The 72,089-nt window shown below is 33.2% G+C and overlaps 1 protein-coding gene and 1 pseudogene across 1 annotated transcript; one reads left to right on the top strand and one right to left on the bottom strand.

Annotated features, from left to right (window-relative positions):
- The first annotated feature begins 12,648 nt into the window (after positions 1-12,648).
- On the top strand, positions 12,649-36,835 carry LOC134253032 (succinyl-CoA:3-ketoacid coenzyme A transferase 1, mitochondrial-like; annotated as a pseudogene).
- Positions 36,836-47,423: 10,588 nt separating this feature from the next.
- Positions 47,424-48,105, bottom strand: LOC134253034 (uncharacterized; the record flags this gene model as incomplete). The annotated part of the gene is made up of 1 exon (XM_062735557.1): positions 47,424-48,105. A coding segment is annotated over one exon (682 nt), but the record flags the coding sequence as incomplete, so codon positions are not given.
- Between the last annotated feature and the right edge of the window lie 23,984 nt (positions 48,106-72,089).

Below are 72,089 nucleotides of genomic sequence, written 5' to 3' on the forward strand. Positions count from 1 at the left end.
TCCAAGGGAGCATTTTCTTCATCAGTGAAGATCCTTGCGCTATGATTCGAGGGTTCGGTTATTTTGTTATCATAAGATTAAGATCTACACATTCAGCATTTCAATTTCATAAACAATATTGTTGTACTAAGTACTGTAGCTGCAATAATGTAGCCCTCTCCGATTTTTTTTATCTCATATTTTCTGGAGAGGGCTACAATTCCATCGCATCTCCGTAATGGTGCAAACATATCTTTTTGATACGGGTGATTGGAGGCAAAATAAATTATTTTTACATTAAACTTACTTCTTATAAGACGGAATTTTTATTCACTGTCAACAACATAACCTGTTAAACTCGAAAATCATGTAAAATAAATCTGTGTCTTTCCCAGCTGCAATATTCAGCAGCCATGACAGTTCACGCGTGACGTAGTGAGACTTTCGCTTGAAATTTGGAACAACCAAATCAAGCAAATGTCTATGTTTATAAACGATTGTGCTATAATATATTACAAAAACATCGATAAATAAAACCATTTGCGCAAACAGCGATACGTATGCTTAAAATAAGGGAATTCCTAGTAGATCCGCTCCTATAGAACCTAAATTTTCATTGGCTTTCCCAAAATACAATCCATCAAGGTCAATAAACATGGCGGATAAATTCAAGTTAAGCTGTTGACACACACGAAAAATAACCGATATATGGATCGTTGTGAATACATTTGGATCGATTTATGTTTTGCATAATTACATACTTGGATTCCAGGTAAGAGATGATAATAAAATAGCCGTTTACTGATAATTTGAGCCGAAATCCGTGCGGGAGTGATCCACTGCCGCATCTGCGCCATTATAGAGATCCTAAGGAGTTGTAGCCCTCTCCCCCCCCCCCCAAAAAAAATCGGAGAGGGCTACATTATTGCAGCTATAAGTACTGATATGTTGGAAAACACATTTTTTGAAATAAATGAATTTGAAAGAAGGATATGGAGATAACGAACAGTATTCAATCTCAACGTCCATGAAACAATATACAAAATAAGAGCAGAGCAAACACGGACCTCCGAAACATCAGAGGTGGGATCAGATGCCATGGAGGAGTGAGCATCCCCTGCCGACCGGTCACACCCGCCGTGTGCTCGTTGTCATGATCAAGAAATAACGGAAAAAAATCCGTCGTCAATTCAGTGTATAAATAATGGACTAACAATTGGTATGAAAAACGTCAGTCAGCATTTGACTCACTGATAAATTGTATTTGCTGACAAGGTCATTTTATCGACCATAGAATTAACGAAATGATGACTTTAAACGAGACTGTTGATATTCTTATTTCATCAACTTGCTTGTCAATAATTTACCTCGTTTAAAAAATTGTTCATACGTAGAGCACGCTCTTGCGTATCGAATCAACTGAGATTATACTCCGTATGCAGGTGATGAAGGTATATTGCTGCATAAGTAAGGGAAGTTGACGATAGAAAAGTTAAAGTCATCACGTTTATCATATAGCTTAGTTGTTAGATTACCATTAGTGTCTTTTTCAAGTAAAATATCCAAGTATGAAGCAGAAAACGATTCAAATTTCCATCGATATGTTGATTTTTCAATTGATTTTACTTATAAATTTGATTTTCAAATAACTTTTAAACCTTATTTAAAATGTTATACCAGGTATCTAGATATTTAAGTTCTTTGGAAATCTCTTTTTTGATTCCTTAATGCAATAAGATGAAAAATCGTTTGATACCTCTCAGAGAAATCTTTAGGTGTAAGTCCATCCGAGATCTATGAAGAGTTTGAACTTAAATAGAGAAAATACTGAATTCATCTCAGTTGTAAAACTTCATTTTAATCAAAATGTTGATTTTAACATTTATCTCATACATGTGGATGATACTATCTGTGAGATAAACGTATGCTTTATTCATGGATAGGTGCTTTATCAATAGCATGCACTTCCGGTTTTGACACTATCTCTCTACGTCGTTTCTCGCTTTAAGATTTAAAATTTATCATACTCTGATTTGTAAAAATTCTTGCCTCATAAAATAAATGATTATGAGCAAAACATTTGGTTATAAACAGGAAAAAGATTAAAATAAGAGTAAAATTTTGTCGAAGTGTCCGCACTGGGTACTGTTAAGTCAGATGTTAACCACCCGATCCCCTATATTTTTTACGAGAAACGTAAGGGCTAGCAGTAAAGTTGTAAGTGCAAAGTTCCATTGATACTTTCTACTGACGATTTCGTACATTTTACTATGTTTGCCTTATAAAATAATGTATGTGTATCTTACAGGAAAATCCTCAAGTACAAGTAGATTTACGGGGTCCTAGCCTAGTTACACCGTTTCAGCGGGACTTTAAACAAAAAAAAAATCAATCAATCAATTTAAGATGATTTTTTTTTTAAAACTTTTTTTAAAGTTTTTTTTAATTTTGATATAACCCCTTTGAAACTTTATGAATGATTTCTATTCAAACTAATGACTCATAAATATTGTAGCGTCGTTCTGTTGATGTTTACATGGCAAAAGAAAGAAAATCGTGTAAAATGATCTTTGATATGTGAATCTTTTTAAAAGTATATGTGACATTCTGTTGGAGGTTTATTTCAAACTTTCAAAATCTAAAAGTTGTAGGACCGGAAATCATGAATTATCAGAGTATAATTCATGATTTCCGGTCCTACAACTTTTAGATTTTGAAAGTTTGAAATAAACCTCCAACAGAATGTCACATATACTTTTAAAAAGATTCACATATCAAAGATCATTTTACACGATTTTCTTTCTTTTGCCATGTAAACATCAACAGAACGACGCTACAATATTTATGAGTCATTAGTTTGAATAGAAATCATTCATAAAGTTTCAAAGGGGTTATATCAAAATTAAAAAAAAAAAACTTTAAAAAAAGTTTTTAAAAAAATCATCTTAAATTGATTGATTGATTTTTTTTTTGTTTAACGTCCCGCTGAAGAATATTTCACTCATATGGAAACCTCACGGTTGCCGTTGACGGGCTTCAAATTTAGACCTATTCTCAGAACTTAGAGTCATTGAACAGTGAGGGTTTTCTTATCGTGCCAACGCCTGTCTTGACACGGGACCTATGTTCTACTTCTACTTCTACCGGAAAGCGGCCGCCATCAATAAGCTGATTATTCTGCCACTGTGTAGGGTGTGCGCGTTAAAAAAAGGTGCAACTATACAAGTAGTGAGTTTAAAAACTGAGCAGAATAAATTAGGCAGCCAGGTGAGTCTTGAAGGATTCAAGGCTCACTGCGGACACTGTACTGGAGGGCGTTCCAGTCTCTGATTGTCCTCGGGTAGAAGGAATCCCGTCTAATATTTGTTGAGCATTGTTGTTGCCTGAATGAGTTGCCATTATGGGCTCTGCTTGCTCTTCCTGTTGGTATTAGCTTATCACTAGGGTCTATTTTCACTTTGTTGTTAACGATTTTGTAGAATAGGCATAGTCGTGTGTTCTTTCTTCTGTCTTGTAGTACTGCCCAGTTTAGGTCTTTCACTATATTGGACACTGATGTTGCACTATTGTAGTTGTAGTTGTTTCTTACGTATCTAGCCGCTCTTTTCTGAACTCCCTTCAGTTTGTTGATGTTGTATTGTTGATATGGGTCCCAGGTTGAGCATGCATATTCTAATGTTGGTCGGACTAGCGTTTTGTATGCCTTTTCCTTTAAGCTAGGGTTACTGATGTTTAGATTTCTTTTCAAGAAGCCGAGAGTGTTGTTAGCTTTTTTACATATGTTGGCAATATGTGTGTTCCATTTCATGTCTGACGTTATGGCGATCCCTAGATACTTAGCCGATGTAACTTGCTCTAAGATATGTCCATGGAGGGTATATTGATGTTTAATGGGTTTCCTCTTCTTTGTGATGGTTAAGACATTACATTTATCCGGGTGGAAATTCATCATCCAATTCTTTTCCCATTTTCCTAGTGCGTCAAGGTCTAATTGTAGTTGTTGGCTATCTGACTGTGATTTTATAGTCAAGTACATGATGGTGTCGTCGGCAAAAAGACGGACAGTTGATGTTATGTTGTTCGGCATGTCATTGATGTAGAACAAGAATAAACTTGGTCCGATGACAGAGCCTTGGGGTACTCCTGATTCCACATCTATGTATTCTGATGTTTCTCCCTCTATAACTACTGCTTGTCTTCTGTTGTTTAAGAAGTTTTCAATCCATTTGTTTGTTTTACCCTGAATTCCATAGTGGCTCAATTTCATGACTAATAAGCTGTGGCTCACTTTATCGAATGCCTTACTAAAGTCCATGATTAAACAATCCGTTTGTTTCCCTTCATCGATGTTTCTTGTGATGTCATCAATAAATTCCACAAGCTGGGTTTCACATGAGAGGCCCTTTCTGAATCCATGTTGTAAAGGATTAAGGATATTGTGTCTGTCTGCATGTGACATGATGTTGCTTGTTACTAGATGTTCCATTATTTTGCATGTTATACAGGTTAGGGAGACAGGTCGGTAATTGATCGCTTCATAATTTTTCCCTTTTTTATATATTGGACATACTGATGTTTTTAAGGTCATATCCAAAAGACCCGTGACTTTCACTTCAAGTGCCGAGCGCCTAGCGAAGAAACACTCACTACCTATGTTTACGCCTTATGTTTGATGCGGCGCCGCAAACAAGAATCGAACCCATATCTCCCGATCATGAAGCGAACACTCTACCACTAGGCTAGAGATAAAAAGAGCATCCTTTATTGTTATACCATGAAAATTCGTTCCTATACAAATCTATACGAAAAAAGACTAACATTTCTAATGGTTTGCTGAACAGCCTTAAAAAATCGATGTTTGACCGCTCGATGAGATGTAGGATCGCTTATGTCACAGAATGGGCGGAGATAGATCTCATTTGCATTCCTTGGTGTACAAAAGTGACGGTCACGAAAGACAGTAAAAACACATGCTTGTAAAAAAAATAATTAAATGAAACAAAACATTTATTGACTGAGTTCTCGGATAAAATGCATTTTGTTGACCCTCGACAAAACGCATGTTGCCCTAGAACTCAGTCAATAAATGTATATTGTTATACCTTTAAAAGAACAACATTCACTTCATTATTATAATTGGCCCAGAGAATTTCCAATAATTTAACTTTAAACTGAATCAAAATTTGGAAGTGGAAATAAATAATTTTTAGAATGTATTCCCGTTTTACTATTTTATGGCGGTCAAAACATGCATGGAATGTGTATTTCCGGAAAAATCGTTAAAAATGAAATACTTAAAAGCATTTCACCACTTTGAAATTCTCTCAGTTGAAATATTGGTTTAAAAGCATTCTTCATGCAAAAAATTACGATGGTGTTATTTTGCGGTCTATGTTTATTTGAAAAAGTGAAGTCTTCACCCGAGTATACCCGATAGACCGGACGCATTTCATAGCGGTCCGGATTTCTTTCTTTATTAATGTTCTTAAAAATTTCCAACTCAACATGTAATTAAGTATGTAAATATCTAGTGTTTAGTAGTTTAGTAGTAGTGCTAGTTGTTTTTGTTTCTCTTTTTCCTTTGTTCTTATGACTTTTTAACTTTTTTCTTTGTCCTGAGGAAGGGACAGGGCGTCCCGAAAATTTGACAATTTTTATTGTTCGTGTCGTTGGTCATTTTTAGTGCTTTATATAAATTTCCATCCGTGACCTTGTATCTACTTGGTAGATCCGACATTTTGGATATACAGTGTTGTTGGTTTTTTAGTGCTTTATATATATATATATATATATATATACAGTCAAACCTGTATTAAGCAGTCACCTACGGGATCCATCAAAAGTGACCTTTATAGAGAGGTGACCTTTGAATAGAGGTTCATCTTTTTTAAAGGAATTTATATGTCAGTTTTGTGTACATATATTATGTATTTCACTACAAAATATACAAGAAAGATACGTATTTGGACATTAGTGATCTCACTTATTAAATTGTTATTTTTCATTCAGTAGATGCATTTCTTTTAAGGATCAATTCAAACTAAAATCAATGAATCCGAAAAAAAAAAATAATAAAATACCTGTATATTCAATCTTACACTTACAGGGTGTAGCATTATCCACCTTCATCAAAACAACATTTTTTTCTTGCGTATGGAATGAATAGAACATGCAATTTTTTTTTTATCTACACTTGATTAAAATAATTAACCTCTGTTCATGTTTTTTTAAAATACATGTACATGATTTGTTGTATAATAAACTCTCAGACTACTCTCAGTTGATCAACAGGTGTACAGGTGTCCTGAGCAATGAAGCGTTACTAATCCCTAACGGTCGTTTCCTTTGTGAAATTCACAACAAACCCAAGCCACAATGTGTAGATAAACCGTAATTATGGCTTCAACAAATGATGCAAGTTCCCTAGGTGTGAAAATTAAAATGCCTATCAAGCGTACGTAATACATTTACAACTCTCACAGCATGCAGAGTTGGGCACGATATTGACAGTGCATGACTGTGCGTAAATGGTAAACAAAAATATCATATTCAATAAGAGATGTTTATAATGTTGTTCTTTATTAAAACTTGATTAAAAATCCAGAAGATATAAGACACTGATAATCAGGTGTCGCTAATAATAATATTCATTTTTTTCATGTTAACTTTTTTCGTCATAAGCGTAGCTTGATAGAGTTTTGTAAAATATAGGCTAGAAGCAGCTAGTTTGTAAAATGATTCATATGCTTATCCAGTAAAATAATTGGCATTAAATAAAGACCAATTCTTAGTTTTTGTTCACGATGCCGCACTTGACTGATTATTTACATTAGTAACAAAAATTGGGAATCAGCTGACTCCAGATCAGGTCACGTGATTGGACAAAATGGCCGCTAAAGACAGGGAAAAGTGGCGATTTCGTTTGAAATTTGATGACCGCTGACCGCGTTACGCAGGTGACCGCTTAATAGAGTTACTTTATATAGGAAATTTCATTGGGAGGAAATAAAATGACCGCATAGGACAAGTGACCGCTGGATAGAGGTGACCGCTTTAACAAGTTTGACTGTATATATATATATATATATATATATATATATATATATATATATATATATATATATATATATATATATATATATATATATATATATATATATATATATATATATGAACATGCAATATAACTCGCCAGGTATCGTTGAAAATCGTGATTTTATAGGATGAAGTCTTCACATCAAAATTTTGAACATCAAGTCTCCATTTTTTTTTACATATGTTGGTCGAATTCCGATAAATTGAACTTATTTATCTACATGTAGATAGCATTTTATTTCTGTGTCCTTTCCGACACTGTCCGAGTTACAGAAATTTAAAGTGTAGGTTACATAGATTTAAAAAAGAAGTTCACATACAGGTAGTATTGACGCTTTCTCTAATTAAAATGGTATGAGTAGTATAAACCGTCTAGATGGCGAGATCAACTGAGTGCACTTTTTATGCAAATGAGGTCAAAAATACTGGATTCTGATTGGCTGAGCCTCTGGGTGGGTTAAGGGAGTGCACTTTTTGGGGCTGGGGGATAGGTGGGTCAACCTAGTGCAGCCCCTGTGGGGAAAGGGAGTACAGGCCCCCCCCCCTGGGGGATAGGGGGGTCAACTCAGTACAGTCCCCCTGGGGGATAGGTGGGTTAATTCATTACATATAGTCGGCCCTAAATACGGGGGTGTATTTACACTGTGTTTACATTGGTACGCTGCTACTACGACCTGTTGCATCATCTTTTTATATCTGTTGCATCATCTTATTATACATGTTGCATCATCTTTTTATATCTGTTGCATCATCTTTTTGATACCTGTTACATCATCTTATTACACCTGTTGCATCATCTTTCAAACTGGATTTCCTCAAAACATTAACAAACCTGGATTTTCTGAAAACAAAGAATACTAACACACAATAACAAGGGAATTTTTATTCAGAATGAAAAAAAAAATACATTTACATTTTCTTCTTCTTCTTCTGTGCCTTATCGGTCAGCAGGGATAGTTTTCTCTTGGGTTCCTGAGGCTTTTTCTCCAGTTTTTGTATTTCTTTGACCAATTGTTGATCCTCCTCGTCCTCTTTACACTGATTAGCCCAATGACCAGATTTCCCGCACTTGTAGCACGAATCCTGTTTTTTTTCGGGGACAATCTGGGGCCCAATGCCCTAACTCTTTACAGATGAAGCATGGATCCGTCTGTCTGGTTTTCTTAGTCTCTCCTGATCCCCCTTGTTTTTTCTGGTAAGTGCTTTCTCCTTTCATTTTGGTGATGTAAATTTTCAGATGATTCAGCTGGTTTTGAACATCACTCACCTTGTTGTTCATATCATCCATCTTGTTATCAACACCAGACAGCATGTTAACAATTCCATCCAGAGTTGTATTTAGGATCCCCATATCTTCTTTATTCGCATATTCTGGAAGATTATACATGCCCAAATCTAATCCCACTGCATCCTGTGACTCTGGCATGGGGGCTCCTACATACCCTTGAGGTGTCACATAGCTGGGGTTGTCTGGAGTATTCATCATTGCTTCAAGTTCGAAATGTCAAGCAAGACTGATCCTCAAATCCCACCTCCCCTTTGTATACCTTTACTGTTGCATCATCTTTTTTATACTTGTTGCATCATCTTTTTTATACTTATTGCATCATCTTTTTTATACCTGTTGCATCATCTTTTTATAGCTGTTGCATCATCTTATTATACTTGTTGCATCATCTTTTTTATACTTGTTGCATCATCTTTTTTTATACCTGTTGCATCATCTGTAAGGGGGCCGTGTGCAAAAATACCATAGACTTACCTATGCATTGTGACGTCATCCACTGTATATAAATACGGTTTTTCTTTCACTCTGGGTTCATTTTACCCTCAGAGCCATTACCTGATAGACATGGATTCTACTAGAGAAAAACAGGTACAGGCTCGACGAATATTGAAACGAAAAAGTACCGAGAGAGAAATAGATTTACCACCTAAACCCATTTCTGAGTATTATCACATGAGACTAGCTCAAAAAAGGACCTCTCCAAAATTTAAAGCGCATGAAAATAGATATGTCGTTCATTTCGATGAATTTCCAGAAGAAGAAGAAAACACAGCTTTCCTTCGGCGATTATTCAGAAACATGTTACAAGACTTCAAATCTAAAATGCAGTGTGATCCTAACGATTACCTCCGTCTGAACCTTCATCACGATTCTCTGGAATCAGACATTTCGTACGAGTTTATGCAATGTAAAGAATTAAACGAAGACGTCATTTTAAAAGAAATACAACATGTGCAACAATCCAAAAATCCAAAACTCGGCGACGGCTCCACGGAATTCGATCTGTTACACATCGAGAATCCCCAGGGGAGTGGTGGAGACAGAACCAAACATCTACAACTGAATAAAGAAACTTTCAAGAACAATAAACGAGCCATCGTTCGGATCGTCAATCCCCATGATGAATTTTGTTTGGCTAAAGCCATCGTCGTCACTCGATTACACAGTCAGAAACCCGATCATCCAGACCCGGAATGGGAAAAACGATGGAAACGCATGAGGTCAGGAGATTTTAAGTCCTTAGACCAGAATCGAGAAGCCATAGCCCTCATGGAACAGGCCGGATGTGATATCACTCAAGCCTGTGGAGCCCCAGAGTGGACAAAATTACAACAGGTATTAGCTCCTCAGTATCGTCTGAAAATATTTCAGTTCAAATCTACTTCCACTAAACTCTGTTTAGAGCGCATCTTCAAAGGGTGGGGAGATGGAACTTGTTTGAACATTTTGTTAGAAAACCGTCATTGTGATGCCATCATATCGATGGCCGGAGTAACGGGGAACCCCTACTACTGTGATCATTGCAACGTGTGGTACAGTCATGTCACAGAACATCGGTCCAAATGTCCTCATCGCTGTACCTATTGTTTAGGACAACACCCTCAATGTCCCGATGAAGGGATCGAGATTAAATGTCGGGAATGCCATAGAATGTTTAAGAACAGGACCTGCTACGAAAATCATTTAAGACCTCATAGTAAGAAAACCACCACTACTGTCTGCAATTTAATGGGGTTATGCGAGAAGTGTCAGTCCTGGATACCTAAGAAATTATTTCCTCATCACAAATGCGGAGATCAAAAACAGTGTAAGATCTGTAAGAAAATCGTCGATGCCGATCATCGGTGCTACGTTCGACAGAAACCCAAGAAGAAGAAGAAGGGAAAAGGCACCTTAGAGTTTACCATTTATTTCGATTTCGAATGCACTCAGGAATCGGGCATTCACGTCCCTAATCTATGCCTGGCACATCGCGTCTGTCAACATTGCGATGACTTACCCATAGACCAACCTTGTCCTCATTGTCAACACATGGGACCCCGTCAGCACCTATTTCAAGGCCCAGACACCTTAAAGAAGTTCATGGACTGGTTATTTCAACCTACTACAGGTACTAAGAATTCCACTTTAGTACACGACGGGGCCATCGTCATCGCCCATAACTTCAAAGGATACGACGGACAATTCATTTTGAATTACATAGTGCATTCTTCTCCCCTGAAACCTAACGTGATCATGAACGGGAGTAAGATCTTGTCCATGGAAATATGTGGACTCAAATTCATCGACTCGTATAGTTTCTTAACCTTTCCTTTGGCCAAGATGCCCTCAGCTTTCGGATTGAACGAATTGAAGAAAGGTTATTTCCCTCACTTTTTTAATACGGAACAGAACCAGAATTACGTGGGACCTTATCCACCGGCAGCTTTCTACAAACCGGACGAAATGACTACCAGTGGACGAAAAGCTTTTTACCAATGGTACGACCAACAGAGGGGAAAAGTGTTTGATTTCCAGAAAGAGTTTGTAGGGTATTGTATCTCGGACGTCGATATTTTACGCCAATGCTGTGCACAGTTTAGAAGCACCCTCAAGAAGTTGGTCAATGTGGACCCTTTCCAGGAATCCATCACGTTTGCCAGTGCTGCTAACTTAGCCTACCGTCGAAATTTCATGCCTAAAGACACCATTGCCATCATTCCGAACCTCGTGTATGAACCGGCACGACAATATTCGGCCAAAGCCTGTCGGTGGCTCACCTGGATGAGTCATCAGAATGGATGTCACATACGACATGCCAGAAACGGAGGCGAAGTCCCGATCGGAAATTATACCGTCGACGGATACCAGGAAGCGACTCGTACGGTCTACGAATTTTACGGGTGTTATTGGCACGGATGCCCCACTTGCTATCCCAGTTTACAGACTGAAACTCATCCTCACCGGACCCAATTTACTTACCAACAATTACACGAGAAAACTTTCAGAAGGACTGCGGATTTAGAGGACATGGGGTACAACGTGTGTAGTATCTGGGAGCACGATTTCGATCAACAAGTGCAACAAGATGAGAGTTTACAGCAATTTGTACGAGATGTGGACATTCCGGATCCTTTAAAACCGCGAGAAGCCCTGTACGGAGGCCGGACCAATGCCACTAAATTATATTGTGAAGAAGGGGACATGAGATACGTGGACGTGTGTTCCTTATACCCTTACGTGTTGAAACACAGACCTTTTCCCCTAGGGCATCCTGAGATCATCACAGACAACTTCCAGGACGTGAGAAATTATTTCGGTCTCATTCACTGTCGGGTCTTACCACCCCGAGGCCTCTTTCACCCCGTATTACCTTATCGGACGGGAGGTAAGTTATTATTTCCCTTATGTCGCACGTGTGCCCAACAACAAGACTCTACGTCTCAATACCCATGTCAACACACCGATCGGGAACGTAGTCTCACGGGTACTTGGGTGACGACCGAATTACATAAAGCCCTAGACATGGGGTATACCTTAGAGCAAATTTACGAAGTGTGGCATTTCAAAGAAAGCAGTCAAGACTTATTTAAAGACTACATCAATACCTTCCTCAAGATCAAACAGGAAACGTCCGGATTTCCCCCGACTGTAAGACCTCAGAACAAGAACAAGATTACATTCGACAGGTGTTATACAAAGAAGGATTCATGATGGATAGGATCAGTATCGAGAAGAATCCAGTGAGAAGAACCATTGCTAAACTCTTTATAAATTGTCTGTGGGGAAAATTTGCTCAACGATTGTTATTACCCAAAGTCAGATACTTGGACGAAGTAGAGGAATTACATCAACTCTTACAAAATTCGACTCTCAACATCAAGGGTGTGCGACTCTTAGTCAATAAAGAAGATTCCATTGAAGACAAGATTCTAGTGAATTTTCAAGACAAACAGGAATTCGTCGAAGAATGTCCCTTTGGAAACGTGGTCCTGGCTTGTTTTACCACCGCCTATGCCCGCTTACATCTCTACGAGACTTTACAACCTTTAGAAGAACGGGGCCTTTATTTCGATACGGACAGTATCATTTACCAACATCAGGAAGGAGCTTTTAATCCTACCTTGGGTCATAGTTTAGGAGAATGGACCGACGAATTAGACGGGGATCACATCACCAAATTCATGTCGGCAGGTCCTAAAAATTATGCTTAACGGACGGACAAAGGAACCGAGGTTCATAAATGCAAAGGAATCACTTTCAACCATCGAACCTCTCAGTTGGTGTGCCCAGAGACTTTAGAAAAAATGCTTAAGGGAGAAATAGAGGAAGTGACAGTCCCTTATCCCGACAAAACCCAGAGGACTCGTGATCATGAAGTCGTGAACAAACCATTAGAGAAAAAGTATAGAATTGTATATGATAAGAGACAATTGTTACCCTCTTATAACACTTTACCTTATGGTTATTGATATGTTGATATGTTGACATTGAATTAAAAAAAATGAATTGATGTTTTATGTGTTGTTGTTTTTCTTCTTCTCTATAAAAAGGGGGTCAATACAAATCAAAAGTTCAGTCATGACTGAGAAATTGCTAGATCAACCCATGCGTTATCCCCAGTATGCTCGGCTCTCAAAGAGAGAAGCTACTTTTGAGCACGGATGGCCAGAACCTCTCTCAGGAAAAATACCAGACCTAGCTCGAGCCGGGTTTTACTACAGGGGAGTGAAAGATAAGGCTACCTGTTTTCATTGTGGAATGATTTTTAGTAATTGGGATCCCGAGGACGATCCTTGTGTAGAACATGCTTATTGGAACCCCAACTGTCCTTACATCAATCTGTATAAGGGACGAGGATGGGTGATGAATGTGTTTATTGCGGGTTTAGATCAGCAGGGATATAAACCTTTACCTGAGATTAAACCTCTACAGAACCCACAACCAGACGTCCAGGCTCGAGGAAAATGTCACATTTGTTTAGACGAGGAATTACAAATCGTTTTTCTACCTTGCGGACACGTATGTTGCTGTGCCTTGTGTGCTCCTTCCTTTCAGTTTTGCCCCATCTGTCGAGGCGAAATTCAACAGTCCAAACGCCTATTTCTGTGTTAAGTATAAATAGGACCCTGAACTCAAATTTGGTGTTTTCTATTGTTAAGCAAGCTCCTCAGTCCTAGATTTTTTTTTGTCACACTCAGTGATAAAAGAATGAGATTTTTGAATTATTCCTAATTCAAAATTCTCTATTGGTTTTTTTCCTCTGCAAGTTAAAAAATAACTACACCTGAGAGTCTATATAAAAAGGAGACCTACAAAATCCTAGAGATCATTTCTGATCTGAGTGAGGGACAGAGCACACATCATGGAAGTTTTAAGCTCAGAGTATCTTTGGAAAATAGTAGAACCAGAAGGGACTACTTTAAAGGGAGAATAGATGAAAAACAAAGAGACATGTATTCAAGATTTCTTTGATAAGAATCCAGGACAAACAGGTCTAAATGAAATCTACCTGTATAAGAGAATAAAGTTACCTGATCCCATAGGGGACAGCATCCTGCTCTTAGCAGGACCCAGACATCCCAAGTATCGATGTAATAGATTTACATTCACTTTATATGCAAAAAATATATGAAATGTAAATATATGCTAATGACATCTAAACCTTCTGTTTTTTCTTTTCTTTTTTACTTGCCCACTTGAAGTTTTAATTTAGGACTGGGGAGAGGGCAACCAGAATAACCCTACAGGGTTGGAGAACCTTGCAGATATTTCCTCTAGGTAATTTCGATATTGCATGATATTTACTTTTTTTTATTTTGATTATTAAAAACTATTTTGTTAACTGAGAACTATTTGAAAACTTGATTTACGTACTTTCTATGTTTTATTCAATGGTTTTAACAATTTGAATTTAGTCTTTGGAGCATAACCAGCTGTTTCGTTTTATTTCCTTATAAGGGAAATAAAACACTTATTTATAGTTTATGAATACAGTTTTAACATGACATAATATGTATTCAAAATAATGCGTGATTTACCAGCTGTTTTCTGTGAATTCTTTATTGGGGATGTAACTTATTTTATACCTATGAACATGATAAATATACAACACAATCAATTTATTTATATCTAAATGGCATTTTGATTTTATTTAATATTTTCTACTGATGATGTAACTTTTCTGAAAAAATAGTTTTTATTCAAAATAAAAGTTATATTTCCGTAAAAAGTTCTTGTGGTTTTTATTTTAAAGGTTTAATTTTAAAATGAGTCTGTTCGAAAGTTAGTAATACTGGTTAGTCTTTCAACAAAGCTGTCCTGTCTTAGGAGAGTTCCTAATCTTAGTCCTAACTTTAGGACAACTACGAGCTTGTCCTAGGACATATCTTAGGTGATTCTAAGAGGCGCTGATGGCAGGAGATTTTAAGAGGTGCTGGTGGCAGGAAAACAACTAAGAATTATTTGTTTATGTAATTAAAAACAATACTTCTTGTAAATTATAAATTTCTTTTATTACTAGTAACCAAATCTGTTTATAAACATTGTACTGTGTAAATATAGGCATGCCGAGTATAAATGGAAATGGAGAAAGTAATTAATACAAATGCATTAATTAATTGTTTCATTAAAACATTTATGCATTAAAGTTAAAAGTTACAACGTTCGAAAAAAAATTAATTAAAACCCTTTGGAAATAGACAAAATAATTTTTTTATTAGGGAAAAAGTTGGGGTGGATAGAATGATGCAGCAACATGCTACCTTTAATATTACCCCACCCAAATTTGCTGACCAAGTAGAATGTTGGTATTATTTTGATTTTTTTATGCTACAATGGGAAAAGTAGTAAAAAAATATATATTTGGACGGGAGCTTTATTTTATGTCTAAAGATATACGTACAAGTTCATCATTTAATACCTGTATACTGCGTCAAACTGTTGCATGTATTGGTAGTGGCCCGTGTTCAAGGTAAAGAAGAAACATAATTTGAAATATTTAAAGAAAGTTTATAAGCGTGACTTCCTCTTCCCCTCCCATTCCCAGAGAGATATAAAGAGAAGGGATTTTTTGATCGACGATCAAATGGGGCCAAACAACGAGAGGATATGAGGTTTTGACTTTTTAGCTCACCTGAGCCGAAGACGCAAGTGAGCTTTCTGATCACATTTTGTCCGTTGTCCGTCTGTCTGTCGTTTTGTCTGTCCGTCTGTAAACTTTTCACATTTCTGACTTCTTCTCAAAAACCATTGGACAAATTTTAACCAAACTTGAAACAAGCATTCTTGAGTGAAGGGGAATTTAAATTATTAAAATTAAGGCCCGGGTCCTCTTCCAAGGGGAGATAATACAAAAATAGGGCGAGTTCATTAAAAAATCTTCTTTTCAAGAACCACTGGTCCAGAAAAGCTTAAACTTATGTGAAAGCAATGTGAGGTAGTATAGATTCTAAATTGTTCAAATCATGACCCCCATGGGTTGGGTGGGGCCACAATGAGGAATCAATGTTTTACATAGAAATATAAAGGAAAAATCTTCTTCTCCAAAACCACAGGGCTAGAAAAGCTGAAACTTAACTAAATGTGGAAGCATCCTGGGGTAGTGTCAATTTTGAATTATTCAAATCATGATCTCCGGGGGTAGAGCGGGGCCATAATAGTTAACTTTAGTTTTACATAGAAATCTATAAGAAAAATCTTTAAGAATCTACTTGTCAAGAGCCACTGGGCCAGAAAAGCTGTAACTTATGTGGAAGCGTCCTAGGGTGGTGTAGGTTCTAAATTGTTCAAATCATGACATCCCACCAGGGTAGGGCGGGGCCACAATAGGGAATCCAAGTTTTACATAGAAATATATAGAACAAATCTTTAAAAATCTTCTCTAGACCAACTGGGTCAGAAAAGCTGAAACTTATGTGGGAGCATCTTAGGGAAGTGTATATTTTAAATTGTTCAAATCATGACCCCCGGGGGTTTGGGCTGAGCCACTTTAGGGAATTTAAGTTTACATAGAAACATCTATGAAAAATCTTCTTCTCAAGAACCAATTAACAAGTAAAAGCTGAAACTAATGTGGAACCATTCTGGGGTAGTGTAGATTTTGAATTGTTTAAATCATGACCCCCAGGGGTTGGGCGGGGCCACAATAGAGATAAAATTTTACAAAAATATATATATATAGGAAAAATCTTTTAAAATATACTTCTCAAGAACCACTGGGCCAGAAAAGCTGTAACTTATGTGAAAGCATCCTAGGGTACTGCAGATTTTGAATTGTTCAAATCATGACATCTCCCCAGGGTAGGGCGGGGCCACAATAGGGAATTAAAGTTTTATATAGAAATATACATTAAAAAATCTTCTTCTCAAGAACCACTGGTCCAGAAAAGCTTAAACGTATGTGAAAGCAATGTGGGGTAGTGAAGATTCTATATTGTTCAAATCATGACCCCGGGGGTTGAGCGGGGCCACTTTAGAGAATTAAAGTTTTCATAGAAATATATAGGAAAAATCTTCAACTCTAGACCGACTGGGTCAGAAAAGCTAAAACTTATGTGGAACCATCCTGGGCTAGCGTAGAGTTTGAATTGTTCAAATCATGACCCCAAGGGGTTGGGCTGGGCCACAATAGGGAACTAAAATTTTACATAGAATAATATAGGAAAACTCTTTAAAAATCTACTACTCAAGAACCACTGGTCCAGAAAACTGAAACTTCTGTAATTAAAAGCATCCTGATGTAATGTAGATTGTAAATTTTAAAATCAAGGCACCTGGGAGTTGGGTGAGGCAACAATAGGGAATCAAATATTTCCATAGAAATATATAGGACAAATATTTTAAAATCTTTTCTTTCGACCCACTGAGCCAGAAAAGCCGGAACTTATGTGGAAGTAGCCTGGAGTAGTGTAGATTCTATATTGTTCAAATCATGGCCCCTTGAGGTTGGGCGGGGCCACAATAGGGAATCAAAGTTTTACATAGAAATCAATAGGAAAAGATCATTAAAACGCAGCACAGCTAAGGTTACAAAAAGGAGGCGGAGCCTAATTTGTACGGGAAAACTTGACTATGACATCATTCACAATATACGTCATACAGCATTTCTCTAAAATACCACAAAATGAGTTTATCTGCTAATTTAACCAGTAAGAAATCATCTTTCTACATAAAAACTTACTACAGCGTGTTGTTTTGTCGTTAGTTAGTTAAATCCCACATAACAAGTTATAAAAAAGTCACTAATCGCAATACACTTGTCAATATGACGTCATTTCTTACAACGTGACGTAGTTTGTATGCAGTGAGAGACAGAACAAGTAATATTTTTCTCAACAAAATATGTATTCTCTAATGAAATAAAATATTATTTACAGATATTCTATGGATCAATAACTTGAATTTCATGTCTTCTTCACTATTTTATTAATATATTTTCTGTACATTACGTATTTAATTGACACTGCCGAATATTTGTATGCAAGTACATCGGAGGGTAATATGGGGGGTCTTAATAAATCGTTCTAGTGTAAGGGCATACACTCTATGGATCAAAGAAAGCTTTTACATTTCAACTATAGAACTATTTAGGTATCTGAAAAGTGCTGCGATCCTGATGAAATCTTAAAAACAATTTAATTATATCAATATTTCATGCCGCTGACCTGCAAAAAATATTGCATTCGATCATACAATTATAATTTTAACAATGAAATTGCAGAATTTAGACAGGATCGCAGCACTTTTTAGAAACTACAATGTGTGTTGAAAATATTTCTATACTAAACTTGGAAATTTAACTTCGGTATGCCCTTGCACTAGTGATATTTATATGTAACATCAATACTTCAAGTCAATGTGCTAAAATCGCGTAACTGCCGCATCACGTGACTAGTCTAAATATAAAATATAATCTTCCTCGATATGTAGTTATTAATCATAAGTACAATTATCCGATATATATAATGTAATAAAAATAATCGCCATCCCGATTACAAATACATTTTAAATACAAAATTAAGTCGATATTTCCATTGCGCACCTTAACTGTACTGCGAATTTTCCTTCTCAAGAACTTCTGGGCAAGAATGGCTGAAATTTATGTGGAAGCATCCTGGGATAGTGTAGATTTTGAATTGTGTGGGGTACGATGAGTCACAATAGGCCACAAGGGAAAAATCTGGTTAAGAATAGCATGGTCTGCTTCTCAGATGAGCGATGTGGCCAAAGAGCCTCTTGTTTCTTTTCTAAATTACAGATCCGGCAGCACTTTAAATAACTATAGAAAGAGAATGTTTCGCTTTTCTTTTTATATTTCGATGAAATTGCACAATTATAGATAAAATTGAAGAAAAAAAATTAATATAACATATATACCAATGGTAAATCAATTCATTTTTCGAAAAGCAAAGAGGGAGCAAACCCACTCAAAAAATACTGACTCTGAAATGTTCTAACAAGTAAGGAAATAAAAATCTGTAAGTGTCTCCAAACCAGTAAATATATTTCGGGGGGGGGGGGTCGCCTTTATAATCAATCAAAACATTTACGTGCGTTAAGGTCATTGGCAACGCAGGGTTTCCGGGAAAAAAGGTTTATACATAGGTTTTTTTCACTTATGAAAACAGTCATTGAGAGTGATCTCCCGTAAGGAATTCTCTAGGCGGTGAAAAGAAATAAACATTCAACACGGTAAGCAAACCGACTTCATCCTGTTAGATTTCATCAAAGCTTTTGAAAAGGTCTCACACAACAAACTACTTTTTAAACTACATGAGTATGGCTTTCGAGGCCGAAATCTAGCATGGATCAAGGGGTTCCTCAGCAACCGTTCCCAGAGGGTAGTTGTAGACGGCGAGTTCTCCACATCCATCCCCGTCACATCTGGGGTCAGTCAGGGCTCTGTCCTTGGTCCCATCCTTTTCCTCCCTTATATGAACTCGCAGGTCAGACTCTTTGCAGATATGACACTATCATCTTTATTACTATGGATGGACAGGGATGTCAGTCAAAGCTCTAACCACTTTCTATGTATCGACGTAGGAATGGAAATTATCATTATTAATTGACAATACGTCGTCGATATATCTAGATGTCAAGTTGAATGCCACAGCAAGTGTTTTCTTCTTTTCACACATAAGATTTTGCATAAATTTTGCTTCATAAGAATGTAAAAATAAGTCTGCTAATAAAGGAGCGCAATTTGTACCCATTGGAATTCATATAGATTGTTGGAATACCTGGTCTCCAAAAACCACATAGATATTGTCTATCAGAAACTCAAGCATCTTCTTGATGTCAACTTCAGAGTACTTGTGTGTGCAATCAGAATCTGTTTTAACAAAATTATTTTGCAAATGACCAATGACGCGGTAAGAAAATTTACGAGTTCCATTTTTATTGAAGAAGCAGCTGTCAATGATATCAAAGAGCCTGGATTTTAATTCGTCGTGGGGAATTGTTGTGTATAAAGTTGAAAAGTGTTAAGTTTTTAAGCTGTTGATTTTTGTAAAGTCTTGTAATTTCAAATTGTCCAAAAGTTCTTTAGAATTTTTAAGTATCCATATCTGATTCGCACCACTTCTTGAATATATAGTTGCACAGTATTTTTGAAGTTTTTCCTTCACCACTGTCAGTATCTTAGTGAGGAGTAACGAAAGAGGCTTGGTTGAACATTTACTGGAACCTGCAATGTATCTTTGTTTGTATGGATTCTTATGAAGTTTCGGAATCCAATATATATGGGGTAGTCCAAATTCATTTTGGCTCTGTGGAATATTAAAAGTATTCAAAACTGATAATCTTCACTAATAATTAAATACTGTTCCCTTTTCACCTCTTTGAAATTTACTTTTCTCTACTTTTTTTTTTTTTTACATCTTTTAATTAGCTGCGCACCCTACTCAGAGTACTCAAAATTTGAGATCGAGTAGTATCGAGAGATAGATAGATAGATAGACTGAGAGGTAAACAAAAGCACGCGGGCTTTTTTATATCTGATTTATTCATTATTGAACTCTACAGTAATAAAAGAAAAGCAGTGATGAGGATGTTTACATTGTGCTGAGGGGGCAGACAGTGACATTTAGAATAGGTACATGTATGCTGGGAAGTGCAAAGATGCGACATAATTATGTTGAAAGTGGTGATAGCAAGGTAGACCGGGTGAGAACGATTCTATATGTTTTGTGAAGGGAGCACTATTAAAAGATATTAAACTTTTATGTAAATAAGTTGAATCTGATTGGTCAAGAAACATTTGTTAAAACACTATTACCCGCCGAATAATGTAGCCATGCCCTCCAGCGTAGCAACGGTCAACAGTGCTTGACGAAGGGTGATATTCCAAAAAATAGCAACTGCGCAGAATTTATGCGCGCACGGTTCACTGTTATATGTATTTGTATAATACATTCAGTATAATATAATAAACATTGCATGTAGTTGAGTGAAACATTGAAAATATTCACTCCTCGAAAACCATTATAAAAAAATGTTTTCAACGGTTTTCTCGGGGTGAAAATTTTCAATGTTACACTAAACAAAATGCAATTTTTATATATTAATAATAAATCGTTTCCAAAATGTTTTATGACAGTTCGTTTCCAATAAAGTAAATAATAGAATAGAAACAAACAACCATCTTTATCATTATGAATAATAATCAGATGTTAAGGGAAGTAACTCAAAAGAAGGTTGGTATTTGCTGGTATTTGTCAACATTTTACATAGGAAATGCATTCAGAATTGTAAAAACATTGATATGGCAAAATCTATAAAGGAAGGCTGGCTTGATGGGTTAAAAGGACCTGAATTAGATGTTTGATACCATTAAACCTATTCAAACGCTCTTAAAGCCAAAAACGTTGCCAATGTCCTTAATTAAGCTTTCTTTGCCACATTACTAGGGATCCGTGTTTTCTGTGTGTGAATTTGTGCGGTCAGTGGGATGGGGGTTAACTATTATGTATTATAAGTCAGTTAAAATTTCCGCAATTCATTAGAAAAATAAACACATACAATCCCTACTTATTTCTTAAAAAATTGAAAAAATTGTATTGTATTGAAGCAATAAAGATTACTTAATGACCTCAATATAAGATTTCAATTCTGTATGTAAAAATGTATAACCAGATGAACACTGTAGTCCACGAGACTTATTTCTGATTTCTTTTTGCTATATTTATTAACAGATTGGTTTTGCTATACTTTAGATTACACAGTTTTCACACCTTAATTTTGGCAATTATTAAGAGGAAAAAAAGAATTATTGATGCATATAATTTTTCAAAATATATAGAAAATTAGCTTTTGCGAGTAGTGTTACAACGCAAAATGTAATAAACTGGGATTATTACATTTTGTGTTATTACATTTTACTTCAAACTATAGATCAGTTTTTTGCTGAGTTGTATAAGCAAAATTTTTGAAAAAATCATTTTAAACATGTTTACAATTTCTTGTATTCACATAATATATTTTATAAATATCAGGCAGGTTTTTACCAGGTCATTCCACAGTAAATCAACTTTTAGAAACATACCATTCTATAGAAAAAAGTATTGATGGAGGTAAATTCTGTTGTATGGTGTTTTGTGATTTATTGAAAGCATTTGATAGAGTCTGGCATAAAGGATTTATTTACAAGCTAAAAATGCATGGAATCAATGGTGATTTGCTAGATTGGTTTGATAGTTACTTTAGCAAAAGAACACAACAAGTAATTTTTCCTCTGTAGGATATGTAAAAGCTGGAGTTCCCCAGGGCTCAGTACTTGGTCCCTTGTTATTTGTATTGTATGTAAATGATTTGTGGCCGAAAATATTATATCTGTTTGTAGATTATTTTCTGATGATAATTCTTTACAACAATGTTCAGATAATGTTAATCATATTGTAAAGAATCTTAATCATGATCTTGAAATACTAAATGAATGGTCTAAAAACTGGCTATTGAAATTTAACCCACAGAAAACAAAAACAGCATTTTTTTAATTTAAAAAATGTACAGCATTTTCCTAAATTATTTGACAATTGCCAATTAGAATATGTTACAGAACACAAACATCTTGGGATACGTTTGTCGTCCAACTTAGGATGGTCTTATCATATTGATAGCATAAAGAAAGCATACAAAAACTGGGGCTTCTTAAAATAACTACAACTGACTGTGTCAATAAGAGATATTCTATCCCAGATGTATATATCTTTTATTAGACCACATCTTGAATATGCTGTTGAAGTTTGGTCTGGATGCACAAAAACAGATATTGAGAATCTTTAAAAAGTTCAATTATTTGCTACAAGAATAGTTACTGGGCTTACAATTATTGCTTCAAGAAATTCATTATATTTGGAAACAGATTAGGAACCATTGGAATATAGAAGAGATAGGGCAAAGCTAATAACAATGTGTAAAATACACAATAATTTAGTACCTAATTATTTGCAAAACTTAGTACCTGAAACAAGAGGCAATATTTCAGGAAACACTACCCACAATTCTTTAAATTATTCTTTTCCAAAATACAGATTAGAACTATATTATCGATCATTTATTCCCATTTATTCCCGATAGAAAGTGGAATTCCCTCAGTCTTAAAACAAGGGAGGCAACTTCTATGAATTTCAAAATACGAGGGGCATTTCAAAGGTTCTGAGAACTGTTTAATAAAAAAATAACCTTTTTTACGGAAATTATTGAGTTTGATATCATTGGAAAGATCAGAAAAATAAACACATACTGTGACATCACTTTATAATTGTAATGACGTAATAACGCCGAAAATGACGTCAGAATATAGATTGTTTAGCATACTGGCTATAAAAATGACGTAATAAAAGACACACTTTGACCATATAAAATTTTAAAGACAACTTTTGCTCATTACCCGGGCGCAAGAAAACGGATGCAAATGCCAGTTGGTGGAATGATTACATAGACTAGAATCTATCATAAGGTGTTCTATTTTCAGAGATCACCTTGTTCTGAAATGATTCAAGCGAGTGTCAAACATCACATGATTATCGAATCTTGCTCAAATTATATGTTATTTAATTAAGCAATGAATCATCATTTTTTGAGTGATATAGGTTCATAACTGCAACGGTGTGTGCAAACAAATTGAAAAACGCGCGTTAACACGTTATGAAAATTTGTTTGCACACACCGTTGCAGTTATGAAACTACATCACTCAAAAAAATGATGATTCATTGCTTAAATTTACATTTTTAAACTTTCTACCTTAACTGCAAATGTGATTTCTATTTAAAAACCTATGTATTATCCTTCGTGTAAGCTATATTGAATAGATTTGCCAACGTAACAGCTTCTGGTCAATTTGAACGTGATTTTTTGATTTTGGCTTGTGACGTTGCACTTCCTCGGTGTTTAACGATTATGACGTCAAACTAAAACGCATGTTTTAACCTCTTGGTACCCTGTCTGTTTTATGGTGTTTTGAATGCAATAGATTTCAATTCATTTTATATGCAAAAAATATATGTAATGTAAATATTATACTGTAAACAAAAGACACAATCATAGATTAGGCTGAAAAACAGTATGATATATTGATATTCCACAGGCGCTCGCGATGTTCTGATTAAAGCTTAATTAACATTTTTATAGTGACATCTTTTGAGAACGAAAATGAATCCAATCTCCCCCCCCCCCCCCCCTCCCCCCCCCCCCCTTAAAAATCAAATCATTATTATTTTCTTTTAAGTTTGAAGCTAAAGATTTTTGGTAGTCTTTGAACAATAAAAAAATTGTCCAGACTCAAACTTTTTTTTTAAATTCCAGGACAAATTTTTTGGGGTCGTATCCCGATAACACATATGTTAAAGTTTTCAAGGGAAAAAAATCATTGAAAAACCCATTGAAAAGCTGTATATTTATTGCGCACAAAAAAGTGCGCTCGTTTCTTGATTAATTCTTCAAAATTCTTACCTCAATTGCTAAAAAAAGCTATATTAAAAAAAATCCTTACTCTTCTTTCAAGTACTCTAGTAGTTGACATCTGAACGAAGCATGTTGGACCAGAAACAGCGCACTTTTTGTGCGCAATGAATAAACAGTTTTTTCAATGGGTGCCACCCTACCAACCTCTACTGATAAAACGCAGCTTAATAATACAAATAGCATTAAGCGTTGCAATTGCAACACTTAATGCCATAATTTATTGCATTAATAGCTGACAATCTCAACCGCTAATGCTTAATCGCCGCTTAATGATAGAATTATATCATTAAGCGTCACAAATGCAGTGCAAGACTGACGCTTAATGAAACAAGCAAACATCGACATAGTTGACGACTAATGATACACACTAGTGTATCATTAAGCGTTGCAATTGCAACCTTAAACAGGATATAAAATTTAGAATCGGCTTATATTATCTAATAGAAACACACATCCACTTTTTCTGAATAATGCGATATCACTTGTCAAAACATTTACAACGAAGCGCATTGAAGTGGTAAAATTTTCTGTTTGGATGGAACGTTTTGAGCTATCTTTAGACACGCCCATTTCTTTAGAAAGTAAAACTCGGTCAAATGATTCAATAGAATGCCTGTAGAGCAGGTATTTTCATACATATAACATCCAATGAAATTGACGGTTTACATAAACACCGAGTAAGCACGTGTTCGACTGATACATGTGCTATGCTAACTCCAATTAACATGATAAAATCATAATTATGGACAAATTCGTTGCAATGCGTAATTTACTTAAGCGGGAACTCTATACGTAGCTTCTTCTCATTTAAAACTCTTAATTTCAGTGTAACTCATGTTGCTTGTCGCGGGAAGTGTAGTGTCCTAAAACATTACGGCGAATATTCCTTTCTCGTTTCTAAAGAAATGGGCGTGTTGTTATGTTATAATTGACGTTCAAAACATGACACAGAACGTTTCGTCCAAATGGAAAATTTTACCACTTCAATGCGCTTCATTCAATATATGCCCTTGTGCTATATAAATGGTAATTATTGAAATTTTACTGTGTTTTCTAGCTAATCAAGGGAACTACTTTAAGCCCCGATGTTTAAGAAACAGACAGTAAGATATCTGGGAGAAAGAGATGAATACAAAGAGATAAATAAAGTGATATTCGAATCCTTTTAAAAGAACCATATTTTTAAAATGAAAATACAGAAGCGAACAAGCCAATTCCTCAAAATTTAATATAATGATTTGAATATCAACCTAAAGTATACATATATAATATTTTTGAATATTTTCACCGAAACTTTGTATTTAAGATTTGATACAGCTTAACACATGTCACTGTTAACCTTTCAGATAATATATCGAGAAATAAATTCATAATTTCACTTTTGTACTTTTAATCTGGTTTGTTTCTCTAAATTTTGAAAAAGAGAGACATCAATATTGACAATTTATGTTTGAGGATATATAACACAAAGAATACAATGTATATGTAATACATTGAATAATTTATATAGTTTTTAGAAAAAGGTTCATTTATCCTTTATTTGTGATCAGTATTACTTGAATTCAGTACTGTTGCAAGATTATTTTAGAATCAATTTTTTCGGTACAAGCGACAACCTATAAATTAATATTCATTTCTTGTACATTATTATTTGAAAGGAAGTGTCCGGTTCTTAAAGAAAACTCGGAACCTTTTTTGAATCTTAACCTTGAAATATAATGAACTATAAAGAATCATAATCAAGACATAATTACATCAAAGTTTCAAAGTTTTTACTATAGTTAATCAAAAATCCAAAGTTTTCACTGCTGTAAATCAAAGTTCCAAATTTTCACTATTTATAGTAAATCAAAGTTCCAAAATTTCCACTAAAGTACAGAGTAATTTATCGTCTCAATCCACGGTCCGTAGTTAATTCTAATATAGCTCTCTCTCCTACCCCTGGCTGCTTGATCAGCAAAAAGTGTCGTAATCTCGAATTTTTACGCGTTTCTATTCTGACATCATATTCAGTCAATAACAAGTTTTGTTTCCATTGAAATCTTGAAAAATTGAATAACTGTTTGCTAATTGAAAGTTATATCAGCGATATTTAGTATACTGCAATTTGGCATTGAAAGGTCCCTTGAAAGGACATTTCCGACTATGCTTTACTTGCATTGGTCAATAGTTTAATGAGCTATGAAATATTATCGTCTCATGCAACCATGGCCAGAATGAGAGAAGATCATACATTTTGGCCGTGGTTTGCGACGATGATTGTAAATCAAAGTTCTAAAGTTTTTACTTTAGTAAATCACAGTTCCAAAGTTTTCACAATTGCAAATCAAGTTCGAAAGTTTTCACTACAGCAGATCAAAGTTCCAAGGTTTTTACTTTGCTACTATAGGTAACTAAAGTCAACTAAAGTTAACTTTAGTTTTCTATAGTATTCGTTGATCGGGATATGTCAGCTATTTGACATCAGCCGTGAAAAAGCTGTCCAAATTTCAGTTTAACGTCCAATGTAACATCACCAACTTTCTATCAACATTTTTTTTTAAAAATGTCGATCAAACTACACTGTAGTTTAATGGAAGTTTTCAATTTTAAGAAAAGTAAGGAGACGAAGTATGTTTGTATGTGTCGGGATGGGTTTTGGAGTATTTCACATTAAATATTTTATATAGTGATGGTAAAATTGAATATTTCTTTACATCTGCTACCCGGGGTCTTAAAGAAAGTATTTCCAATCGAGGTATTGCTTTTTATATCGATAAAAAATAAAAATCAAATAAATGTCATTGCAATAGGAACTCAAACGCGTGCTTATTTTTGCCAACTAGACAGTACAAAGAACATGTTCAAACACGTCTGTGTTTCTTTCGCTCCTAGCATTTGTGCTACTTTCTATCTATTGAATCAGATGAGCTAGCAACCAAGTGGTATCGATTAAACATCTAACTATGTAGCGTCATGAATATATATACCTTATATACCTTATATGCCTTATATACCCAACTTCTAAGCATATCAAAGAACTATTCTATTATGAATTCGAAATAATTAGAAATGATTTTTTTTTATATTATTCAAAAAAATGTTAATTCTATATCTAACTAGAAAGATTTCAGTCTGTCTCTACTGCAAATGTCAATAAATAATGATCCATTTAGGTATACTATTTATACTCGGCTGTTAGTCGGTTCTGCTTATAAGTCGTATTTTTTCATGTACATTAGTTAATTAGTCATTGACCCGCTTATATATTGGTCGGTGGTATTTAGCTAGTATCTGTAGAATAACAATCTGCTGTTTTAATGAGCGTTTCAAAGCATATTTTGGGGACATTTTAAAAAGTGCAAGATCATTTACTAAATGCTAGTAATTAATTGTAAATGTTGTCATCTTAGATATTAATTTCCTGCATTAGATTAAGTTCCAACCTTTATAATCGAGTTGTTAAAATATTAATAAATTTCTTTCTTTCAGAATTTTTTTTTTTTATTTTTAGGACTCGCCTATATGTCGGACCTTGACTTTTGTTCAAAATTCAACTCCCAAAAAGCCTACTTATAGTTACGACATCATCTTAGTGCATGTTTTTAACATTTAAAAAGTGTTCAAGAAACATAAAATAAATAGTTTACATTAAATTAATCATATTTTATAAAGATGTCATGTTCTGAATCTAGAATTTACTGCCTGGGAGTATATACAACATCACAACAAGGCAACAGATGTCGTTTTCTAAATTTTATATTTACATTTACTCCCAAACGGTAAAGGAGTTTTCCACTTAAGTATAGTAGCGTGGTCCCTTTTTTGCCTTTATTTTATAGAATATGCATGAGGATACGGTTTTATTTTTAGTTTCATTGTGTATAACAAAGTCTTTCTAATTAACATTTTGTACAATCATTATTAATAACTTAGAATATCAAGAAATACAATCCGATTTCCAACACCTACTGAACACAAAAATTCCGGAACATTTTTTTTCGAACATAGTACAAATGGGCGGAGACATTTAAATTATATAAAGGAAGACGCCCGTGAATTGTAGCGTGAGATAAGAAATAATAAAGAATATACGATGGGTAATAATAATCATCAATACTTTTGAATTTTATTTTGCATCATTCGTATTCTTCTTAACTTGGGGTCGGTGGGAGTCTTTTTTAGTTCTTGAGGTATTTTTGTCGGGGTTTTGAAAATCCCCACATCACAATAATTTTCTTAAAATCTATCATTGTTAGATAAAATGTCAAGATATTTGACTCACTACAATAATTTTCTTTTGAATGATTGTTTGAAAAGCACAAGCGATTGCATTATAATTAACGGTTAATACACACAGACATATACTCGCATTCTTTTGTAAAGGGGGGAGGCTGAGAAAAAGAAAACAATAAACATGAATTTGATAAAACAAAAGAAAAAGATCGAGGAAATCCTTCTCCAAACTTGAAAACGATAAATGTAGAGTTAGGAGGAATTACTCATTTTTTTATTTGAAAAAAGAACCATTAACATTAATGTGTGTTAATTCATATTGTAACAGCGTCAAGGAGTATGAAAGTTTTAGGTGTGTGTGTTTGTGTGTATGACGAACTCAAGATTTATTCCTGAAAAGAATAGGTCACCCCTCCCCCAGATACTACCTGCCTGACATGTATATATATATATTTCTTACATTTGCTGTAAATTCTGAAATGAATATTCCGATTTATTTATCGAATATAAATACATTTGAAGTTTTTCCGACTTTATGTAAAATATTATATGCATGAAGCTAGCATCCAAAAACGTGACAAGAGTATAAAGTTGCTTTGAATATTGAAGTGGTCAGTATGCGAGTGCATTTGTTTAAACTGATTAAATGTGAAGAAATTATTACGTCTTTGGTATTTTCTGCTTATAACTTTTTGTTTCTTTTTCGTAAGAAATTGATTAACTGTGCATTTATATACATCTACGCGTGTGCTTTTCGCAATTAACAGGAATATTATGATTACGTGCATGAGAATTAAAAAATGTTCCAGAAAATCCTCAAAGTTTAACATAAGTGATATTCTTCGAAGTCTACAGAGAGCCTTTTTTATTTATAAAAAGGAAAGCTGGTGTCTGCACTTTTCAAATACGAACTACATGTGTCGCTTCCTATAGAAAACACGCTTTCCAAAGGTATTCACCTGTGGCGGAATGGAATATCTATTCTTAGCCGGTCAACAAGAGGTTAATCCTATGTAAATGTACTCACCGAACAGATTCAAAATCATGATAATTTTAAGTAGAAGACATAGAGCGCAACGTTGTTCAACAAAGATATTTTCACACAATCTGTATAAATATAACATACACATTATATTTTGATGTCGACTTTGAACAAATCTGCGCTCGATGTTTACGAAAGCTCTGAAGTGGGTACCTGTCACAAATTCCTTTTGATATTCATGAAAATCAAAGGACCCCACCTTCAAAACACAGATTCGCGTGTTCTTTTTTGCAATTATTTGAAATTTTTAAATGTTGGAGCATATACTACAGACATAAGAGAACAATGTAATTTACTTCTTAAACTTTTTAATGAAAGTTTAAAATTACGAGTAACCGTCCATGTTGTGGTTCATTACCTTGAATGGGAGAGAACAATGACGTCATAATATGACGTCATAATGTGCACTTGCATTAATAAATTGTGGGTACTAAGTATGTATAAGAAAATTTATTTGAACTTTCTCTTTGCACAAAATATACAATTTTTGACTTTTTATTAGCTCACTTGCATAGAAATATCCATATTTAGCCTTAACTCACTTGCGAAGTGCAAACTTGAACCTTAGAATTATTCAAAAATTTCGCAATTGAAATCAAAAATAAAAAGATTTTCCTACATTTGTTTTCTATACGAAAAAAGCCTTCATTTAATGTCTTCTTTGATTTTATAAAATAGGAAGGGAAATAATTTAACGCCTTTTGAAAACAAACATTCTCTTTTCGAATGTAGCATGCTTAGATCTGCATGATAAACTAGTATATCTTTTTTTGGTCGGATGGCAATAAAATTGAAAAAAGCAAGTTAATTAGTATGTAGAGATGACTGTAAAGAGTTCGGAGGTGGATAAAATAGTAGTTAAATTGTGCCTAGAATAAGGCAGTGTATGTATGTGTAATACTGATAAGTTAAGAAATTCTCCCCAACCGTGCACAGAAAATCTTGCGACGTAAGTTGCGCATTATTTTCAAAAAAGGATCTATGGCGTCATGGTTAAAGATTACAATATAAAAGCATAACGCTACAGTTCTGCAGATACCAAAAATACTTTGATTTAATTACATGCGCTAAGATGATGGCATAACTTATTATACTCGCCTATAAGTAGGCTTTTTGGAAGTTGAATTTTGATAAAAGTCTCGGTCCGACTTATAGACGAGTCCTTAGAAAATTAAAAAAAAAAAGTCTTAAAGAGAAAAATTGAAAACACACATAAATATCTGAAATCGACAAATTCTAGTAAAATACCACCGACCTATAAGCGGTTCAATGACTAATTAAATAATTTTACATGAAAAAAGTACAACGACTTATAAGCAGAACTGACTATCAGGGAGTATAAATGGTATACCAAAATCGATAATTAATTACTGATAATTGGAGACAGACTGGAATCTTTCTAGTTAGGAATAGAATTAACCACTTTTACATAATATAAGATATTATTATTTCTAATTAATCCGAATTCATTATTGTACAATTCTTTGATGTGCTTGGACTTTCGGTATTAAAGGCTTGCCATTCTTGGCGCTACATAGTTAGATGTTAAATCGATTCCACTAGGTCACTAACTCATCTTATTCAATAGATAGAAAGAAGTACAAAATGCAAAATGGAACGAAAGAAACACAGAAGTGATTTATCAATATCAAGAAAACAATACCTCGCTTGGAAATACTTACTTTAAGAACCTGGGTAGCAGATGTAAATTTGGATGATAAAAAAAACCCTAGTTTGCACATAAGGCAAGTTTGTGGCAAAATTTTCGAAGCAAAGGGGGAAGGCTCCAAATAGGGAAAATAAAAAATCCCTAATCTTTCCCAAAACCCTAAAGAAATACTATATTATTCAACTTAAGTAACACTAAATAAAATATTTAATGTATATTACCCCCACTCTACATCCCATCCGGACACATACAAACATACTTTCTCTGCTAACGTCTCCTAATATTGCAATTGCAAAGCTTAATGATATTTGTATCATTAAGCGGCGTTTTATCATTAGAGGTTGCTACATGGAACTGTAACTCTCCGATCTATCAATATATTTTTTCGGAGAGCTACACATCTGCAGCTATTCACTCAACACCCCCGGCTTTGTCTTAGGGTACATCGATACTCTGATAAGATTCCAAGAATTTGTCCGATGCTTTTATTATTTGCAATGCCAATATGATTGAAAAAATAAAATCATTTTTCTCTCTTTCTATGAAAACTATCATATGAAAATGCAAATTTTGTCTTTAGCTAGCCCCAAACTTTTTTTTTAATTAGAGTAATGGAAACAAGATGCAAACTATATGTTTTAATATCAGATCAGTCCAAAAATACCAATATTCTTTTCTTCCTTTCTTTCTTTTACTTATACTTCTTTCATAAAAGTAGTATGACACAAATCCTCTGAATTCTTTCTTTAAATAGCTGACCTGTTATATCGTAATATACGAGGTTTGTCCCGAAAAGTCGTAGACAATGTTTATAATTTTTTGAACATGCAACCATTACTTACCAAAATTTTGCATAGACATAATACAGTCATTGTTCTTTAAACTTGTGAATTTTTAAATACATATCTTTCATATTAATAATATAAGGACGATTTAAATGAAGGCCGATAAGGCCTGTCGGCGTACGGACGAAATTTAGAATAATTTACACATATACATATTACATTTGTTTTCATTTTTTTAGTACTACGTAATACATTGAACTCAAATTAGAATCACTGAAACCAGAATCAAAATCTGAATAATATATCAAAATTTCATATAAATATCATTAGAAACAGACAATTGGCATCATGATTTTCATAGTATCGTTGAAATTGTGTATGATGAAAATGACGTCGTCAAACGCGTACGGAGATGTAATAAATTGTGTTGGATATGGTTAATATATATCAGAGACGGGAAAAAAGAATACAGAAGTGACATTTCACACCAAATTTCAATAAAAACGTTATTTTTAAATTGCACGATATTCAATGAGATTTTTTCTTCTGTACCGAAAAAAGTTAATTACGACATGTAAGAAGTAGAGTACGGTTTGATAAACGCAGAAAATTGGGAACAATCTGGACCGCGAACGACGTCAAACAATTTGTATTCTCTGCTGCCTACAATGTAAGACGATCTTTCGACAAAATTTCGACTAAAATGTGAATCTGCTTTTAAAAAAACAAGTATAAAAAACAGACAGTAATGAATTTAAATATGTCCCTTAATCAAGAGTGGTCTATCACTTTAAAAAAATTATTGAATGTTAATACCCGCGAGTGAAGCAGACAAAGAGATCATGACATTATAAGAGACGTAATTTACGCTTGCTTTCGTGCGCCGGTGTACACTTATATTCTTTCTTTATTTTTCCATAATTTTCTTATAAGATGTGATATCATCATGAAACTTGAAGTGCATGCTTATAAAATGTTACTCTTTGCTATGATAAGGAAAGAAATTTAATAAAGAAAAGAGAAACAAAACTGTTTTCCCTGTCTACGACTTTTTGGAACAAACCACGTACTACAGTTTTCTACAAAAGTTAGCGCAGAAGTTGAGGAGATGGAAGTCGGAGAAATTCCACTGGAGGACGTCCACGTTCCACATGTATACGTGCAGAGAGTCATCAAAGGACCCAGCTATGAAAAGAGGATAGAGGTAAAAATAAAGTAAAAAAAAAGTATAGAGATATTAATAAAAAGTGAAAAGTGGATAGAGATGTAAATAAACAATTAAAAAGTGGATAGAGGTAAAAATATAATACAGTAAATCTAAAGTAGAAGTTCTCTGTCTTTTAACTGAATTATCTTCCTTACAGAGACTGACAACACGGACAGAAGGTAAAGAAGAACCAGAAACACATGACAAGGCAGCGGAAATGAGAAACAGAATCATAAAGCGGGCAGGTCTGGAGTTCCATGATTGCATTTATGGTAGACATACGTTGTTTGTATTTCTTGTCAAATACTTTCAACCAATTTAAATGCTGTTTATATTTCTGCATGGTGAAATAATTGTTTTCAGCCAATTTGAAAGTTATTGATATTCCTGGTAAAATAAGTTCAACCAACCTAAATGTTTATATTTCTGATCAATGATTTCAGCCAATTTGGGTATTTGAATGCAAATGTTGGCCAGTAATTATATCCCGCCAGGAATGACCGTCCATCTACTTAGTGAAAATGGAATAATGGGATTGGTTTGTCTCCTAATTAACTTGATTATAAAAGAATAAATTGTTTTATATCTAGTAATTTAGGCTGAGATAATGAGATACGAAATTAATATCCAATTCTCTTACTATAACATTATTTTGATAAGAAAAAATATTTATTGTACATGTAACATTACAGGGTCCATACCCATTATCCAGTGATGTGACCCAGATCTGATCAACGCGGGCAAACAGACCGCCACCAACATCCCAGGGAGCTCTTTCTTCTCCAGTGACGATTCCTTCGCTATGATTCGAGAGTTCGTTTATTACTCAAATCAAATTGATATAGCGAATCGTAAGCTTCTTAAACCCTCACATATAACTGAAGAGAAGGCAGCTAAAACAATCCATTTTCCCTTAAACTTCAATATGCCAACAAAAAAATTGACACAGTTTATATAAATAATACTCTTATTCCACAAAGGGTCCAGTCTTATATTAATATAATTAATTAATATCCATCATATGTCAAGTTCAATACTACACATTGTATTTCCTACTAAAATATATCAATCTGCTCCTATTTTGTATTGTTTTATGGACTTTGATATTGAATACTGTTTGTTATTTCCGTATCCTTTATTCCAGACTTTTTAATTAAATGGAAACTTTAAGGGGCACAAATATTAAATATTTGAAACATAATTCATTTTTACAGAGTCTCAGAGGACATATCAAGTAGGCCATTCTCTGGGCATCACAATAATCTCCTTTAATTGTGCAAGTGATATTGTTTTATTTTTACAGGGGACACATAAACTTGACCATACTAGGGACATTACACATTTCTCCATTAATTGTGTGACTGATATTGTTTTTACAGGGGGCATATAAACTTGACCATATTAGGGGCATTGCAAGTACTGTATCTCGTTATGGAGATTTGGCCAACTGGATGGTTCCGGTAAGCTAGAATGTGTTCAATATGAGATTAAGTTTTGCTTTGATAATCATTTTTGTCAAGACTTCATGTTCTCAGTATGAAAAAAAAAAACAGTTTTTTGATTTCATATTTCTCATATCATATTTCAATTCTGATGGGTTATCTTTGGTAACAGAATTAGCCAATGAACTGTTTGCCTTGTTGTACTAATCTGTTATATATTTTTAGGGTGGTTAGTCAAGGGAATGGGTTGAGCCATGGATCTGGTGTCCAGTCACAAAACTAAGGTTATTGTAACCATGGAGCACCAAGACAAGGTTATACAATATTCTGACTTAGGTTTACTCATTTAAAACCTTATAAATAAGTTTGTAGCTTGATTTATGGTTCAGTATAAGTTTAATGAGTGTTGATATATTTCAGAAAGGAAACAGTAAGATAGTGAACAGCTGTGATCTGCCCCTGACGGGTAAAAACTGTGTGGATATGATCATCACAGACAAGGTAGGACTAACTCTGATGGAGTCAATCTTAATCAGTAAACGGGGCTAATGTGGTAAAAAGTGAGAGATCTTCATCATTCAAGTTGTGTGTTTGATTATAATCCTTTTTATTTCAGTGTGTGTTTGATTATAATCCTTTATATTTCAGTGTGTGCTAGATTATAATCCTTTATATTTCAGTGTGTGTTTGATTATAATCCTTTATATTTCAGTGTGTGTTTGATTATAATCCTTTATATTTCAGTGTATGCTAGATTATAATCCTTTATATTTCAGTGTGTGCTAGATTATAATCTTTAATATTTCAGTGTATGCTAGATTATAATTCTTTATATTTCAGTGTGTGTTTGATTATAATCCTTTATATTTCAGTGTGTGTTTGTCGTGGACTCAGAGAAGAGACTTATTTTAACGGAGATCGCAGAAAATGAAGATGTCGCCAGCATTGTTGGTTCCACCAACTGTGAATTTGTTGTACGTGCAAATTAACTACTCTTGATAATAACTGGGTTTACAGTTGTGTGAATTTCTTTTTTAAAAAAATCAAATTAATGAAAACTTCAACAACAAACTATTCCATGTGTGTAGGTTATTGAATTTAAAAAAAATTATGTGTATACAATTTGTAAAATTTAACATATTTGAAATAATCATGTGCTATCCATTTGATAATTCTCCATAGGACTGCACCAGAGACTGAAATAGATCACTTTGATTACGAGATCTATGTCTTATGCAGTACCATACAATTCTTTTTAACATTAATCTTATTTCAGGTGGCTCCAGATGTTAAAGTAATGGGACAGATTCAGACATAGATAATGGGGAGACAACTCACTGCTGGTCTTGTCAATGTGTGTGTCTGATATGTGATATGTAGACTTATAAATAGTGTTTCATGATGAGAGCTATAGACCCAAACACTGGTGTAGAGGTCAAAACACTCCATTAAATCGGTGATCTGAGCCTCATGTTATAATTGTGAGACAAATATGTTTATGTTTCCTCATGTATTGTATAGGGATAAATTAACCTTGCTCATCTACTTGGCAACAATGATACTTCACAGAAGAGGACAATATTTTATTTTATATGCATGATTTAGCTTACAGTCTCCTAAAGTCCTGCATAATAAATAAATAATTTTCTGAGTTTTCTGTGCTCTTCACAATCAAATATCTACTTGAACGGCTTCAAAACATTGTTTCATTAGTCATTTCTATGCTTAATTAAGGATGTACAATGTGTATGACTTACAAAAATAATATGTCCCAATAAAATAAAATTAAAGGTCATTTTGAACACTTTTTTACGTTTTTTTTCCCCATAAATTACATAGCTATAAAAATTATTTCAGAATTAGATTGTAGTTGATTTTTTATTTCATGATATATTCCATTTTTTTTCTGATAGAGTCTTGACAATTTTCCTTTTTTCCTCCAAAAATAAATTGTCCTTGGTCTTTATACTAGTATTAAACATTTTGATACATGAGATACGGGAAATTAAATTTTCTTTATATATTTTGGTTTGAGATGTGTAAAAATAACATGTACATTTTAATATTTATATCTGAGGGCATTTTTCACTCATGTAATGTTTTTATTGATGATGTATGTATAAATTCTGAGATATTTGAGTTGTTTCAGAATAAAAGTGATATTTCTGTTTTTGTTTGTAATACAAAGGTTTATAAATATAACTAGCGGTAAACGACGTACAGAGTGGGAATCAACTGTAAAGTAGAGGAAGCAAAGAAACATCAGTGTGCCGCAAGGAAGAAAAAAATCATCTGTTTCTCGATCTTAATTACTGTCATTGTAATTGTTGTTATAATCATTGTTGTGACGATGACAAATTGTGATTCAGAGTGATAAAATACAGAGTATAGAATAGCTGGAATTTACAGTGACCACTGAACTACACATACATGTATATTTATCATAAAGAATCATTTAACATCCATTATACATATACTTGCATTTAAAATATTGGATTTTCAGATGATAAAATGCTAGGAAAATTTTTATGAAATAAATTTTATTTCAAAAAACTTCATTACAAATAAATACACTGAGGTCAAAAGACCTTTGTAAAGAATGTTTACAGTGAGATGACAAGATAAGAATGTCAGGATTTTACCCATTTACATAGAGTACATAAAAACAAATAACTGTATAGTTGTTTATAATGTCCTTGTAGTAGCCACTACTAGAATACTGCACATTATAATTGTCAATATAGAATACTACACAGTTATACAATGATACAGTACTAAATTTTAAAACAGTTATACAATAATGTAGTATGTGTACTAAACAATCATAAAATTATAACTAATACTACACAGTTATACAATTATACAAAACTACACAGTTGTACAATTACTGTATATACAGTACCACACAGTTATAAAAAGAATTATACAGTATACTAACAATTTATACAATTGAAAGTGCACATAGATACACAAATTATACAGTACTACTACTACTACTAATAATAATAATAATACTTTATTTAAAGAGGGTGACTCAATTAGTGCAGGCACTATTCTTCCTTGAGGCCCTCTATAAAACATAAATAATACACAATGATAGATATTACATTCAACAATATTATACATGTATATGACACAACATACAATAATACATGAATCATTTCATTAATAATACAGTCTACAGATATACAATTATATAAGAATTTAAGTAGAACGTTGATCTATTATAAATTTTCTTGACTTGATTTTAAAACTTTGAAGTGATGGAGACATTCTTACATTTAAAGGTAAATTGTTCCACAATACTGCACCCGAATATTGAAAAGAATTTTGAAATATTTTGGTTTTGTGCTTTGGAACACACAAGTCAAAATTAGATTCAGATCTTAGATTATATGAATTGGATGACTGGTACTTGAACATTTCAAATAGGTAATATGGACTTGCACCGTAAAGCGTTTTATACAATAATACTAACTTATTTACAGTCAGTTCCTCATGTACCGAGAGCCAATCAAGTTTTTCAAATAAGGGTTTTGATGGAGTGTCATAAGCAGCATCTAAGATACAGCGCGCTGCGAGTTTCTGTAACTTATGAATCCTTTCAAGGCTAGAGGCTGATGCATTACCCCAAATTGTAAAACAGTATTCAATTGATGGTAGTATATAAGCATTATAGAATAACTTTCTTGTATTTAATGGAAGATATTTCTTAATTTTTCGTAATACAAATATCTTTGCAGATACGGATTTACAAACAGCATCGACATGTGTATTAAAATTAAGTGAATTATCTATATGAATTCCAAGTAATTTTTCATGTGTGACACTCTCAAGAAAATGATCTGAAATTTGTAAATTTAGATTTTGGTTCGTCAGTTTTGATCGTCTCTGATGTGTGCCTATCAACATGCATTTTGTTTTACTTGTATTCAGAATCATCTGATTCTGAGAACACCATCTTTCTATATTTCTTGTGTCCGAAGATAACATATTTTGAATGGAAGAAACATTTCTGTCAGAAAAGTGAAGAGTGGCGTCATCCGCAAATAAGTCAATGCTTGATTTCTCTATGAATAATGGGAGGTCATTGATGTAAAATAAGAAAAGAATTGGGCCTAAAATTGATCCCTGTGGTACTCCCGCTGTGACTACTTGTTTTTCAGATTTTATATTTCCAAGTTGAACACTCTGAAATCTACGGTTTAAATATGAGTCAAACCATTGTATTGCATTGGGGTCAAAATTATAGCAGTGTAGTTTTTTAATCAAAATATCATGATTCACAAGATTAAAAGCCTTGCTGAAATCAAGAAAGGTTACGCCGACAAGTTGACCAGTATCCATTGCGTGTAACCATTCATCAATTAATTTAGTAAGAGCAGTTTGGCATGAGTGAGATTCCCTGAAACCTGATTGTGATTTGCAAAGTAAATCGAAATCTGATAAGAAGTTACGGATATGATTAGCAACATGTTTTTCAATTAATTTCGACAAAGTGGGGAGGATAGATATTGGCCTATAATTCCCAGGATCAAGTCTATCTCCTTTCTTGTATATTGGTGTTACCTTTGCAGATTTCAATTCATTTGGAAATATTCCAGTAGAAATACTCACATTGATTAAATGAGTGATAGATTTGTATATGGCTGGTGCAGCATGTTTCAGTCGGCGAGGACCTATGGTATCGATACCAGCCGATTTATTTACATCAAGTTTGTTTAATAAAGCTAACACGTCATTTTGGTGTATAAGGGGAATGCTAAATCTATTACCACGTTCAAGCTTGGTTTTTGTAAATTGCATTAATTTCTCGCAATCAAAATATATCCGTGGGATATTCGAGATAACCTTCTCCGATATACCTGTAAAATGATTGTTAAAAATCTCAACAATTTCTTGCGTGTCCTCAGTGGTGTTATTGTTGTCAGATATAGACATTGGTACAAAATTATTTGATTTTGATACTAGTTTATTTAATGTTTTCCACATTTCTTGTGGATTTTTGCTTTGCTCTATAGTTGACCTATAATATTTGATCTTTGCGCTGTCTATAAGTGCTGTGATCTTGTTTCTCCAGATTCGGAAGTTTTCAAAGTCACCATTTTGATGGAAACTGTCACGCATATGTTGTGCCTTAGTGATTTCTGGTGTTAACCATTTAGGGCGATTATTGTTTTTTACTCGCTTAGTTTTAATCTTTAATTTAAACATTATTTTATTCACAGGTGTTATTGTGAATAGGATTGGGCAGCAGGCGCAGCCTATTTTAGCCCTCTCCCTACATTTAGGTCAAGGTACAAAACAAATAGTAATAATAAAAGAATGTACAAAAGAAGAGAAAAAAACACAAACAAAAATGAACAAAGTAACATAGAGAGAAAAAAAACCAGAAAAAGACATATATAGAAAATTATACAAAAGAGAAAAATAGAATGAACAAAATAACAAAAGGGCAAATTACAGGGGGAGACAAAATACAAAGTAGTACCGGTTTGGGAGTACTTCTAACAAATAAAAATTATATCTATATATGGATATGACAGTGTTTATATAAAACGTTTTGTTGCTGCTATAAATGTATGTACAGCTTCAAATATTTGTATACATGTATTAATGTCAAGTCCATGGTTAGAACTACCATTTAAAAATAAATCACATTCAGGAATATTATCACAGTTTATAATGTTGATTGAAAGAGTACATCTCTTGGAATTGTTTATTTTGGACAAACAATAAAGTAATGATAGGCATTTTCAATACAATCAGTACAATGTTCACACATTGGAGTTTCTGCTAAATGTTGATTATATAAATCTGCTTTCAGATTACTAGCATTATTCCTTATCTGGCAATGTATTATATTATACTTTCTTATTCCAAAATTAAAAAGTTCAATACTTTTCCTACAGAAATGAGATTTTAAAAGACTTTTGAATGAACATATTCCTAGAGCATTTTTAATATAATCTGGCAAGGTATTCCATTGTTTGACTGTAGAGGGGAGATAACTTTCCATATAAGATGTTTTTCTAATATTAGGGATTTTGAATTAAGCATTATTAGTTCTAAGATTATACGAATGACTTGATGGGTGATAAGGTTCAATAAGATCATACAAATACTGTGGAGAATAACCATTAATAATTTTATAAAACAATATTAACTTATGAATTTTCTCCTTGTTTTTAGGAGATCCCATCCAAGTTCATCATACAATTTTGTACGAGAAGAGTTACACCTTAACCCAGAAATAATTCTGCCTGCTTCAACTTGTATATCTTCTAAGAGTTTAGAATCTTTTTCAGAACAATTGTCCCACACTACATCAGAATACTCTAGCACAGGTCGAACAAAAGCAAAATATATTTTAATGAGTGTTTTACGTGAAACCTGGTATTTGAGCATTCTAAGAGTATTATCTGTATGTATATGTGTATGTCCACATAGCATCTCTTTGGAAACGTAAGCCTAAATGGGTATGAGAATCATTTTGAATAATAGGTGGGCCATATTCACCAAATTTAACAGGAGAATATACAATATTTTTTCTACTAAAATTTAAATTTACAGTTTTGTTAGGATTAAAATCAACTAGCCATTTTTTTTTTACCATTTATCAATATGTTCTAGATCATCAGTAAGTGATTGCGTAATATTTTCTTTGTCTACAATAGCATATAAAGAAGTGTCATCAGCAAAAGTCTTATATTGTTGACTAGATCATCACAAATATCATTAATATATAAAAGGAATAGGAATGGTCCTAGGACTGAACCCTGAGGAACTCCAGCATTTACTGTTTCAGAGTTTGATGTAAACCCATCTATTACAACTTTTTGTTGTCTATCAGATAAATAATTCTCAATCCAACCTAGTACATTGCCATTTATACCATAACTTTTTAACTTTGTTAAAAGGCCTTTATGCCATACTCTATCAAATGCCTTAGAGATATCACAAAAAATAAATCTTACATCTTTTCCTTTATCAAGATTCGAAATGATAGTATTATATATTTCTACCAGTTGATTAACAGTTGAATCTCCAGGTTGAAAGCCAGACTGATATTTGTATAATATGTTATTGTCCTTCATAAAGTTATATAAATGTTTAAACAGTATTTTTTCCATCAATTTACACATGACACTTGTTAGAGATATTGGTCTATAATTAGATACCTCTTGGGCACTCCCTTTATTTTTAAAGACTAGTGTTATTTGCGATAACTTCCAGATGTCTGGTAGTTTTTTTCCCTTAATGACATATTATAGAGAGTTGTTAGAGGCTTTTTAATAGATGTGGATATTTCTTTTAGTACTCTTGGAGATATGCCATCAGGACCAGGTGGTTTACTGTTATCAATAATAGTTAACTGGTCATAAATTTCAGCTTCGGTGATAAGCATTTCGGAGAAAATGTTATTTTGTTGTGGTGGACCAGGTCCATGAAGAGGAATATCTGGTTCATTAGTCACCAGTATCAAAAATAAAAAACACTCACAAGGAGAAGAACTGGCCATGGACATTAATAATAGTATAACACTGCAGTTTTAATCTTTGCATGTTTGTCCAATACTTTATTAAATAGGATATAAAATTTTCTCAAAATTTCATTTGGATCACATATGCTTTCCAGTGTTGTAAAATTCGCACTATATATATATATATAATCATTTAGGAAATTGTGCTCATTGAAGTTTTTAAAGCATCTGTATGTTATCTCAGTGTGCTTTCCTTTTCGTAAGAATGTATTTGTTTTTCTTGTGAAACACACCAGGTAGTGGTCTGACAAAGCTATGGGGGGCACTTGAATTTCACAAATGATTTCAGGTAAATTAGTGTAAACATGGTCAATGAGTGTTCTTGATGTGTTTGTAATTCGAGTAGGTTGTTGAATTACTTGTGTAAAATCAAACTCCTCTAGAGCAGAGGGGGAAGTTGGATTTTATTCATTTATATTGATATATGGTTATACAATAATCCAGAGTTCTATGCAATTGTACAGTATACGTAATTATACAAAGCTTTTATATTGTCTACTTGTGTCAATCCATCATTATAACTCGTTTCTACACACACAGTGATTATCATAACAGGAAACAAAATTACGAATTTTGTTACATTGAATTAATTCTGACAGAGCACTCTTGTAAAAACTCTACAATAAAGTACAGAGTATATTTCTTACAAGTTGCTGTCCTTGATTCTTCGCTCAAATAAAAATACTGAGTATGTTTTGTTAAAAAGATTGCATACGAAAATGTTAGTAGCTAAATTAAGCTATTGTTTGTAACGTGGACATATTTTCTACAGGAATATACTTAAGTAAATTTAAAATTGTACCAAGGAATTTAAATTAAAAAATAAATTTCTTAGTAGAGATCATAATCGATCATTAAGGACAGATGATACAAACAAAAAATGAGTTCATGGATTGGTATATATTTTTTGACCTAATTTCATTGCAAATGATGCAAATAAGAAATTTGTAGAATATAAAAATATTGTAAACATTCTATGACGTTCAAATTCTACCCTCCTGAAACTATCCTTATTATTCTATACAAATAAGTTTTACTTCAAATTCCATTTTTGTGGAACTTACAATAAAAATTCGCGGTAAAACCTATTCTTTTTATTCATTAAAATATGACCCAAGCTATTAATTCAAAAAAAAAAATTAACAAAAGTTTGTATCATCTGTCCTTAATATTTGCAATATTACTTTCTGAATTATCTTCCATGCAAATTAAATAATAAAAACATTTGTCTTTTGCGTTATTTCATTTTGCATTGATATCGATGCAAAATGTAACGCACAAAGTAAAAATTTTGTTAATTACATTTTGAGTCATCATTACAAATTATGCTCAACTAAAAAAAGATACTTTTTTGTTGAAAAGTTCAGACTCTTCTGCATTCAAGAAATCAAAATATTTACATAAATTTTAGAAATTAAGATTAAACTGACTTGATACCTTTTATAAAGTAAGTTAAAAATTCTAAAAATGTAACGCATTTGCCTTTAAAAACAATTCAATATAAACACATGGGTTTTATTTTATTACTGAAGTAAATAAATAAATATAATGAATATGCATCAAATTGCTCTAATTGCTTGCCTATTTACAAAAAATTTCCGGCGACTGATCCTTATGAACTTTAGAATATCAACTGCGGGAAATGGGGACTGGTTCTAAGACCATGTAAACTGAGGTCCCACATCACGGCAAGTCTTGGCGTGAAAAAGATCCCTCACTGCTCAGTGGCCCTGGGTGTTCAAAATAGCTATACATTTGCAGACCTCCACCGGCAAGTGGTTGCGTCTCCCATATGAGTGAAAAATTCTCAAGAGGGACGTTAAACAAACAGAAGCATGCATCAAAAATATTTTGACCTTTGACTTTGACCTGTCAGTGTTTCACAAACACAACTCATTTAAGGTGGCTCATTACATCCACAGTTTATTTTAGATTTCAGTACAGCACCACTTATAATGTAGATGTCAAATATCCAGATGGGGGTATTGATATCATAAATATTTTTTAAAATAGAATTTTTTAGTTTCGTCTAATTTTAGTGAAATGTCTTATTTCAAGTTTATTATTAACAGCATTTCAGAATTTTCAGTGTCAAGTGATGGACATCTTCTTAAAACAAGTACATACATTGAAAATACCTCATAATACCTAATAATAATTTTATTAGAAAAAATAATTTTCTCCTAAAAAACAACTGATGTCATTATCTTTTTAATCTGTGCATAAAACATTAAGAAAATGAGTTCTGAAGAGACAGTGAATGTATTTCAATGAATTACATGTGTCAAATTGAATGAAGAATGTTTAAACGAAATGAAAAGTCCAATTTAAAAAATATTTGGTATAAAAAGTCCACTTTCAAGAGTTATCTTTCCTTATTACCCAAGACTCAAAACATCAAGGAACGTTTGACATTACAACTAAAATTCAGAACAAAGCTTTAAATTGTCAGTATATACATTTAAATCAATAAAGCAAATATATAAATTAACACTAACACAGTAAATAGCGCGAGTAAATAACTTTTTAATTTCAACAAGGTTGTAGATTTTAACTCGAATTTCCTCCATATAAACATGTCATTGATTGACAGAGCTCACTGCATGCATCTCTATGAAATTGACATTTCTTGTTTGGCGAAGATTTGACTGTTGTTTTCTATTGTTATTGCTTAAAAGCAATTCTTCTTGGTTTATGCATAATGAATCCGTTACTTTGCTTTCACTGTTCATAACACGCACGTTTCATATATTTTTTGAAGCGTTTTAAAGGTCATGGTCATATTATAGAGGTACCTGTACGATTCGTCCCCAGAGGAATACGATCGACACAATGGAGGTTTATTTTTTGTGTAGTACGTCATCAAAAAGTGGTGTAATGAGCCTCCTTAAAGAGATTTCCGGTTAGCCTTTAAATACTTTTGTCAATTGTTACCAGCTGAACTTTGTACCCTGTATCTGTTACCTTCAGGTTGGTAGTATGTGATTTTCCTCAGATTTACTTTATCATTATATATATGGTGGCTTTTGGGAGCTTGTTACCACCTCAATTTTGTTGCCTTGACAGTGCTCTGAATATTAGTGACTACCATACATGTTTTGGTTTTGTCAAAAGTGACCCCTCTCCTAACAATAAGACTCAAAATGTTACAAGTGTACTTTAATCGATCGAAAAAAATCTGCTAATGTGCGTAACCAATAATCGAAATCTGTTACATGAAATCAGTTTGATTTTTAACCTAATCTTTAAACTTGAACTACTGTTATAAAAGATTTCCAGAGATTTCCTGAACTGAAACAAAAGATAAGAAAAAAGAAATGGTAACCTTGTGAGAAAAAAAATATGAATGTTGTTTGAGAGAAAAAAACTACAAGATGTGTTTTGGTGACAATTTATTCGAAAGAAACATGAATCAGATGAGTAAATCATCTCTATTTTTCAACAAATAAGTATAGATATTGGGCATTAAATTAAATATGCACAAAAGAAATGGCTAAAGGAGGCTGGGGGTCAACAAATTAATCACCAGATTTAACTTAATTTTCTAGATATCGTAAGCTGTCAACTATCGTTTTGCAAAGAAATATTTCATACATTTAAGTTTTAAAATTTCATCATTTTTGTATATCTTTCTTCTACAGGAGGTCAAAATAGTCTGAAAATGCCCACAACCCGCCAGCTCCTTTAAGAAATAAAAATTATGCAATAGTTTTTTTTTAAAAGTTTCTATATAACTTATCTAACAGTAGTGCATAATTGATTTCTTATGTTCAGAATCAGTCAGGGACTGAGAAACACAATGCTGTTTAACCCTATGAGGTAAACTTTTATAAATGATTGTCATTTAAAAAAAACTAATTAAGTAATCTTATAGAAGGAACTTTATTTGCTCAATTCTCATTAATGTAGCTGTTTGTATGTTGTTGTAGGGTTCTTGCCTCAGAGAATTTTGGTATGAGTAAAGAGCAGCCTGGAGGTTCCCTGTCACCTGTTGACAGATCCCCAGAATCTGCCACGATATGTCTCTGTGATGTAAAGGTAAACGCTGTCCCTGATCATAGTGAACTAGGGTCTGTAGTTCATTTAGAGCAGTTTGTACTCTCATTCTGTCTACATGTCTGTAGCAAAAGAACTCTAACATTCATAACAGGATATACGGTGGGATATATAATATTCCCTCATTATTCTGTATAGCGGAGTGTTGTTCTAGTATCCATGGTATCAATTCACTGATGGAATGGATATCATTTTCGAGTATGATATCCCATGCTAAGGCCTGTCTCATCTTTCTAGTCCAGGATTGTCCTCCGACAGCCTCAGTATACATCTCTGTATCTACAATACTCTTATACATCACATATGGCTGTGCTAACTTGGTTTTGATCACCCCTATAATAGATAAAGTGTCCGTGTATCTAAGTGTCTTGTAATAATACATGGCTACGTACAACATATCAGTTATACAACCAAACTTGACTGCCAATTTAAGCATATGACAGGATATTTTGTCAACTCTATACCTCAGTTTGTTTTTATGTGTGTAAATGTCCAGGAGTAATAAAAAAGGAGTTTTCCCAAGGACAAAAGCCGTAAGTTTCTGTAGCAGAAGGACTTGATACAATGTCAGGATGGATGTGTCTATCATATGTTCTATTATATGTAGACATCTCATACAAGCATGTATGTTGAATTTGTGATGTGTGCTATAGAGGAGTAGCTCAATGAAAAGGTTTCTATCAAATTCAGCCTCAGAAATCAGAGCATGTTCATCTGTACAGATGGAGAGTAGGGGGTTATGGAGGACATTTACAATAAAAGACCTAATGGAGCGACTTTGTAGCAGGAATGCTAAACCCTTCTCATACAACCCATACAGTCTTATTAATAATTGATGTTGTTTTTCACCATGAATTTTACTCAGAAACATGTTGTTGTCTGAAATGAAAAAGTTAGGACAGACACCCTCATACACCCATTTAAGTATGAGTTTAAAACAGACCCAGAAACACCCCAGGAGATTTTGTGGACACCAGTGAGGTATTAAATTTTGTTGAATCACCCAGAAAACTGCCGTCTTCATGTGATAGGAACATAGTATTTTATCATCATCACTTTGCCCACTGTGTATTATTTCTGTTAAGAACAATTTTAGTAAGCCGTAAGTTAAGAATTGACAGTGGTTCATTGCTTACACAAGTTTTTGTTCTGCGAGAGATTAAGAGATTCTCCATTCATGGTCTTCATGTCTACTTAGTCCATTTCCTATGGCTACAAAGTGAAATCCATTTTTAACTATATTATAAACAACATGAGGCTGTGGCCATGAACGACATCTGTCTATCCATGAGGAGGCAGATTGAGGCCAAAAGTCACAAAGAAAACAGAGAGCTTGATCATATTCTATTGTTTTAATTGTTCCTCTGGCACAGGGTCCATGTGGAGTGGCTTTGGTTGGGGATGATTTGGAAAGCACGATTTGTTTGCATTTAGAACTAGATATGCAATGTCTGTTATTCATTGTAACACAAGCACTTTGAATGTCACTGTTCATGCTTGGTGACAGTAAATATAACAAAGTGAATCCTGGTGGGCTATCAGAACAGTCACAGAGGACCAGTGTTTGTCTGTGTGTGTTGTAATACTGAGATTGAGATAAGTCCCAGATTACGCGATGATTTTTGGGCCAGTACATAAAATCTAAATCTGATCCTTCCAGCCTTAATCCTTCTCTGTAACTTCCACTCAACATCACACTGATATTATCACTTGATTTCACTTGATTTTTCACCTTATCCCAAATATCCACCATATCTCGCCTCATGGCCACCAATTGTGAGGTCCCCACTTTACGACACAGTCCCACAAACACTGACTCTGATATGTGTTGTATGGCTGTACTAAAGGAAAAAAAGTAAAGTATAACTTATATTTTTCATATATATTTTTCTAGGAAATCAGTAGTTAATGATAATTCAGAAATAATTAGATATCTGAATCTTACTTTATGATCAAGTTTGCATTTTGATCTGGTTCAATGATTTTTGAATGGAGTTATGACATTTTTAAATTATAAAGTAGCGCAAAGAATACTACTGCCGGTTTGAAAATATTATTGCATATGCAAATACTGTCAGATCAAATGAAACTGTTTTGTTTTTCAAAAAAATCTTTTACTGTTTTATAGAAAAATATAGCATTAATTTTCTTTTTCTTTTAATCTTGTTAAAGATCTTTGACTCTTTCTTTTTATTTCTTTTTATTCATTTCAGGGTGTTTTTAAAGGTGCATTAAGACACAGATTTGAAGTTAGTATTTTCTGTATAATATCATGACTTATTTATTGTAATAGCATTTCACACGAAAATATTCATTAAAAATCTTATTCATCTAAAAGATATTGAAACTTTGAATTTTTTGAGGTGTTTGATTGACACATCTATGTACTTTCACAAGTTTTAATTTTAGTCTCAATATTTAGAAAATCGGGTGTATTGATGAAAAATATTAAAACTATACACACTTCTTTGGATTACTAATACAGGTTGTAGAAAATAATTGATTGCGCATAGTAGAATCTTATAAGGGTAAGTTAGTTGTTTTGTTGTACCTAAAAATGAAGTAAGGTTTCATCAATAGGTCAACATGTCCACAAATTTATTTTTACAAACCCCACAAACAATGTGAGATATAAAATTAGAACTTTACAGTTTTAAATATATCATTGTTTAACGGATACTGTAGAAAGTTGAAAAAAAACTAACTTAACATTGCAGAAATAATATAATTATGTTTGTCAATAAAGGGCAAGTTAGACATGAATGGTCTTTGAAAGGCTCTTATTGAAAGCATGGCATGTACAACGTCAAGACCCCTATATAATCCGCCATTTACAATGTGCTTTTGGTTTCAATTAACAACAGAGAAAACATCTTTTCAGAGGCTATCGAAGTCCAACTTGACTCTCATTGACAAACAGATTTTTTTTTGCATTGATCATGTTGACGCCTTTCACTAAAAGTACAGAATTAAACAGGTGCATATAAAAAAAAAAATACTAGAAGGCATATTTGAAAGATTTTTTTCTCGATAAATATTTTTATTCAGTTTTTGTCAAGTGGTACTTTCTATCTGCTAATCAATGAAAGCTTTATAAACAACATAGTTTTGGAGCTATTGTAAAAAAAAATTGCCTGAAAAGATTTTGAGATATGTGATTTTTCATAGCAGTTATATCCAAAACTTAAATGGGCGAAGGTGGCAGACACTATTTTCTAAAGGAAAATTAGCACAGAAATGAGTCATTTTGAGGCTTTTATACATTAAACTTAGAGATGTACCAAATTCATGACGTCATATTTCCAGAACGGCCCTCCTTCATGCCATATTTTTTCATTATTTATCATATCCATCTACTCAACTATTGTTAAATCCAGTTTCATAACCTTTTAAGAACATTATATTTTTAGGGCACAATAAAGCTCAAACTGTACCTTCTTCTTTCTACATTAATATTCCCAATCAAAGATGATCATACTTTGGAACAAATATTTTTTACGAGTTTTTTTTTCTTTCACACAGATTACAGAAGTAAAAAATAGACGTATATGTAAATAAATATACAAGACAGTTTGAAATAAAGCAAAAAAACTAATGTGAAAGTTTATGTAGAGAGAGAGAGAGAGAGGGAGAGAGAGGGAGAGAGAGAGTGTGTGAGAAAGATGAGGGGGCACACACTTTATAAAATAAGTAATGGTGAGGGAAATTTCAAAGTTTTTCAACTATTTCCTGCTATTGTCTTTCAAATTCATCATATTTACAATTTTTAACAAAAATATTTTTCTACTTTAATTCTTTTAGTATTAGCATTTTTCAAAGCCTCAACGTTTAATTTTATAGTTTTGGCATACTTACTTGCAAAAAAATATTGTTTTATAATCAGAATAAGTACATTTTCTAACTTGTAGGAGTTTTTGTATATAAATTTACCAAATCAAATTGATTGCCTATCAAAACAAACAGACATGTTTACTTTTTGCACGATCCATTCCTCAATCTCTAACCAAAACGAACATTAAACGAAAAGATTATCAATAGTTTTAATATCCTTCTCACAGAAGGAGCAAAATGGTGAATCAATAAGTCTTAATTTAACAGATGGCATTTAGTAGAAATTATACTATGTAAAATTTGGAATTGTAACCATTGAAGTTTTGATTCTTGAGTTGTTTTGAAAGATATCTCAAAGAAATTTTCCCAGTATTTTTCACTAAATCCTTTCCCATTTTCCAACCATTTCATAACTGAAGTTATATTGTCCTTTTTATTCTTTATGAGAACACTGTACATATCTTTACACCGTTTTAACTCTTTAAGAAAATTCCAAGATTGAATGGAAACAGTGGTCTAGAAGTTGGCTTTATTTTATAATTCTTAAAACAGAATAGTCTCTTTCTAATTGCTGTTCTTAGTCCTGCATATTCAACATAGTTTGTGTTTACCTTCATGTTATTTTGAATGAAATCAAAACTGTAAGAATTTCCATTTAAATCTAAGAATTCATTGGTAAAAACAAAGACCGAATTAAAGGAACTTTTGATGAAAATTGACACCTAGTAAATCAAAGGATGTAGTACTGGGATCAAACTTCCATCTTGAGTGATGAAATACATCTTTTGAGATTGTTTTACTTTCAATCCAGACAAGTTTAGTTTTAGAAAAATTTATTTTTAGACCAGAGATTGATGCAAAATAATCTAACACTCTTGTAATTCTATCTAATGAACTTGGAGAGCCATCAGAAATAACAGATGTGTATCATCTGCACATTGAGAAAACTTGTATTCTTCACCATCAATAGATATACCTTTTATATCCGTTATATAGACTTTTTCTAATTAAAATACCTACAATCTCTGTACAAAGTAAAAAAAAGGTACGGTGAAATAAGATCACCTTGTCTACAACCCCTTTCAGGGCAGAGATACTGAGACACAATCCTATTTTGAATAACACAGGATTTTGTATTATTATATAAACATTTTATCCATTTTCTAATTGACTGACCAAGATTGAAGAAACAAAGTGATTGATGTATGAAGTTCCATGAAATGGTGTCAAACGTTTTTTTCAAAGTCTATAAACATTAAGAGACCAGGTATATTTCTCAACACCGATTGGTGCATAATATCATATATCAGTCTAATATTTTCACCAATAAATCTACCTTAAATAAACAGGTCGGAGAGAATACTCGAAATCGGGTATTATCCTTGAAATCGCGTATAATACTCGATATTAGGGTATCGTTGTATCCGCGAAATCGGGTATTCCGTGCAATTTTCTATAAAAACTAAAGAATAAAGCAACGGCGCATTATGCCAGTAACTGTTACTTGTACATCAGTATCTTGTGGATTTATTTTTATCAAACCTAATTCATAAGGTTGTCAAATAAGTTTTGAATCACACAACAAACACTGCTGGGGTAACAAAGAGGACAGAATGGCGTTATTATTTTTCAATATAATTTCTAAAAACAAATAACTACACTTCGTTGGTCTTTATTTCCCATTAAAGTATTCCATATACTTAATTTTCTAATTTGTGCACTATTCACAAAACGTGAAATTTTAAAGAAATTAAACGACTAACGCCGTGTTATGTATTTTTACTGAAAAATATATGGCGTCCCTTTCTCGTGAAATATAAATTACTCCTAACAGTTAAAGAGTACTGTATATAAGCGAGTCATAATTGTATATCTCTGCCATTATAGAATACCAACGTTATTATAAAAAAGAAAATAAAATAAGATGAAATAAATACCCACGGGAAAACAGTTTGAAAATAGCTAATTGAAGCTGAGTATCATTTTTATGTCAATTTAGCATGAAATTTTTATTTCAAAGACACCGTAAACTTTTTGGTTGCATTTTAAGCGATACAAAATATACTATTTCACCTTTATTTTATGCATTTGTGTGAAAATTGAGAGCGGGAAGTCATATGAACAGGATTTTCGTGTTTTTTTTTTGTGGGGAGGGGGGGGGGGGTATAAATAAAAGTCAAATGTGTACATCTTTTCATGAAGTTAAAATATATTGAATTTCTCAATATAAATCGAGGTACAGTCATATTGATAAATGAATTACATAGTCAAGTTTTCACTTTTCTTATAGTTTTTACGTTTATGAACATGTTAATGAACAATCTGAAATAATGGAGTGTTCAATTGCCTTGGAAACTCTTGTCTTACTTTTTGGGAATATAATTCCTCATCGGACATTAAAATTTCATAAATATCGTAGCCACTTCCTTTCTTTATCATAGGCGTCGGAACCAGGGGGGGCGGGGCTAGGGGAGCTTAGCCCCCCTTTTTTTCCCAATATATACTTAGTAAAGACATTGAACCCTTTTCACATAGGTTAAGCCCCCCCCCCCCCCCCACTTTCCACAGACACCTCGCAGTATAGGCTAAGAATGGGTAAAGTTTTGGTGTTTGGAGAAAAAATTAGGTACTAAAGTTCGAACCTAACCCCCCCCCCCCTTTCCCTACGATTAAAAATATTTGACCGAGTTTAACCGACCGTGCCATTCAAAGAGAGGTTTCTTAGACATATGTAGAGGTTGTTTTGTCAGAGTTGAACAAGAAGCCTTTAGCCCCCCCCCCCCCCCCCCCCTTTTGAAGTCGACAGGAAATGGTAAAATATTGATGACTAAAGCAAAATCAAAAGATCAGCAGTTATGTTCTCTCATAAACTGTATTCCTGAAACTATCACTGTCTCTGCTAAAATTTTGAAGACATTTTCTGCAAATATGTTTGAATGATAAATAAAAAAGAAAAGATTTTTTAAAAAAGAGAAAGAGGGTTCTTTTAGCCGAAATTTTAGACATTTTTATCATTACATTATTTATACATTCAAAAATAATTTTGATTTTATGCACAAGATGAATGTGAAAGTAATTAATGAAGCATAATTAATGACTTTGGAGGAGAATTGGGACCCCCAGGGTTTACAAGGATTTCATAAACACAAAAGATCTTCATACATATTACCAGTATTTTTTTATTTATTTATTTATTTTTTATTTTACTCTTTCGTTACTGAATCAATTGTAAAAATCGATAACTCACATGTTTATGTCCCAGCTTATAACCGGATATTGTATGTGCTTTGTAAATTTTGAATCAATACCGGACAAGAATGCAAAATACGAGAATGAAACGCATCTGTTTTTTTTTTCCTTTTTCAATGTTATATTAGTTAAAATTATATTATTTACATGAATGTACATATAAATAAACCATGATATTCAAAGAGTCCTGATATGTAAAACTGTAATTTGCTAGATATTTCATCTATATTATATTTATTTTTAATATGAAATGTTTTTCAATGAAATATATATAACAACAATGATGAATAATCATGATTTTTCTTTTTCATTACTCTTTCTAGATTGTGTAAACTTTTGTATATTGAACATTGAATATAAATATACTGATCCAGGGAGCTCCTGGCACCCCAGGTGACGTATTAACAGAGGGCTTCTGAGGAAGTTTTACCTCAAAATTTGTTGTTTGTTTTTGGAAATAAATCTATTATATATATAAAAAAAAAAAAAAAAAATTAATGACTTCTAGATACGATAGACAATCCCTTGTTACATGACATCTTATCTGGTGTGTGAAATGTGTTTCCGTATAATTTGATTTATTTACAAATTGTTCATGTTTGTCGTGTTGATGTGGAATTATTATAAATTCCCGAATTCTGATACTTTACAATTCTGTTGTGTTGGGAATAAACATTAGGAAGATGCATATACTTTCAACATAAGGTAAAATATAAAGCAAATCGAACGCCTTTTTGTGTGCAGTTAATGAAATGTACTGAGCTCCACGGGTATTTGTTGTCCCGAGCGCTTTAATCTTGAAGCCCAAATTCTTACTTGGCTAGTGATACCTTTAGAAAACATCTGTATCTAGATGAAAGTTAACTCGGCAACATGCGCCATCCCATTCTTTAAGTTTTATTAGGTGTTTACTACTCCTATACCCGATTTCGCGGATTCAAAGATACCCTAATATCGAGTATTATACGCGATTTCACGGATAATACCCGATTTCGAGTATTCTCTCCGACCTGATAAATCCTGTTTGGTCTCTATGTATTAACTTTTCTAAGAATTTTTTTTATTCTTTCAGAAATACACCCTGAAGCTAATCTATATACAACATTTAAGAGGCTAATAGGCCGCCAGTTTTTTTTTTAGGAATTGTCATGGCTTACCAGTTTTCGGAATATAAGTTATTACGCCTAATTTGTTTGGTTCAGAAAAAGTTTGCTTTGCGTATGAATCATTGATTGCTCTTGTGATAAATGTGCCAATATCCACCCAAGAAAATTTTGTAAAAATTCACACGTGAATCCATCTGGACTTATGCTTTTTTCATTTTTCATTTGTTAAGATAGATTAGAACATCTGATTTTGTTACAGGACCCTTTATACTTAGAGATTCTTCAAAGAACAGCTTTGGGATGCCATTATATTCTGATGATTTTTTGCTGTAGTTTTCTTTGTCTATAATTTCTCTTTTTATATAGATTTTCATAGAAGAGTTTTGTTTCATTTAGAATATCATATTGATCTGAAATAATAGACCCATTTTCTTTTTCTAATCTTGGTATCTTTTTAATTAAATAACTTCTAGAATCAATTTGACTAAAATATTTTGCTGATTTTTCTCCTTCATCCGTTCAATCGGGAACGAATAACCTGTCCCTTTAACTTTGTCTTATGTATATCTTCAAGTTCTGTTTGTTTCATTTTAAGGGTATCTAATACACTTTCTGTCAGATTTTGTTCTAAATGTAAAATCTTATTTTCTAAAAATCTTTTTTTTTCTTACATCTTGAGTAAGGTATAGTATTTCCTCTAATTTCCATGAGTAAAATATCCAGGAAACATTGGTAATTAACAGTGAACTACAATACTTCGTTGTCGAAAGAACAAAGATTATCTACATGTGTATTGTACACTGGGTAAGCATACTGATCTTTTACATCATTTTTTATTTTTTTTTGATTCAATCAATACAAACCTTATCTGTTAAAAGACAATTGTTTAACTTCCAAAAACCTTTACCTTTGATAAAGTAATTTATTTTCAAAGACATCACAACTGAAGAATGATCTGATCTGTAACTGTTTTCATATTGAACACTACTAACAGAAGGGAGCAAGGATTCAGAGATAAGAAAAAAGTCTAGCCTAGCCTGTTTTGAGGGTGTCTTTTTTTCTCCACGAAGATCGTCTAACTTGAATATAGTTTTCACAAAATCTTTTAGATTCAAATTTTCTATTAAATTTATAACTTCAAGTCTCGCTTTTGAATTATTCAAAGGGGGAGTTTCGATAGGGCAGCTCTGCGGCCCCTCAAGAAATTTTACAAAAATTTGATATTTTGTCAATAAACCTCTTATCTATCAGAAAATATGAAAATAATTTGTATTAGGCATTTTCCGATCACGTAATACTAGAAAAATCAAGTATACCCCCTTTCCTTTATTTTTTAGAATGGATGTTTTTAATAGCGGAGCACTGAGATTTAATACTAAAAATATCACGGGAAACATTAGATATATATTATTATTATAATATTATATATATTATATTATATATATATTACTAAAAACAAAATATACCAAATTTAATGATGTTCTAACTGAAAATTGTTTTGTTATGAATGGATGAATACTTAATATGTGGTACTATTTTTTCTCATGGATTTTACAATAATTTTTGTTCAGAAAGAGGGATAAAGTTAAAGTATTAAATACAAAAGGTTGAAAATTGCATTTTTAGCTTACCTGAGCCGAATGCTTAAGTGAGCTTTTCTGATCACATTTCGTCCGTCGTACATCCGTCTGTCCGTCTATCTGTTTGTCTGTACGTCTGTAAAGTTTTTACATTTTCGACTTCAATCACTGGGCCAATTTTGACCAAACTTTGTAGAAAGCATCCTTGGGTAAGGGGAATTTAAATATTTAAAATGAAGGGCCAAGTTCCCTCATAAGGGGAGTTAATCAAGAAAAGACAAAAACAGGGTGGAGTCATTGAAAAATCTTCTCAAGAACCACTGGATCAGAAAAACTTAAACTTATGTGGAAGCATCTTGGGGTAGTGCAGATTCTAAATTGTTTAAATCATGACCCTCGGGAATAGGGCGGGGTCACAATGATGAATCAAAGTTTTATATAAAAATATATAGGGAAAATCGTTAAAAAACTTCTCAAGACCCACTGGGCCAGAAAAGCTGAAACTTATGTGGAAGCATCCTGGGATAGTGTAGATTTCAAATTGTTCAAATCATGACCACTGGGAGTAGAGCGGGGTCACAATATTGTATGACAAGGGGGAAATCTAGTAAAGAACAGCTTGATCAAAGCTTCTCAGGTGAACGATGTGACCCATGGGCCTCTTGTTTAAGTTCATCAGAGGTGGGATCTGGTGTCATAAAGGAGTAAGCATCCCCTCCTGACCGGTCATACCCACCGTGTGCTTTTTGTCATGATCATAAACAAAAGGCTCATAGGCCACAACGCTCACCTGAGCACTGTGACTAGGAAAAAGTAGTCGTTGGTTTATTATTGAAAAGTTTATATCCAAAAGTAGTCTCATGATCAATCATGCATTTGCTATTCTAGAGAAGATGATTTCTAAAGAACGTTCCTGTAGATTTCAATGTTAAACTTTGGTAGGCCATTTTTGCCCCACCCTACCCCGAAGGTCATGATTTGAACAAACTTGAATCTACACTACCTGAGGATGTTTCCATATAAATATGATGAATTATGGCTTTGTCATTCTTGAGAAGAAAATTATTTTTGAAGAATTTTCCTCAATATTTCTATGTAAAACTTTGGTCAGCCATTTTGACCCCACCCTACCCCCTGGGGTCGTGATTTGAACAAAATTTAATCTACACTACCTGGGGATGCTTCCATATAAATTTGATGAATTGTGGCTTTGTCATTCTTGAGAAAAAGATTTTTAAAGAACTTTCCTGCATATTTCTATGTAAAACTTGGGTCGGCCATTTTAGCCCAACCCTATCCCCGGGGGTCATGATTGAACAATCTTGAATCTACACTACCTAAGGATGTTACCCCATAAGATTCATCTTTCCTGGCACAACGGTTCTTGAGAAGAAGATTTTTAAAACATACCACCAAATTTTCATTAATTCCCAATTATTTCCCCTTGACGGAGGGTGTGGCCCTTCATTTGAACAAACTTGAATCCCCTTCACCCAAGGATGCTATGTGGCAAGAGTGGTTGAAATTGTCCCAGCGGTTCTTGAGAAGTCGAAAATGTGAAAAGTTTACAGACAGACAGCTAGACAGACAGACGGACGCCGGACAAAATGTAATCAGAAAAGCTCACAAGAGCCTTCGTCTCAGATGAGCTAAAAAACGGGAAAATCTGTCGTCAATTCAGTGTATAAATAATGGATTAACAACTAGTATTAAAAAAATTCAGTCAGTATTTGACTAAATGAGAAATTGTATTTCCTGACAAGGTCATTGTATCGACCATAGAACTGATAAATGATAAGGACTGTCTTTAAAACAATACTTGTCAAGATTTTGAGCGAATAATAATAATACAAATATTAAACATATTCAGAATCAAAAAATGTTAAAGAATGCACAATTATTTCCAAAATAATTTAAATAAGAACTCAAATATTTTTTTCCCTAATGTATGAATTTAATTAGAAAAAAGAGGTAAATATCATATATAGGCGATTAATTTTTTTTATCAAAACAATGATAAAATATGTTAAAGCTATATATCGTTTATATTTTGGAAAATCTGCACCAATGAAAACAATATCTGCCTCTTTTTGCTGATGATTTTAATACTTGTTCAGATCAAGTGACCTAGTGCCTCTAAATTTAGGTACGCATTTTTTGTGCAATTTCGATTTTTTTTATATGAAGTGCACATGCGACACTCATCAAACTTTAAGGCAATAATGTATGTGTAGTTACTGTGCAACATTTGATAAATGTCCCTCATGCACTTCATACTTCTAACATCGATTTATGAAGGCCATCCTCTTGTATTTTCCCATATTTTCCCTAATTTTAACGCGTTGAAGATACATCTAAATACGGTTTAACTGCAGCATAAATATATAACACCTCAACTTTTGAAATATATATAACAAACGGTAACATATTTATCTTGAATTATAAACTGATTTTAAAACAAAAATACTGAAATCTATTTTTATGAAAAACGTGGGCCGCAGAGTGGACTTATCGAAACTACCCTTTTTTATACTTCATGGAATTCCTTAACCAACATGTAGATTTTTTCAATCCAATTTATCAAATTAGAATAGAAAACTGGTGTATTAGAATTTGCCCCATAAACATTTACAAGTAATAAGTTCATACCCTCAATAGTACAGTCTATGATTATGTTATTTCCATTTTCATCGCTTAAATGTTTTGTGGATATCAATTTCGCAATTATTAATAAAAATAATAGCAACACCACGCGATTTAGACTTAAGCTAACTGAAAATAACCCCACTGTTATTGTTCGTCATTCTTAACGAAATGTGTGTCTTGCAGAAAATAAACATTACAGTTCTTTTTTTCTTAAGATATTAAACACATTTAACAGCCGACATCTGTGGTGACGCTCCAGTGACTCCCGACGCCAAGTATATGTTGGTAAACTTTTCCCGAGTACCATGAGATTTGGTGCCGAGCGAAGCGAGGGACCAAATCGAATGGCGAGGGAAAAGTTTAACAACATACTTAGTACATGCTTCACACGAAAAATTAAGCCCTTTGTGTCTCTGTCTTTTTAATTACAAATCTTTGTGTGTTTCTTAATTTATTATTTAATCAAGATAACGATAGTTTGACCCTGACGACTGTTGCCATTTTGTACGGGCCCAGATGTGTTAATTATACCCTTGGGGTAATATCTACCTGTAAGGTGACGATCTACTGTGAGTAGTTTTCAAATGCAATACAGGTTTTCTAATTTCTTCTTCTAATAAGGTCTTCTAATTTCTTCTTCTTCTAATTTTAATTAATATATGGGAAGCTTCAATCAAGGCAGAATAGATCAAATATATGATGAATTAAATACAAAAGAAATGTAACAGTAAAGTATCCCAGTAAAGTACCCTATATGTTAGTGGTTGTGGTTGTCAGGGATGGGGACAGTTACACAGGAAAGTAATTAACTTACCCAAAACCTCCATAACTGCTTTATTTACCATAACTATTACAAGGATTTTGGAATGTAATAAATTGAAGAACAATTACGTTGCAAAAGATAATTCATCAAACTACAAATTACATTCAATGTACACTTGAAAAATAAATAATAAATAAAATGAATAGTTCCTTAACATTTATATTAGATTCAGTAACATCAGTTACAATAACTTAATATAAATGATTATGAAAATTTCAAATATTGTATCAGCTTTTCACTGGGGTATTTCTGAGAGGGAGAGGAATACATACGAGGGTTGTTCTAAACGTTCGTGGACAATGTTAATCTTGGTTGTATTACTCATTAGAAATTTGAAATTAGCACAATATAAATTGTAAAAATATGTTGTTGTGTTTTTTATGTGTGAAGGGTAATTTTATTCGGTTTAACAGAAATTAATTTATTTAATAAATCAACATGTTTTTACACCCGAAGCACACGTAAATACAATTTAACGCCAAACCATAGCGTCAGGAATTTCTCAAAAAATACTATCCCTGTACATTTCACACAGTAAATTTCAATGCCAACTCATCAAATCCTTTTTTCTAAAATTCGACATTTCTTTTTGAAGAATTCCTCTCGTTGTATAATTTCCTTTCTTAAGGTTTTAATTTCTTTCGATACTTAACTCTACTTTCACAGGATACGCAACTCCGAAGCGCCTATGTCTTTCCTAGACTGTAATAACGTTCCAACTTTTTAAAGTTTTTGTTAAGATATTTACAGTTAAATCGTTTCTTCAAAAATTGTCCTCATTCTATACAGAGTCACTATCACTCAAATACTACCTGCACAATTCGCTTAACTTGTGACCTCTTTTTTATTCCTCCAACATTTTAAGTGTTTATTCAGAAATTTTCCTGTGGAAAACACAAAATTACATCGTTATCTGCTGCTCCGTGAAGTTCTAAAACGTCCTCGTGATTGCCGTTTTCATTGAAGACTACATATCTTCTCAAGTTACTTTATTTTCAACAAAGCAAAATATTAAGCCATAATCTGAAATTCGAATAGATGTAAAAATTCTTCTTATGAATATCTGAATTGTTTCTCGGTTTCCCCCATTTTACAAAGAATTTGACTACAGACATTATTTACCGTATTGTTTGTAACTTACTAAATTTTGACCTGCTGCGCGATCTGATTTTTGAATTTTTAAAATCTATATGAGTTTTGAATAAATGGTGATATTTAAAAAATATTCAAATAATTTGTATTAATTATTAAAATATTTCTACCAAATTTAGATAACATATGACGTCAAATGTATGTGTGTATAAATCTACCGATAGCTAAGTAAAAATGATTGAACCGTATCATTTTAAAAAGGTTGACATGACCTTAAGGCAATAATTATTATCTGTTAATAACTTCTAATACAAGATATAGATACCGGTTTGACAAACAAAGGATTAGAAGCTATTGGACCTGATATTTTAGCTTTCAAAGTCAAGGTGGTGTAAGATCCCTTTTTGCCCCTGGTTTGGTTTGCATTTTAGATTGATACAACAGTTTATAGATTAAAAATTACTTATTACCCCTGTCACATAATAAATATTGGTTCTAAATGATGAGATACACAGAGGTCACAGGATGGTCAGAAAATATGTCAGTTTTCAAATTTCCCCATTTTTATGGAAAATATTTACAGTACATGTTCTTTCAGAACACATAGAATACAAGTTTGCCTATCACCGAATTTAAATATTTCATACACTAGTATCAGATGCATCTTGTGGGTAAAATTTTCAGATAGGCAAACTTGTGCTCTATGTTTTCCGAAATGAACATTATCTAAATTTGACGAAATTCCAACGGAATTGGGAAAATTCGGGAAAGCGTCTTATTTCTGAACCCACTTGTGACGTCCATGCACGCCTTGAGTCAAAATTTGCTCTGGTTTTAAAACATGTCTCAATTTAAGTTCTTACCTACAAACTATCCTTGTTTTCACATCAAGAAAGGAGTCTGATGTAGCGATTATCATACCTAGTCCATTATAAACCAATAATATATCATTAAGCACTAAAATATCAATTTTATTTGTACATTATACATAGTCTGATTAATTTGATTAAAAAGAAAGTAAGAAAATTAATGATAGGGATATTTAAACAGCATTATACTTTAAAGAGATATTGGAGTATGTTAATTTTTTTATTCAATGATATTTACCATAAAATATTTTGTCCGAAAGATCAGTAAACAGTTTTAGAATTATGTAAATGGAAAGGGGGTTCATGAATTGACAATCAATGTAATTGAGGGTATTTTATTAGAATGTAAGTAATCAAATAACAATCTGAATGTTGCTTATTTCTGGTCAAATAATTTCAGCCATTTCAAAATTAGTTTATATTTTAGGTCTATAATTTCAACCGATTCGCGAGTTTCGAGATTGTAACTCTCCTACAATAGAGGCACAAATAGTATCCTTTTCAGCATGTAGATGGGGAAGGTTGTTTCTGTGTAGAAACGTGCAGAAATAAATGAACGATATTTATGGCTTATAAAATTTATTGAATGTTATTGAAAGATAATAATCCTAAGCAGTAATGCATTTGATAATTTTATCAAACTTAGCTATGCATATTTACAAATCTACTTTCAATTATGGGGTACTTAAAAACCAAAGAAACGTCATAGTCTTTATAATAGTAATCGATTTTCTTGATTGTACCAAAATTTTCTAAAAAGTTATTGGTTCTTTTCAAATTTTAATAAGGAAAAGAATCAATGAGTCATTTAGATTGCCGACTTGCAATAATTGGGTGCATGTGTATGGTATTTATTATGGGTCAGTATCTTTACTTCGTTTGACAAGTCTCACATGATATTTTTTTTTTGTTATTTACATTATTTCGGATATTTTCGAGTTGTAGGGTGCATTTTGACAATACATGTATTGTAGTTATGATAAACCAGTAAATCGATGATGCAATGTATCCAATATACAAATATCTGTCCCACATGTATGTTTTCGCGGCAACTTAACCCCCTCCCCAACGAAAGAGCGCGCCAAGGGAGATAATCCACAAACTTGCGTATTTGGGTTTTATATCCCACCATGACAGTCCACCTACAGAGAAAAAAAACTGGAATCATAGGATTGCTTATGCAGCAATATATCTTATCTCACCTCTGATGTTTTGAAGGGCCCTGTTGGCTTTGCTCCTATTTTATATGTACATAACGTAGGGGTCCCGTGGGGATCCGGGTTAGAATAGGTCCTCAGTACCCCCTTGCTTGTCGTAAAAGGCGACTTAATGGGGCGGTCCTTCGGATGAGACCGTATAAACCGAGGCCCCGTGTCACAGCAGGCGCGGCACGATAAAGATCCCTGCTCAAAGGCCATAAGTGCCGAGCATAGGCCTAAATTTGCAGCCCTTCACCGGCAATGGTGACGTCTCCATATCAGTGAAATATTCTGGAGAGGGACGTTAAATAGGATACAATCTATCATAACGTATGGGATATTAAAGTTTTCTAAATATAATAAGTTTTGAGATGTATACAAGTTATACAATGTAAAAATGTTGCCATGAAGGAGTTGGAATCACCAGCCGACTATTTCTGTTTTTTGGTTTTAATCATAATTAAAGGCTTATTCGAGGTGGTCAAAGATTAATATTGAACATATATGTCGGTTCAATTTACAAATGCTTCACAAGCTTCCAAAAGCTCCACTACAATTAAATCAATAGGACAAGGACCCATGTAAAGATTTTAACAACAAGATGGCAAGAAAATTGAGCATTGAATTATCATTTTTTGAAAGATGCAGTCCCCTAATTGCAGTGATGTGTGCAAACAAATTGAGTATCGCGCGTTAGCGCGTTATGAAAATTTCTTTGCATACACCATTGCAGTTATGAGACTGCATCTTTACAAAATGATAATTTAATGCTTATATTTATATTTTTTAGCCCCTGTATTTTCCTAAATTTTGATTTTTTAAATTAAAATCCCCGCCTTATCCTTCATGTAAGTTGCAATTGATAGTTAAGTCTTTGGAACAGCTTAATCCAAACTTCCTGTCAGTGTTCGTTTGCTCACAAACCAAAATCAGCAAACGAAAAAAAATGCAATAAAATGATAACAATAATCAATTTTTTATTTATTTTTCAATCTAAATTGATTAACTATAATTTTGTAACAAAGAAATACAAATGAATAGTAAAATAGACATAAATTTTTAGCTTTGTTTAAACTGTTATGGCGTAGTCCCTGTATTCATACGCCTGACAGACTTTGGTGATTTGGTCTTATGTGTCATGTGTATTTATCACTTGTATTTTTATAATGCTTTTTATTAGGGTGAAACAAAGGAAATGTAAATATGAACTTTTAGATAATCTACACAAATACAAATACTATATGTGTGTGTGTGTGGTTCTTGTGCAGTCACTACAATTATACAGTACTATACAGTTTTACATTTATACAATACTACATATTTATACAATACAGTTATACACAATTATGAAATAATGCAGTATACACAGTTATACAACTATACATTACTACATATTATACAGAACTACACAGTTATACAATTTTATATCACCATTACTTTTGTCTTTAATTCAAATCACTTGTATCCATCTATCAGTATAACTTGTCTCTATCACAACAGGAGAGAAGATTATGATAAGGTTACAATGAGTTAATCCTGATAAAATAAGAAAGTACTAGTATGTCTGACCCCCGTATTAAAACAGCTTATCAAAAGATCAGCTATAGAATATACTGGATATAAATTACTGCAGTTAGTTTATTGTTAGTTATTGTCCTTGTTTCTAAGTGTGTTTTATAAAATTATTTATCTTGAAATATGTAATCTGAATATTTCCTTATAAATATTGTGAGATTTTGATAAATGCAACTTGAATTAATTTGATAGTTCTATAAATTTGATTTGATTTAAAGTGTAGTGTAGTGTAGTGTAGTGTAGTGTAGTGTAGTGTCGTGTGTATTTGTAATTTGATAATTTGTAATTATGATCAGGTTTTTCTCTGTGGTTTAGGTTTCTAAGGGAAGATTATTGATTAAAATCTCATTCTTGTGTCTTCCTACACTGGTAATAACAATGTTGGGAACATTATGGTAAACTTATTATTTGTAAAAGTTTGAAAATATATCAATAAAGTGTTCTGGATGTCAGCTTCTATTAGAGTCCATTTTTGACAGGGAAATTTTCAATGAGGTGGCTATGGGTCCATAAAACAGGCAAGGTCAATTTTTATATTAGTCTCACTTTTCCGCTATTAACTCCTTTTGCAATAAGGAGACTGAGATGAAAAGTGAGCTTGACTTACTTTTATGGTTTTTGAGTCTGTAGCCTACCAGGTTAATTGAAAGACATGTAGCAGTTCCTTTAAAAGAACTGACTTTTAATTTGTCAAACAGCTCTGAGAAGGACTATGCCGCCAAGCAATTTGTACACATGTACCAAGGTTACGGTATCTTTGCTGTACTTTCTAGACTTTTGCAGTGCTTTGATATAAACGGTTGTTGTTGCCAGATAAGCTTTACCTGTTTTCAATTTGTTCTATTCTGTAGCTCGTTTTATTTGAAAGTTTGTTACCAGCTTAGTTATGTAGCCTTAGCTGGTTTCTCCACATCAGTGGTAGCCTGTATATTTGTTGGTTATACTAATTAATTAAAGTTTGTTGCTACATGAAGTTGAGCTTTGTGTCAGTGGTAAGTTTCTTTATATCAACATTTGTTTAAACTTTGTTACCACGAACCTCTGTGGTAGTGCTTGGCGCCTTTTTATTGGTGTTAAAATGTCTGTACATGTAGTGGTTCAATCATCTTTTAAAAAAATTATTTGATGTTATTATTGACTGCCCCTTCTCATAATTGAAATGCTGCAGATGTTTCAATGAAAATTTACAGATATGCTCTACATAAAGGTTTAGAATCTAGACTACCTTTACTGAAACGTACGATTTAAGAAAACCATTTGCAGCTATTATTGTTTACAAATTTTGTTGAGTTTCCTTGACATTAAAACAGATACATGTACATGTTGCTGGTGTTTTGATAAATAGAGTAATTAGCCTGTATTTAAAGCATAATTTGCATCAAATAATTTTTGTTATATATACATGAATTATCATAACATGGCATACCAAATGGGAGTAACTTAGTTTATTCCACAACTACTAACAAATTTTTTATTTTAAAACTTAACGAGAGCAGAGGGAAGAGAGTGGGGATCATGTCAGTCACATATAACCTTGACCAGTTTTGGTTTTTAACCAGCTCTGTTCAGAAAATATAATTATATTTTTCCTTAGATACACCTTTTCTTTCAGTGTTTAATAAAAAAAACCCACATTATCTGACTTGCTGGGTGACAGAACATGTAAAATGAGGACAATATCTCCTCTTATATCCTTAAATAATTATGGCTAAGACTCATATAGGCAATGCCTGCTGTCCAATCCTGTTTTGTTTATACATAATAGCATATTGTTTAAATTAAATATTTTTCCCCTAAAAATGGAATTATTTCATTAAAAAATAATTTACGATGGTGTTAAGGTTCTTTTCAAAGAATAGAAAATAGGAATAAAGTCAGCATAATTTGGGCCATATTTTAAAAATCACAAATTGCAAACATTGAAAAACTTCTTCATAACATACCATGTTAAACATAATGATATCAAGGCATTTCATTGTTTTATGGTACAGAATTAGTGCGGTTACAATTTAAAGTAGACCATTTTCACAAGAACAAAGTAAATTAAACACGTACGAGAGGCTATCAAAAAGTTCGTGGATTAGCGCCATTAAATTAAAACCGCTTTAGGTACATGAATGAATATTAAAATTTCTAGTTATTATTGTCTTTTCTATCTATAGAATAAATCAAAAATTATAAATTTTATTTTTTAATAATTTAATTTCACTTGTATCAAGCTATTTCATTGGCTGAATCATTCAGAGGAACATATAATATTTTGGATAACATAACTTGCCTACGTCACAAAGAGTTACCTCAAAAACGTATTACTCCGCTTGACGTTACTTTCAAAATAATGCTCAATTTGAAACATTATACTGGAGGCAAAAATTATCTTATGTCTATACTGAAATTAAATTATAAGGAATGAAGCTAATTTCAACTTATGTTATACGATATAACAAAAGTTGGGGCAGTTTACGCTTTTTTATAAACCGCTTCGCGGTTTATAAAGCGTAAACTGCCCCAAGTTATGTTATATCGTATAACATAAGTTGAAATTAGCTTCATTCCTTTAATAAAATTAGTAATGTTTTTGTAAGCAATGGTATGTCCATGCGGCGCAACCTCAAAAACGACGGGTTTTTTTTTTCGACCTAAATGTGACGAAGAAAAACTATTGTGATATGAACATTTGACATCCAAATATCCCGTTAATTCAGGTATGTGTTGGGACACTATTGTTCCATAAAATATTAAATTTTCACCTCATTCTGAAAGTTTTATGAAATTTTATCGTTAATTTTACATGGAGTATCCAAACAAATATTGCCTTGAAAATGACGTCAAAAGGGGAGAGGGATTTCCTTTTCCAACATTCTATAACGTTTTACCCCTAGAAAAACTGGTATACACCTAGGAAATGTTTAAACTGGCTACGGAGAAATAATGTGCATCCAGATTACTTGTTTTTAATGCCATTATAGATTCAAAGAGAAAAGGAATACACAGTAAATGCCGATTGTAGTCAACGTGTGAAAAATCAATCACGGCAAAATATGAAGTTTATCATGTGTTGTAGATAATGATAAGAATGTGCTGGCACAATCAAGCGAGGATCTCTGCCATTGTATAGATCTTATTTGTAATAGTATATGCATTGAAATTCGCTGTTCATGACATTGTAAAGTCATATAAACAAGACGGATTGAAGTCCTTCCTCAGTTCCTTTTCTACCTCATCAGAAATAGTGTATGAGGTAGAAAAAGCAGACACTGAAAAAAAAAACAATGACGTTGTCGGACGTCATAAAACTAAACGGCGACAGCGCCGGGTGATGATATAATGTCGTTTTTATTCCAAAATAATTTGGGAAATAATGAACATATCAATCTAAAATTTTCAACATATCTTTATTCTTTGTTGTTTTATGATCCATATAAATTTTGTAAGCTCAGACAACATAGTACTAATTTTATAGCCTCAGTCCACGAACTTTTTGATAACCCCTCGTATAAAAGAAAAGCAGGACAAAGATGACTCTGGTGAGCGTTGATACCCATGGACACTTGTTTTAGATCAGAGGATCAGTCAGAGTGTGAAATGTATGATGGAAGCATGTAAATTCAGAATCCTATGAAAGGAAACCTCCCTGCTCAATTCTCATTTGTGTAGCTATTTGTATTTTGTTGTATGGTATTTGTCTAAGAGATTGTTGGTATGAGTAGAGAGCAGCCTGGAGGTTCCCTGTCTCTTGCTGACAGATCCCCAGAATCTGCACAATATGTACCTGAAGTGTAAATCTCTAAAATGACCATGTGAATTGTTATTCTGAACTAAGTTCTGTAAATCATCTAGTGCAGTTTGTACTCTCATTGTGTCTACATGTCTGTGGCACAAGATCTCTAGCATGTTTAACAGTATCAAGGGATGGACAGTTAATACAGACTCCATATTCTGTCCAGCAGTATGTTGTTCTGGTATCAATTCATTGATGTAATGGATTCTATTGTCAAGCATAATATCCCATGCTACAGCTTTTCTCATCTTTGAAAACCAGGACTGTCACCCTACAGCCTTAGTATACATCCTTGTATCTACATAAAACTCATGCATCACATATGGCTATGCTAACTTGACTTTGATCATCTCTATAACAGATAAAACTATCATGTATCTAAGTGTCTTGAAATAATACTTAGCTATGTACAGCATGCCAGTAATACAACCAAACTTGGCTGCTAACCTCAGCATATGAAAAGACATTTTGTCAGCTCTATATCTCAGTTAGTTTTCATGTATGTAATTTTCCATGTGTAATATCTATCAAACTCAGTCTCAGAAATCCGAGCATGTTTATCTGTACAGATGGAGAGTCTGGGGTTATGTAGAACATTTATGATATACATGTAAGTAATAAGGCCTAATGGAGAGACTGTGTAGCAGGAATGCCAAACCCTTTTCATACAACCTGAACAGTCTCATAAATAATTGATGTTGTTTGTTGCCATGAATTTTACTCAGAAACATGTTGTTGGGAGGGACTCCCTCATACACCCATTTGAGGATGAGTTTAAAACAGACACAGAAACACGACAGGAGATTTTGTGGAGACCAGTGGGGTATAGTATTTTGTTGAATCACCCAGAAAAACACTGTCTCCATGTGATAGGAAGAAAGTACATGTAATTTATCATCTTCACACAGTACCGTTTGTTCAGAAAGTTTACACTTAACAATCTAATGTTTGCCTTTGGTAATATTTTTCGTCATTTAAATTATTTAAAATTAGCTTCAAGATCCGTGTAACACTTACTCCCGAAGACCAAGCGTTTTCCAATTGGTACAGCTACTTATTACACAGAATATTTAAAAGAATTATGTAATTATGTAATTTAGGAAAAATTTTGCAATAATTAAGCGAATGCATCAAGAACAGTATCTTTATCAAATTTATAGATTATCAGAAATAGTATATGTTTTGTACATGTACGTTGTATGTTTATTTCATTATTACATGTGTTAAAATGTGTGACTGTAAATATTGTCTATGTAATGAAATGTATGTCTCTCGACTTCAATAAACTGAACTGAGTTTGCTATGCCTCTAGTTTATACGGGATCAAAACAATCATTTAGAAATGTGCTACGTGAATTCCATTTTAAAACCGATGTGAAATGTTTTCATCATAGGAGTCTGAAGTTTTAATCGTCAGAAAAAAAAAAAAAAAGAAAAGAAAAAAAAGAAATCCGGAAAAAAATTTTCCTACCCTTAACTAAAAAAAACCCGGGTTTTTTTTGGTATTTTTAGTTAAGGGTAGGAAATTTTTTTTTTTTTTTTTTTTTTTTTTTTTGACGTTAAAAATTTAGACTCCTGTGGTTTTCATATACGGAAAGATATGCTTCCACTACATTTCAATGATTTTTTCTTATGTCGACTATACCTTTTTTAATTGTATATTTTCTCTTATTCAATGTAAGGTCAGGAGTTATTGTTGCATTATCTTCACTCTAGCGTGATTTATCTTAATCAAGCTAGATTGTTATAAACACAATCATGATGAATCAAAAATACAAGAGGCCCACGGGCCTTATAGGTCACCTGAGTATCATGTAACAACTTTCCAGCGATTGTATTTGGTTCGTGTTTTAATCCAAAAGCCATGAAATTCACCATTTTTGAAAGAGGCACCATTGCTTATCAAAGGACAGATTTCAAAGCATTAATTTATTTTTAGTTAAAGTACCCCCCTGGTACCACTGACCCAGCGGCCCTGAAATTATCTATTTTGAAAGAGACCCCTTTCTTCATTATAAGGCCAGCATTTTTTTTTATGTTTAGGTTTAGTCATGAACATGAGAATAAAAAAGTCCCGAAGGAGAAGGAAATAAAAAAAAAATTTGATAAATCAATTATTAACATTTGTACATTCTTTTTTTATGCCATTCTAATAGGCTCCATACCACTGGACACATAATGCTTACAAATAGGAAAGTAGAACATTTAATTGCTTATTTCATCATCTGCCAGTTTAGGCCAGTTATATAAATTTTGTGATGTTGGTCAAAATATATTTCAAAAAATCAATTCTTTAAAAGTCTTTCAATATATCTTCATTTTTTCAATATGTGTTAGGTGAATGTGTAGACATTGTTCTAAAATTTACTTGACCTATCATAAAACAGACAGGGAGTATTGGGGAGTAGGGTTAACATTTTTTCAATTAAGTGTAAAATAATTTTTCTGGCTGATACAATTGATACTACATGCTGTATATATTTGTATATTCTTGCCTTTTAATAGTTGAATTTTTTTTTATTTCTTCAGGTTATTGTTTATTTCTTCCTCAAATAGACTTAACTTCTTCCATAGTTTTATTCATTACATCTGATGCATACTGAAGAATGATGCTTAGACTGTAAGCTATAACAGAGTCCTAAACAATGTCGCTGGCAATATACAATAGCTACCACGGGCAGTTTAAAACCTTGGGGAGGAAAATAATTAACAGACAGATACTTTTGAAACGAATACATAATTATCTCACCAGCATGTCATTGTGCAACGAAGTCGTCAGCATTTTATTTGTCCTTTGAACGGGTGAAACGTTTTAAATGGCACTCGTATCGATAAATTTTACACTAAACCAAGTTATCTTCGATCTATCATCTAGCTTTATTTACCCGCCGTTTCATCTTCTAACCGGAAGTGCGAGTTCGTAAATTTGAAATCTCGATCCCGACTCAAATTTGACATCGGAAAGAAAAAAATTGTTTTATTTTTTTCTGAAAATTCAAAACCTTGAGCGGAGGGTTTGTAAAACAGAAAATAAAATAAATCCGGGACTTAAATATGTAATTAGATCATTAGCATATTAACCAGGAGCAAAGGATAAGCTGTTCAAAGAATTCATGCATTTCACTATATAATCATTAGAGCCCCACCCTAAAACAAGAACCCCTGACCCTGGGGCCATAAAATTCACAATTTTGGTAGAGGCACTCTTGCTCATCATAACTATGTACTTAGTTAGTTTATATAATACCCAGGAGTGGAGAAGAAGATTTTCAAAGAATTCAAGTATTTTCACTATATAATCAATAGAGCCCCCCCCCCCCTAACACCAGAACCCTTGACCCTGGGGCCATAAAATTCACAATTTTGGTAGAGGCGCTCTTGCTTATCATAACTATGCACTTAGTTGGTTTATTTAATACCCAGGAGCAGAGAAGAAGATTTTCAAAGAAATAATGCATTTCCACTACCTACTTATTTAGCCCCACCCTAGCACTAGAACCCCTGACCCCAGGGCCATGAATTTCACAATTTTGGTAGAAGACTCATTGCTGATTACAATCATGCAAACAGTTTGACTGCTTGATGTCCAGGAATAAAGAAGAAGATTTTTAAAGGTTGCATTAATTTTAGTGGTTTTGGCCCCACCTCTCAGGCCCCAGGGGGGCAGTGATCATGAAATTCACAATTTTTGTTCCCCTTCACCCATAGAGGCATTGTGCTAAATTTGGTTGAAATTGGTTCAGTGGTTGCATAGAAGAAGCTGAAAATGTTCAAATGTTAACACACGACGCACGACGCACGACGGACGACGACGGACGAAAACAGATAGCAATAGGTCACCTGAGTTTACTCAGGTGACCTAAAAATACATAGTCTTCAAAGGAAGAACACGCAACAATGATACAATTTGCTTAATTATAGCGATAGCATACATGTGAAGTGTGATCTATAAATATGTCCAATAATGACCCGGGGCTGTTGTAAAGTAGGTCACACGAGGTGAACGAAGTTTTAAACTTCCGCAAAACAAATATGAAATCTTCCGCAAAAACACAAGGAAAATTACACATAAAT

Source organism: Saccostrea cucullata, unplaced genomic scaffold (genome assembly GCF_032062105.1).
Source record: "Saccostrea cucullata isolate Sc308-1 unplaced genomic scaffold, CSIRO_AGI_Scuc_v1 ctg2657, whole genome shotgun sequence".
In the NCBI taxonomy this organism is placed as follows: Eukaryota; Metazoa; Mollusca; class Bivalvia; order Ostreida; family Ostreidae; genus Saccostrea; species Saccostrea cuccullata.